Raw genomic sequence first — 72089 nt, 5'->3', positions numbered from 1 at the left:
CAATCTACCCCCCTTAAAGAAAAATTTTATCCTTGAAATTAGTACCTTTTCGTACTCCTCGAGAATCTTAGGGTATTTCTTACGAACCACAGCTTCTATTTCCCAAGTAGCCTCTTCTTCAGTATAATGTGTCCATAGTACTTTCACAAGTGGAATCACTTTACTGCATAACATCTGCTCCTTCCTATCTAGAATACGGGTCGATTACAGTACATAAGTAGCATCCTCACTCAACTGCACCTGCTCCCACTTGATAATGTGGGAAGGATCAGGAACATATTTCTTCAACATCGACACATGACATAAGTTGTGCACGCCTATGAGCGGTGTGGGTAAAGCAAGGTGGTAGGCTACCACACCCACTCGGTCTAGTATATGAAATGGGCTAATGAATCTCAACGTGAGCTTCCCTTTCTTTCCAAACTGGAGGACTCCCTTCATTGGGGAAACCTTCAAGAATACATAGTCCCTGACCTCGAACTCTAACAGTCTCCGCCTCATATCAGCGTAACTCTTCTGTCTGCTCTGTGCTACAAGGAGTCGACGCCTGATAATGTCGATCTTCTCTAAGGTCGCCTGTAATAACTCTGAGCCAATCAAACTCTTCTTGTCAACCTCTGCCCAGTAATGCAGTGCTCAACAAGGGCGCTCATACAAGGCCTCATAGGGAGCTATGCCAATACTCGACTGAAAGTTGTTGTTGTAAGTGAACTCTGCATAAGGAAAGCAGTCATCCCGACTATCCTTGAAATCAAGCATGCAAGCTCGTAGCATATCTTCCAACACCTGATTTACCCGTTCCGTCTGCCCGTCAGCCTATGGGTGGAACGCAGTACTTAACTTTAGTTTTACACTCATTGCTTCCTGGATACAAGTCCAGAAGATAGATGTGAATTTTGTGTCTCGATCTGACACGATCTCCATATGAACTCTATGTAGACGCACAATCTCCCTGATGTACAACTTAGCTAACTTTTCTGCGGAGTTCGAAGATCTGATAGGGAGAAAATGAGCCAATTTCATCAATCAGTCCACAATCACCCAATGGAGTAATGCCCCTTCCTCGTCTTCGGTAGCCCTGAGATAAAATCTGTGGAAATAAAATCTTATTTCCATTTAGCTATGGGCATGGGCTGAAGTAGTCGAGGAGGTCAGTGATGCTCTGCTTTGACCTGCTGGCACGTGAGACAACGGGACACATAATCTACTATGTGGGCCTTCATGTTGTCCCACCAGTATGAGAGCTTCATGTCTTGGTACATCTTCGTACTACTAGGATGCATCGCCATCTTTGAATTGTGAGCAGCATCGAGAACTTCCTTTCTCAAGTCGTGAAAATTTAGAACGCATAGGCGGCCACGATAATGTAAACCCCCATCCATTCTAACTCTCCATTCTGAGTCTTCATCATCACTAACTCACTTTCTCAACTCTACTAACCATTCATCCTCGCCCTGAGCCACTATGATTTGGTCATCGATAAGTGGTTGTACACGAATATGTGTGACGCTCTCGAACGGTTCCTCCACCGTAAGCTTCTACTCGAAGTCTCACAAAAATTTGACCATGTTCCATTAATCGATTATCAGCGGAGACGCAAATGCTAGTCTTCTTGCGGCTCAATGCATCTGTCACAAGGTTGGCCTTGTCAGGATGGTAGGAGACCTCGAACTTGAAGTCCTTCAAGGTTTCCATCCATCGTTGTTGTCTCATATTCAAGTCTCTCTATGTGAATATGTATTTAAGGCTCATGTGGTTACAAAAGAGCTCGAACTCCTCTCCGTAGAGGTAATGTCTCCAGAGCTTTAATACAAAGATGATGGCTGCCAACTCCAAGTCGTGTGTAGGGTAGTTCTCCTCGTGTTTCCTCAACTGTCCCTATGCATAGGCAATAACCCTATCCTTCTGCATCAGAACACAACCCAAACCCACACAAGAGGCATCGGTGTATATCGTATACTTGACCCCTTGCTCTGGCAATACTAGCACAGGGGTGGACATCAACTTGTCCTTTAGTTCCTGAAAAGTTGCTTCTGTCTTCTCATTCCAGGCAAACTTGAGATCCTTCCGAGTCAGCTAAGACAACGATCTGGTTATCTTGAAAAAATCCCTAATGAATCAACAGTAGTAGCCTGTCAGGCCAAGAAAACTCCTCACTTTAGTAACCAAACTAGGCTGGTCCCAGTCCTGAACTACGGCTACCTTAGCAAGGTCCACAGCTATGCCTTCCTTGGACACCACATGTCTCAGGAACTTCACTTCTTCCTTCCAGAAGTTGCACTTCTTGTAATGCGCAAACAACTGGTTCTTTCTAAGCATATCAAAGACTGCTCGCAGGTGCTCCTCGTGATCTTCCTGACTCTTAGAGTATATCAAGATGTCATTTATAAATACAATGACAAATTGAAACAGATATGGCCAAAACACCTGGTTCATCAGGTCCATAAACATGGCCGGTGCATTTGTGAGTCCAAATGACATCACAAGGAACTCGCAGTGGCCAAAACTAGTTCTAAACGCTGTCTTCTGCATGTCCTCATTCCTGACGTGCAACTGGTGATACCCTAACTGTAAATCGATCTTGGTGAAGTACAGTGCCCCTTTCAACTGATCAAACAGATCATCTATCCTGTGCAAAGGATACTTGTTCTTCACTGTCACTTGGTTCAGCCTGCAATAATCAATATACAATTGCAGTGACCCATCCTTCTTCTTCACAAACAACATAGGTGCTCCCCAAGGAGACAGACTCGGTCATATGAAGCCTTCGTCTAATAGATCGTTGATCTGTCTCCTCAGTTCCTCCATCTCACATGGAGGCATGCGATACGTCGGAAGAGATATAGGTGTCACCCCTGGCACTAGGTCGATGGTAAAATCGATCTCGCGCTGAGGAGGTAATCTACTTATCTTTCTGAACACGTCCGTGAAATCCTGGACCACTAGCGTGTTCCCAAGCGTCGAACCATCATGATTTTTCAATAGGGCAGAATAATAAAAGACCCAGAAGGGGCAACTGACTTGTACGGGAAATGTAAATGTCGTGCCCTCAGGTCCGTGAGCTGTCACTAGTCGGGTATCATAGTCAATCTCAACTTTCATTTCAGTAAGCTAGTCCATGCTGAGGATGATATCATAATGGTATAAGGAAGTGACAATCAGGTCAATGCATATGATTCTGCTCCCTAAGTTTATCAAACAACCCTTACATAACTTAGTAGCATCTGTAAACGTTCCTGCTGCTGTGATCACTCTCACCCCTACCATAGGGGTCGTACTCAACCCTAAACGTTTAACTGCCAAGCACGAAATCATCAAGATAATAGATCTGGTGTCTACTAATAGAAATATCGGTGTACCTTGTATGTGGGTAGTGAGCTCGAAAGCCAAAGGGACTATAGCTGTTGCCTCAGGCGCTTCAGTGGTAAGCTCATGTACTCGTGCCTGCTAAGAAAGGTTGGGTTGAGGTGCCATATGCCACTGAGGTGACCTAAATCGAGGTGCAGGTAGCCGAAAAGATGGATGTGTTGGTGCTGACCATAGAGGTGGGGCTGAGATGGCTGGTGGCATCTGACGGTTGATCCTCTGAGGCGGCGAGAAGTCGTTGTCCCTCATCCTGGTGAAGCAGTACGTGTCAGAATGACCCGACCTCTTGCAGTAAGTGCACCACAAGTCTGATCACCTCGTCAGGGCTGGTGGAGCTGTAAGTCTGGGAGGCGAGTCTGCATGAGGCCAATTACCGAGGAATGGCCTGCTCGGCAAATCTAGTCGTGGCCTAGGAACCATAGGCACACATGTATGGGATAGCCTGTCTCCATCCTGCTCTACTCGTAGAGACATGCTCACTAGCTCAGCATAGTGGGGTCTACTAGCGCAACACATCTTTGAGCGTATCTCAGGTCGCAAACCCTCTGAAAATCGCCGCATCTACATCGGCTCCTCAGCTAATATCAACGAAACATATCTGGCCAGCTCCGTGAACCTGTTCTTGTACTCTGCCACTGTCATCCCTCCCTGTCGGAGGCGAAGGAACTCTCCCTCCTCATGGTGGTACGTGAGGGGGAAATACTTCTCATGGAAGCACATCTCAAAGGCCTACCACGTCCACACATAACCAACAGCAATGGTCCGCAAGATGCTATCCCACCAAAGGCTGGCCTCCTTCTCAAACATTTAGGTGACCAACTCCACCTGCTCTGCCTCAGTGCAGTGCAACGGCTTCAGCATCTTAGAGATGCGGTCAAGCCAATACTCGACCTCCTCAGGTCTATAAGTATCCGAAAACGTAGGAGGTCGAAAGCACTGGAATCGCTTAAATAGGCCACTAGCACCCACGTTTCCAGTAGGGTGCACAAGTGGTACAGGTGGAACCACACCCATGCTCTAGGCAAGGGCCCCTGCGATGGTGGCCAAAAATTGTTGTTGCTGCATCAGGAGCATCATTCGCTCTAACCTATAAAGAGGAGGAGCGGCCTGAGGCATATGAGGCGTTGTGGTAGACGCACGGTTCTGCTTAGGAACCGATGGTGTAACAAGTGGTACCACAGGTGACATCCCAGTGGTGGGGCCAGTGGCCGGCTGAGAATCCGACATGGTCTCTTGAGTCGGGCCTAAACTAGGATCCGTATGGCTATCACTTAGGAGAGGTACCCCGTCAAATGATTCGCCAAGTGAAAGACGTGCCGTGCTCCAAGTGGCCTTAGATGGCATTCCTTATATACAACATAGGGTGCAACCCAAGTGAGATTTAGCATACAACACTCAACTCTTCAAGCATTCTACTCATTCCATAATAAAAGGAGCTGTATGCATTTCATTTAACAAAATTTGTCACAATACATGAGATGCAGTATTACATGGATCATGACAGAAGATGCATGTGAGGTAATTTAAGCAAGGTTCCACACACTAAAACCTACAAACCACTCTACCACATAACTAAGCCTATCAAGGCTATATATAGAGACAAGAAAACAAGCCACAAAGCAACCCAAAAGACAACTACATGTACGACTAGTTGTCTGAATCTGGCTATGGTGGAGGGGCACCCTTATCCCGTAGGCAACACAGGATAGCCCTCAAGGTGCGAGATACTTTCTTGAATTTTTGTTTCATGAAGGCCCGGGTCTCACTGACCTCTTGTCGCAGGGCGACCTGGCCCTCCTCAAGCTGCGCCAAGCGGGCTTTGATAGCAGTCTGATTATGGTGGGGCTCATGTGTAGCAGGTGGAGAGCCCTCATTAGTGTCTTGGGCCTCCTCTTCTTCCTTTTCCTGCCCTTCCTCTTCTTCACCTTCTTACTCTATCTCATCTCTACGTTCTTCATCAGTCTTCCTCTTCTTCACTTTCCGTCTCAACCTCACTCTCATCAAGTCGGGCTTGATGTTGTCGTGGCCCCATATTCATGTTGTTGAGAGTAGTGTCGTTGATGAAATGGATCAGCGCAGGAATTTTTGCACCAAGTCTGTAGCCGAATTCGTGAGCAAGCTTGCATATAAGTCAGCTAAATGGGAGAGAAATTCTTGTCCTCTGAAAGCGCGTAGTCTGAACTATCTATAGTAGTACACACATAGATAGGCACAGCTTGTCTCCCTGCCCAGCTGAGTACAAAAAGTCTACCATCAGACGCGTGCACTCGCTGCGATTACTCCATTTGGGATACACATTATGGGTGAAGATATGGTGGAGCAGGAAAAAGTTAGGAGTCATTCTAGACGTCAGGAGACAATTGCCTGGATTTCACTGGACCAGTCAGCCACAAAGAAATCACGTGCGGTGATCTTTTTCATGCTCACTCCTGAGGCTCTTCTCACTAGCATGAACCTCACCAAGTGACATCCTCATGACTCGAGCTATCAAACCAATGTCAACTGTGGCTTCTCACCATCCCACAGGAATTTTGAACTGTAAAGACTCCAGTGACGGCTCTCGTATATGGGCGTAAAAGGCTTGGACAGTGCTTTCATTCGCATGGGACTTGCCTTCAAATATGGGACCCCATCCAGCGTCTAATAAGTGATCCATCGCCGGATAAAGCCCAAAGACCTTCTCGTCCATGTGTGCTTCAAAAAGAACCCTACAGCCTCGAAATCTCTCATGCGACAGATCCACCAACAGAGCTCTTTCGAGGGGAGCCTGGGGATCGAGATCCCGCTTTGTCCTTATCTCCCGGTCGACACTTGTACTTGTTATGATGCCTTTCTGCCTCTTTGAATGGGTAGGGCGGCTAGGCTCGGCTTCATCCGTGGAAGCCCTCTTCTTCCCCAGGAGAGGAAGAAGTGTGGAAATAGAGAAAATCACCACCACAAGCTCGAAGAGAGCCATGGAAGTGAAAGAAAATGGAGGGATAGGATGGGTTGGTGGACTTTGAGATTCTTAAAACACAAATGAGAGCTTGTGCACTCAAATGGAAGGAAATGAGGGAAATAGAAGATAGGTTTGAAAGGAATGGTAGGAAGTGCGTATGGAATGAAGGAAATGAAGAAGATATGAGAATGGAGGAAGGATTTGAGAGAGGGAAAATGAAATTTTTGAAGTTGGAAAGCTTGGGGGTGTGTAAGAGAGGAGAAGGGAGTAAATAGGTGTGAAAAAGGGGTTCCCACACCTTTTCGTGAGCCCCACACATGTTGGGGGTCGGCCCGACGCCAGCCCGCTGCGGCCTTACAGGCCCGGACCAAGCGGGTGACGAGGACTCGCCGATCCGACGATGCCATCGCCGGTCCCTGGACATCGATTAGAGGCCTCACCCCAGTGGCGATGCCATCCCCCCCCCCCCCCCCGGGGTGCCATATGTGTGCGGGGTCCACTTCGGGTCCCCCCGATTTGTACCGTTTGGGCCCTCAAGTCTGTTTGAGTCATTTCAAGTCCCATTTCGCGTATATTTGCGCTTTTCGAGTTGTTTGAATGTGGGATAGACTGAATTACGCTTTGATCCCATTGATTGACGGCCTGAAAAAGGATCGGGGCCATCTCGCATGGTTACAGAGGTCTACGAGCCTGATTTTGACGGTCAATTTCATCAATTGGCGAAACTGGGAATCTTATGACTGTTTCTACATTTTATCGCACCCTCCTAAGTCAAAGTACATCGGAGTGTGTCATGTTACCATAACCCAGGTCCAGTTTAATCCAAATAATACTCTGATACCAACTTTTAACGCCCCGAAATCTGAGGGTCGATCAGATGCCCAACTCCCGAGTTCCAACGCATCACTTATGCAACATAGATAATGATGATTAAATGTTATTTGTATAAGCACATTAAATATGAATAAGATTACGCTAGAACAGCATATCATACTCCAGAAATAGTTAAATTACGTAAGCAAAAGATTGTGATAAGTATATAGAACATATAAGTGGTAAGTCCCCAAAGTATCAACATGTCGCTAGGTTAAGTAAATTACATGTAAATTTCTCAAAATTACAAAATGATTAAGTATAATGTCTGCTAATCCATGACCTTGTAGCCCCAGTGACGTAACTCCAGGTCTACATAGACCCGTCAGAGAGTTGCAAGTAAGAGAACTCCTCCTCGTCGAAGAAGGCCAGCTCCAGATCGTAAGTTGCATCATCATCTGCAACTACAACAGGGTCTGGTTGGTGTTTCAAAACATCGTCCCAGAGTGGGAGTGAGTGATCAACTTAATGGAGCTATAAGGCAAAGGTTAGCATGTTATCAATTCAGTCAAGCAATAATGATAAAGTAGTACGACAATCATGTCCTAAGTACTCTTGTTAATGCAAGGATGATATGAGTTAATGATGCATGCCCTTGCCTACACTCCCTCTGCAACATCATCTCATGATCGCGGCATGCAACCCTTCCTCTGTACTCAACTCTAATGCCAAAGGCACATGCAAATGCGGTGCATGTGCATGATTAGCTAAGTTCTTAATTAGGCTTATTCATACAACAGATTCGGAAAGTTAAGGTACCTCCCTTATATCATTACTGTTCACTCCCCAAGTATAGGGTTGTGATGTAGTAATAAACTCGGTGAGACCAAGGTCGAATCCCAAGGGACTGAAACCTGTGCGTAATCTGAAACTAACTAGAACTAGAACGAGAAAAAGATGAAATCTAAATCAGGTGGATTTGAGGAATAATGATGAAATAGTAAACTAAAATATGTAGAATTCAAAGGTAGGAAACTAGGGATTCAGAGGATCCACTTGTAGATATCAGGGAAGTCTACGCTTGATTCACGAACTCAACTGGACTTCGAGTCCCATCTTCATCCAGTTGGAAGATATATCACAAAAATTGAATCTAAACTATTGTTGATCTAGTTTGCAAGAGACAAGACAGATGTAAATTAGAATGGATTCCATCACAAAACCAAGCCCATGAGACAAAGCAAACAACAGAATCAACCCAATCCACAGCCAATCTGAGTGATGTATGAATGTTAGGAAGGGTTCCGTCATCCAACCATGTCCAAGGGGCGATGGTGAACAACAAGGTTTCCTAACTGCATAATCATAATAATGAAAAGGAAATACTCAAAGCCATCGCAGATCTATTATAATTTCAATCACAACAAACCATTAAAAACTAAAGGTATTCCTTAAAATCAAACCAAGTTCAACATCAGTTTAGTAATGAATCAAAGCCATAGAGTCTTCCCATCATGCTACAAGCTTCACCTCTTAGCCCTAGCTTAGAGGTTTAGCCAGCCATGAATGGGCTAGAACTTGAACAAAAACAAAACAGTAAAATAAGAAAAATCCTCTAACTCCTCTACTATCTCTCCTCCTTTTAATGCACGTCCGACAGAACCCAATCGTGAATTTTTTTCCCATCACTTCTTTCTCTCTCCTTCTTATAAGCAGCCGACGTCAGTTGGGAGGTGCTAAAACTTCATGCTGAAGTTTTCCTTACGCAGTAGCAGGTAGTTCAGGAAATTCAAAATTTTTGCAGTTTGTGCAGAACCTGTTTTGGCAGCCAAGAAAATAGCACCTATACTCCCACTTTCTAATCTTTCTTTTCAAAGAAACAACGTCCCTTGGGGAATTTTTTGATGATCTATACAATGGACGGTTTGGATCATCCATCTGATTAAAGATAGTGGCCCACAGGATTCTAGAATGTCCGGAACTCACGGACGTGCGAAATCAGCAGCCTGCATGACATCTCTTACGCTGATCTGATGGTGGGGCCCACTTTTATTTTTCTTTGATAAATCCACTCCGTTCACCGGATTCCTCTCGAAATTTAGGTCAGAAAAGGATGCTTTTGGATTGCTTTTGATGCGGTCCACCTGATTTTCTGCTCTGTCGTCCGTCCTGTGTTTGAACGGCTGGGAATCCATCCTCGTTATTTCATGGAATTTCGTCACCTAGGCCTTGGTAATATATGTTGTGGGACTCTCATGGACGGTATAGATTAGTCATCTTGACCGAGATGGTGGGCCATCTACACCATCCACGGATCTCTGTTTCACGCCGAAACGGAGTTTTCATTTTATTTTTTTTAAAGATGAGATGGGTCAAACGTCGTTTTGACCCGTCTTGCAGTGTGGTGCATGTCATGTACTCTTGTGCATGGTACACACAGCATCTCATTTGGGGTCCACCGTGATGGTTTTGAGAAATCAGTTCTGCCCATCCATCTTTTCTCCTCATATAATGCGTTGAGTCCAAAGTTGAGGCATATCCAGAGACCAGGTGGGCCCCACTTAAGGAATTAAGGGGCTGATCTGTCATTTGGAACACATTTTTCGGATCTGATGGCTGATTTTCAGCATGTACAGTTAATTTATGGTCCTCAGGCCATGTATGAATTTTTTAGCCGAATGGATGGTTGAAACCATGTGATCTTGCATTCTGCACCAATTTCGGGGCTTTTTTACATGAACGGCTTGATTTTCTTGGATCCCTGGCATATAAATCCATCAATCTTGGTCCTCCGAAATCCGTCCCCTGCTCTAATGACTTCAAAGTGTCAAATCCACTCTTTTAGTACTCTTTTTTAGTCAACGTTCCTGATTACACCCTGCAACAAAAACATGATTAAAATATTCCATTAAGCATTATCATGTACGTAAAATCAGGTAATAATTGGGGCCTAATATGCAATATTTGACCCTCATCACAACCCCCAACCAGCATTTTGCTAGTCCCAAGCAAAGTATGCGAAAAATAAATTGAGAATTACAGGGCAATTTCTATGAAACCAAGTGCTATTTGAAAACAAATTCAGTCAATAGAATTTTAAGATTCATGCATGTTGGGCATTACTATCTCCTAGACTCGAGTGCATGGTAAATTCCATAGTCAAGTTCATAGTATTAATCCATCAATCAGAAAAATTCTAAACATCAAGTTCCATCGGTGTAGATAGTGTAAACCCTACTTACCATCATTAAGAGATTCAATCGTCACTTTCCATACATTGACGATCAAAATAGCATTCAGGACAACCTAAACCAGAACTTGCCTTACAGTTCTTCTTTCTTTTTTTCTATCGACGGTTTTCACGTCGTGTTAACTTGGTGATCGAACCCTCACCTATAGGGAGCAGACCTATGGTGAAGACTGTTCGCCCACAACCACATGTATCGGGTAGAGCCAAGGAGGGAAAATGACCCCTCACCTATGGGGAGCAAACCTATGGTGAAGACCATTCGCCCAACCCTGGATATTTTCTTTTTTTTTCAATTCTTCTTTTTCTCTTTCTGTTGATCATGACGGGTAGATTGTCCAGGCTGGTTCCTTACATGCTTAGTGATTACCAAGTTAATCCTTCAATATCGAACTGAAACCTTAATGTGCAAGCAAGATGTGTCTTGTGAAATCATGACTCAATCAATGTTTAAAACCTCTAATCATGGATTAATAATTCAAACTTAACTATGAAATCTAATGGATAACTGAATCCAAGAGTCATAAATTTCCAACATCACTTATCTTGTAATTCTAAATCCAAGATGGCCGTCAAAATCACTTCGAATTCATACGAAATTCCAGAAAAATTTAAAAATTTTCACAATTTTCGTGCTTAAGACCAAGAAAACACCGATTAGGAGACCTAATCTCCTACCCCCAACCTAAAATCTACATTGTCCTCAATGTAAAAGATATGCTCGCAATGTACATGAGACAATGAAAGTAAATGAGAAGTGAAGGGAAGATTGTACCTGGACGAGGGATTCAAGAAGTGTTTACACAAGGATCTCAGCATGAAAGCAAGTCAGCACAAGAGAGAAACCAACAAAAGAAAACTATCCTAAAACAATGTGGAAAGCAAATTAACCTAGAACAGCATAAAGCAAACTACCCTAGTCCTATGAAAAGAGGAAACCTACCTATACCTCCATCAGACTAGGAGATCAATCCTGGTAAACAGGATCAGTCAGAGGTATGGACATGTCCTCTGAATCAAATTTCTCAACAAATGGCTTTAAGCAATGTCCATTTACTTTAAACTCCTGCCATTGTCAGGATCTCTTATCTCAACGGCCCCATGAGGATACGCAGTGACCACAATGTAAGGGCCAGTCCAACGAGATCAAAGCTTACCTAGAAAGAGATGTAATCGAGAATTATACAAAAGGACTTTCTGACCAGGTGTGAATAATTTCCGTAGAATACGTTGGTCATGAAACGCCTTCATTCTGTCCTTGTAAATTCTTGAATTCTCGTATGCGTCGTTCCGGATTTCTTTGAGTTCATTTAACTGAAGTTTGCGTAGCGAGCCAGCGTTATCCAGATTGAAATTCAATTTTTTGATTGCCTAGTAGGCTCTATGTTCCAACTCCACAGGCAAGTGGCAAGCCTTCCCATAGACAAGTCGAAAGGGAGACATTCCAATAGGGGTTTTAAATGCAGTACGGTAAGCCCATAAGGCATCAGTCAATCGGATTGACCAATCCTTACGGTCAGGGTTAACCGTTTTCTCTAAAATGTGTTAGATCTCCCTATTCGAAATCTCAACTTGCCCACTTGTCTATGGGTGATATGGGGTGCTCACCTTATGAGAGATACTGTATTTCTTCATTAAACTCTCGAATGGCCTATTACAAAAGTGTGAGCTCCCATCACTAATGATAGCTTGAGGCGTTCCGAATCGGGAAAGGATGTTCTCTTTTAGGAATTTAATGACCGTACGATGGTCATTATTCCGACACGGGATCGCTTCAACCCATTTAGTGATATAGTCTACAGTGAGCAAAATATATAGATTTCCAAAAGATTGGGGGAATGGTCCCATGGAATTAATGCCCCAACAATCAAATGACTCGATGATAAGAATGAGATTCAAGGGCATCATATTTTAATGGGACAACACTCCCAATTTCTAACAACGCTCACAAGCTTTGCAAAACTCATGAGTGTCCTTGAACATAGTGGGCCAGTAAAAGCCACACTGCAAAATCTTGGTTGTAGTCTTTTTGGCAGAAAAGTGACCACCACAGGCCTGTGAATGACAGAAAGAGATGACACTCTGATGCTCAACGTCTGGCACACATCTTCTAAAGATTTGGTCTGGGCAATATTTAAATAAATATGGATCGTCCCAGAAAAAGTTGCGTACCTTGGTAAAGAATTTCTTCTTATCTTACGTAGTCCAATGTGTCGGTATGGAACCTGAGGAAAGATAATTAGCAATATCAGCGAACTAAGGTGAATGGGAGACTCTGAACAGTTGTTCATCAGAGAACATATCATTGATATGGGTCACCTCAAGGGAATCAGAGGTATTAAGGCGAGAAAGGTGATCGACCACTACGTTCTCTACTCCCTTTTTATCTTTAATTTCCAAATCAAATTCTTAGAGTAGAAGGATCCATCTTATCAGGCGGGGCTTAGAATCATTCTTAAAAAGAAGATACTTGAGTGCCGCATAATCTGTGAAGATAATGATCTTGGATCCGATCAGGTGGGACCTAAATTTGTCTAAGGCGAACACTACAGCTAAGTGTTCCTTTTCCGTAGTCGAGTAGTTCACTTGGGCAGGATTTAGAGTCCTACTCGCATAATGAATGATGTAAGGCCTCTTATCTTTTCTCTGACCTAGAACTGCTCCAAGAGCATAATCAGAAGCATCGCACATAAGCTCAAAAGGAAGGCTCCAGTCGGGTGGTTGTATGATGGGTGCACTAGTCAACATGCCCTTAAGCTTAGTGAAAGCTTCCTGACATGGCTCAGCCCACTCGTATGATGCATCCTTTTGAAGTAGATTACATAAAGGACGAGAGATGAGACTAAAGTGTTTTATGAATCTTCTGTAAAACCCAGCGTGTCCTAAGAAGGATCGCACGTCCTGTATATTCTTGGGTGGAAGTATGTTAGAGATAAGATCAATTTTTGCCTTATCCACCTTGATTCCTTTGGACGAGATAATAGGTTCAAGGACAATTCCCTTATGAACCATGAAATGGCACTTCTCCCAATTAAGTACCAAGTTCTTCTCTTCACATCTTTTCAGCACACATTTAAGACTTTCTAGAGGGTCAGAGGATAAGGTTAGAGGTGTCGTATCTTCCACTAAAGAGTCAATCATGTTAATGTCATGGAAATCGTCATCATCCTCTAAGTTTCTGCCATTATTGAAAAAGATGTTTGACTCCAATATCATATTCCCAAAAGACATAGTCATGACACCATTCTTACAATTAATAACTACGTTTGAAGTGACAAGGAATGGGCGACCAAGAATGACAGGAATCTGAGTGTTCATGTTATTGATGGGTTCGGTGTCCAGGATGATAAAATCTACAGGGTATTAAAATCTATCAACTTGGACCAACACATCCTCAATTATCCCTCTTGGTACATGAACAGAGTGATCAGCAAGTTGTAGTGTGGTTAGGGTGGGTTTTAATTCACTTAAACCTAACTGTTTGTATACTGAGTAGGGAATCAGATTGACGCTCGCTCCTAAGTCAAGAGTGCATGATCAATTCAGCGGTCCCCGATTACACATGATATGGTTAGGCTACCGGGATCTTTGAATTTCTGTGGCACGTCTTGCTTTAGGATGGCACTCACTTTCTCGGTCAAGAAGATCTTCTTTTGAATACTCTGTCGTCGTTTGGTCGTGCATAAGTCTTTCAGGAATTTGGCATATGAAGGTATCTATTTTACGACATCAAGTAGAGGAATGTTAACTTTCACTTGTTTCAACACCTCTAGGATATCCTGAGAGTTAGAGAGAGGTTTTGTTGAGACCAACCGTTGGGGAAATGGAGCCACTGGCTTTTCTAGAAGTTCCGGTTCTAATTTTTGTGGGGCCTCACTAGATCCATCATTGTTGTCCTCTTCTGGTTCTTGAGGCTTTTCGGGCCTAACCGGAAGGGTTTTATCAATGCTCTTCCCACTCCTAAGAGTGGTGATGGATTTAGTATGCTCCATTTGATTTGAAGAGCCGAGATTACTTATCTCGTTTTGTGGTTTAAGATTGGGGAGTGGTTGTGCAAGAAGCATCCCCTTTTCTATAATCGTCATACGTGAATCCATATTTTGCATAAAATCTCTCATTGCCTGGGTCAGCTCTTGCATGGAATTTTGAACCGGTTCTTCTTGAGGTTTCCCCTAATTTGGATTTTGATTGAAGAAACTTTGAGGGGTAGCAGTTTGTCCATTTCTCCAACTAAAGTTTGGATGATTTTTCCAACTAGGATTGTACGTATTAGAGGTTGGTCCATTGAAAGTTCTTTGATAATTATTTACGGCATTGGATTGTTCATTCAACACTTCTCGAAAGGCAGGTATCGTAGGACAATTTTCAGTTGTATGAATGTTACAATCACAGATGCCGCAAACACTTTCATTAATCTTATCCTTCTTTCCTTCCATGGCCTCAACTTTTCTTATGAGCGTAGTCACTTTATACTTGAGATCATCCTCTTCTTTCAAGAGATACAATCCACCTTTCTCCTTAGATTGAGTTGGCCTAGACGTTGTGTTTGATTTTGGGTAATAGTCCTATGATTGTGTTTTTTCAGCAAGACTATTGAGGTAATCCTATACCTCATCAACATTTTTATTAATGAATTCTCCATTACACATCGTCTCGACCATTTGGTGCATGGAAGATGTCAGTCCATCATAGAAAAAATTTGTGATGCGCCACATTTCAAAGCCGTGTTGTGGGCATGAACTGACCAAATCCTTGAACCTTTCCCAACATTGGTAAAATGTTTCATCCTCCTTTTGGGTGAAGTTCATGATTGCTTTTCTAAGGGTAATCGTTTTATGATGTGAAAAAAATTTCTTTATAAATTCCCTTTGCATATCATTCCATGTGCCAATGGATCTAGGATGCAGTGAATGTAACCACGTCTTAGCCTTCTCCTTCAAGGAAAAAGGAAAGAGTTTTAGCCTGACAGTGTTCGCAAACACATTTTGAAAATATAAAGTGACTGTGATCTCATCAAACTCTTTCAAATGTAGATATGGTTCTTCAAATTCAAGCCCATGGAACTTAGGAAGGAGTTGGATAACCCCTAGCTTGATGTCCATATGTCCTATATTTTCAAAAAAAATCATGCATGAGGGCGTACTCACCCCCGTAGGTTGTAAATAATCTCGTAAAGTATGAGGCGGGGGTGCTTGATGCACCTCATTCTCATCCTGAATGCCCTCCACCCTGGGTTGAGGTAGAAAAGGTTGGTTCTCAGCCATCACTTCAATTAACTTAGGGGATTTTGAGTGGTGTTTAGTCGTGCGATGGATAGTTAACCCCTCAACCAATCCTCCTTCAGTCAAGAGACATCGAGTGTTGTCACGGGTCCACTTGGGCATGAAACACTCATAGCCCTCAATCAAATTCGAAACCTAATCCTAAGAAAGGAAAAGAAAATCTAGAAAGAAAGAGAGGGTTGGAAAGAAGTTACCAAATTGGAGTCCCTAAGTTAAAAACCTGCAAAAGAAAACAAAACAAGTCAGTTTTAAAAGAGAAGGTCTAAAATTAGAAAATCCTTAAAAAGAAAGATAGAAGTAAACTAGTTTCTAAAAGAAGAAATTCCTAAAAGAAAGTGAAAATTTAAAATAAATTAGGAAAGTCCTAAATTAGTAAGTTACTAAAAGAGATCTGAAAAATAGAAAGTAGAGAAAGAGCTTACCGAATTAGAAATTTCTATCTTAAAAGCCTACAAAATAGGAAAGTTAGTTTCTAAACAAAAAAAATCTACAAGTAGAAAATTTCTAAAAATAAATTAGGAACCCAAAGTTAGATTCTAAAAGAGTTAGAATTAGAAAGTTACTAAAAAGAAGAATCTAAATCTAAAATTAGAAAAGTATAGAAAGTAAGAGGAGAAGTTAGAAAGATGATACCAAGTGAGAAGTTCCTACGTTAAGATCCGGTAAAAGAAAACAAAAGAGATTAGTTTCTAAAAAGGAAAGTTCCCTAAACCTAGAAGCTAAGTTAGTTTCTAAAAAGAAGGCCTAGAATTAGAAAGTTTCTAAAATTAGAAAGAATTTCTAAAAGGGAAATAACTAACCTAGTTTCTAAAAACAAAAGAGGAAGGTTTCTAAAAATAAACTATTTCCTAAAAATAGAAAAATACTAGAATTAGAAAATTTCTAAAACTCAAACCCTAATTGTAAAATTAGAAAAAATAGAGGAATTAGAAAGGGATTACCAATTTAGAAGTTTATGTCAGGATCCTACAAAACAGGAAAACAGGTTAGTTTCTAGAAATCAGAAAAATCTAAACCTAATTTTAAACTAATCCTAAAACTAGTTAATTTCAGAAAAATGTAACCGTCAATCCCTTGCAATTGCACCAAAAACTTGTTCACTCCCCAAGTATAGGGTTGTGATGTAGTAATAAACTCGATGAGACCGAGGTCGAATCCTAAGGGACTGAAACCTATGCGTAATCTGAAACTAACTAGAACTAGAACAAGAAAAAGATGAAATCTAAATCAGGTGGATTTGAGGAATAATGATGAAATAGTAAAGTAAAATATGTAGAATTCAAAGGTAGGAAACTAGGGATTCAGAGGATCCACTTGTAGATATCAGGGAAGTCTACGCTTGATTCACGAACTCAACTGGACTTCGAGTCCCATCTTCATCCAGTTGGAAGATATATCACAAAAATTGAATCTGAACTATTGTTGATCTAGTTTGCAAGAGACAAGACAGATGTAAATTAGAATGGATTCCATCACAAAACCATGCCCATGAGACAAAGCAAACAACAGAATCAACCCAATCCACAGCCAATCTGAGTGATGTATGAATGTTAGGAAGGGTTCCGTCATCCAACCATGTCCAAGGGGTGATGGTGAACAACAAGGTTTCCTAACTGCATAATCACAATAATGAAAAGGAAATACTCAAAGCCATCGCAGATCTATCGTAATTTCAGTCACAACAAACCATTAAAAACTAAAGGTATTCCTTAAAATCAAAATAAGATCAACATCAGTTTAGTAATGAATCAAAGCCATAGAGTCTTCCCATCATGCCACAAGCTTCACCTCTTAGCCCTAGCTAAGAGGTTTAGCTAGCCATGAATGGGCTAGAACTTGAACAAAAACAAAACAGTAAAATAAGAAAAATCCTCTAACTCCTCTAGCCTCTCTCCTCCTTTTGATGCACGTCCGACCGAACCCAGTCGTGAATTTTTTTCCCATCACTTGTTTCTCTCTCCTTCTTATAAGCAGCCGAGGTCGACTGGGAGTTGTTGAAACTTCATGCTGAAGTTTTCCTTACGCAACAGCAGGTAGTTCAGGAAATTCAGAATTTTTACAGTTTGCGTAGAACCTGTTTCGGCAGCCAAGAAAATAGCACCTATACTCCCACTTTCTAATCTTTCTTTTCAAAGAAACAACATCCCTTAGGGAATTTTTGGATGATCTATACGATGGACGGTTTGGATCATCCATCTGATTAAAGATAGTGGCCCAGAGGATTCCGAAATGTCTGGAACTCACGGACGTACGAAATCAGCGGCCTGCGTAATGTCTCTTACGCTGATCTGATGGTGGGGCCCACTTTTATTTTTCTTTGACAAATCCACTCCGTTCACCAGATTCCTCTCGGAATTTAGGTCAGAAAAGGATGCTTTTGGATTGCTTTTGATGCGGTCCACCTGATTTTCTGCTCTGCCGTCCATCCTGTGTTTGAACGGCTGGGAATCCATCCTCGTTATTTCATGGAATTTCGTCACCTAGGCCTTGGTAATATGGGTCGTGGGACTCTTATGGACGGTATAGATTAGTCATCTTGACCGAGATGGTGGGCCATTTACACCATCTGCGGATCTCTGTTTCACGCCGAAATAGAGTTTCCATTTTTATTTTTTTTAAAGATGAGATGGGTCAAACGTCGGCTTGACCTGTCTTGCAGTGTGGTGCACGTCGTGTACTCTTGTGCATGGTACACACAGCATCTCATTTGGGGTTCACCGTGATGGTTTTGAGAAATCAGGTCCGTCCATCCATCTTTTCTCCTCATGTAATGTGTTGAGTCCAAAGTTGAGGCATATCCAGAGACCAGGTGGACCCCACTTAAGGAATTAAGAGGCTGATCTGTCGTTTGGAACACTTTCACAAGGATCCGATGGCTGATTTTCAGCATGCACGGTTAATTTATGGTCCTCAGGCCATGTATGAAGTTTTGAGCCGAATGGATGGTTGAAACCATGTGATCTTGCATTCTGCACCAATTTCGAGCCTCTTTAACATGAACGGCTTGATTTTCTTGGATCCCTGGCGTATAAATCCATCAATCTTGGTCCTCTAGAATCCATCCCCTGCTCTGATGACTTCAAAGTGTTAAATCCACGCTTTTAGTACTCTTTTTCAATCAACGCTCCTGATTACACCCTGCAACAAAAACATGATTAAAATATTCCATTAAGCATTATCATGTACATAAAATCAAGTAATAATCGGGGTCTAATATGCAATATTTGACCCTCATCAATTACCCAAACAATGATCCATCTAGGGTCATCAATCCTAGTCAATCACATACGATGGGCACGTTCCAGGTCATCACAGAGAGGCTCGTCACCTCAGCTAGACCTGGTTTATACTCAAGGTCACTACGAAAAGGCTCATCACCTTAACGTAGTCCTAATTTATACTCGTGGTCACTACGGGAAAGGCACATCACCTTAGCGTAGGCTGACAGCTCGAATACAGTGTCCCATATCACCGTATTTGGCTCACAAGTTTAGGTTGCTCACTGGTCACTACGGGGAGGCTCGTCACTCTAGCGTAGGCCCATAGCTCGACCACGGTGTCCCATACCACTATGCCCGACTCATGAGTCTTAGCGGATCGAGGTATCAAGATTAAACGAGCTTTTCACTGGTAAGTTGGTACCTTAGATTCAAGCAGTAGCGCCCATACATGGTGAACATACATTAGGCCAATTAGGTTGCTTGACGAGCACGACTGGTACGAGCGTACGTTGAATTGATCGACATGGAGTGCATAAGCATTCCCCTTGGCCTAACCACTGTCGACAAATGGCATACAACTCGAATTCATCAAACGTGTCTTATGTGGCATAACAACCTCAGCCACTAATTCAGGAATTCATTACCGATTGCCTGGACTACATCATTGCCCCAATCACACTCCAAACAATAGCATTTGCATATGATAGTTAAACAACATGTGATAAACAATCCAAACATAAATCTCATTTGAGCATTTTTACAAACACATAGCATATGTTATAATACATAGGCATTTCATCCATAAATAACATAGTAGTAAGATACGTTACACGAAGAAAACCGTAGCTATAGATGAGGTGATTAAGAGTCCTATCTCAACACCCTCATTAAATACATTTCAAACACTTAGACTACACATTAACATACATATAATAATTCAGTTAAAACGTATAGTATAGCGATTCCTTTCACAAGGAAGTTGTCATACGCACAACAATCATGTATTCTCAATTAATAAGCATGGTAAGCACAAATCATAATTCCATATTCATTCAGACATTTCTACAACCACATAGAATGCATTATATTCAACATATGTTATACATATGTGTAACATAAGAAGCATCGTAACTAAGCACATGTGATAGCAATCAAGTCAGTCAAAAATCATTAACTGACATTGAAAGTTTTAAAAACCATAACCTAAACATTTATAGACAACACCTTTCGCCAGTAGACTAGTATCGAACTCAGTTTGAACAATACGTCTTTGTTTATGGCACAACGACTTCCTCTAGCATGAAATAGGTTAGCTATTTCACCATATACTCTATTTGGATCCCTAAAATAGATTGGGGTTAGGATTTCTTACCCAAGAACGAAGTTGAAATCGCCAAAATAGCGATACGGGTAAGATGATTCGGCACGTGGAGCGGCAGGGATGAATCCCTACTACAATCCCTCACTCTCTCTCTCACTTTCTCTCTCTTTCCTTCTCTTTCTCCTTTCTTCTCTCCTAGGGTTTAAAATTCGTATGGAATGAGAGAGGGGTTTTAAGGCCCTTATATAGGCCCAAAACTGACCTCAATGGCCCCAGGGCCATGGTATACTTAGGTTATAGCCAAAAGTCGATTGTTTCGGTCTAACGGAGCACATTTGGAGACCCATTTCTTGCATACGATTGGGGAAAAGTTCATTGACATTGGATTTAGGTCGGGTTAAGTTTTTGGTCCGATCGAATTTATGGATCGACCGTGGAGGACCTGTTTTAATTTAACGGTCATCGTCACTCGATCAGGGCCACAGGTACACTGACCTGTGTTAGAAATTCCCTAATCTGAGGGTGTATTTGGGTCAGATTCTGACGGTCTGAATCCTTAAATTTAGCCCACAAGTGAACGGCCCAATTCACTTAAATCTGTGTTCATTTTCTATAGATATTCGGGTTTCTCACACACTTTGCTTCGGGTCCAAGTTGTGTGTTTCTGGATACTATCTGGACTTGGTTTCCGAGATGATTGTCAAGTCCAGTAAGGCAGTCATAACCGTATAGTTTCACGGTTATTGGACTTTCGACGCATGGACCAGGTCTGAAATGGAGTTTCAAGCTGCTCCCAAGAGCAACTGGGTTTTGAGATTGATCTTACATTTTTAGGTATCCTAGCATTAACAGTTCTACTCATTTTGGATCTTGCAGCTTATATTTAGAGTGGTTTAAGCTAATCTACCGATCAATTCAGTTTAATTCTTAATTAATTTTCGTTTAATTTCTAAAGGATTCGGTCCTTAGCGATTTCTGCCTGAGGTGGTACTCGGGTCTTTGTACGGATTTTTTCCAAGGCGTTACATAAGGTCACAAAAACTTAGATGAAGGTTGTTGATGTAGTTTTCCGACTAGTCCTTTACAGTGTTCTCCCTTGAACCTGCACGGACGAAGGTGAGAAACAAAGGAGGCCCTGGTTCGTCCAGGGGACTCTCCAATGCCTAAGTCAGGCTCGAAGTCTTGAAGAGATTTATGAGGTATTTTCTCTTGGTATTGAGAATGTACCTTTGAGATGGGAATACTTCACCTATTTATAGGGTAGAGGGGATCTAGTTATAAGGGGGATCTTCCACATGTCTTGGAAATCTATTGCAATCCGAGATCTTCCTGAGATTACAGGCTCCCTTGACCATCGGGATTTGGTTTTATCCACTGAAAATCTTAGGAGATCTTCAAAGATCCTTCAGAACTTATAGCTCGGCTTTAAGTCGTACCCCGAAGCAGATGTCAAGTTGGGAACGACTGATTCTGTCTCATTCGATATATCAGCATTCACCATGTTCGACCGTTAGCCGAGTCAGAGGGATTACATTTCCCTTGTTCTGATGATGAGCCTTCTTAACACTATTAGGAGTGCTTGTTTGGTTGGTGGAGATCTATGAATGGGCTATGGCTAATCTGTGACCATCCTTCAACTGATCTGTGATCTTCCCATGACTAATCTATAGTCGACCTATAGCTGATCTATAACTGAGCTATGGTCAGTCTATAACTGATCTGTGGCCGAGCTATGGTTGATTCGTGATCAACATGTGGCTAGTCTGTGGGCCGTCCATAACCATCCTTTAGCTTACCTATGAATCTAGTCAGCCTTTCAACCATTTGCATGGGCTTAATAGCCTTTCAAGCATCTTTGCATTTCCATTTCCCTTCTTGACGGTCAACTTGCTTTTGGGCGTGGAGGTCGTATCAAGCTCAGGTTTCACTAGGCATGTGTTGTTTCGGTAGAGTTGGTCCATTCCATAAGCCGACTTTTATACTTGCAAATTTTCCCCCAATAGTAAGCCCCCCTTGCTTTTAGAATATAGTTCAGAAAGTAAACTCAATCTTTATTAGGTCGGGTTACAAATGGGCCAGGTCGGTACGCATTATCATCAATGCCTGGTATGGTGTTCAGCGCGGTAATCGAAGAGTCGCCCATCTTCAATCATGACTCATCGGTGCATGGCTCAAAGTCACGTGGGGCACCAAGTTATCATTTCGGTAATCGCCCAATGAAATTGTGACGCATGGCGCAGTGTTTAGTGATGGGGGCGAGTGGCACGTCAGGTCATGACACGTGGCGGGATGGGGTAGCTAGAGAGACACATGTATAGCATTGGGTAGCGTGTGTGCCAATCCACTCCCACATGGCGTGTCTATATAAGGGGAGCCTTAACACCTTAGGACTCCTCACTTTCGCACTTCACCTTCTTCCCCTTTTTTTCATTCCTTTCACTCATGCTGTAGCGTCCGTCTCTGCCACAATGTGTCTGAAATCCCACCATTTCTAACTCCGGTAAGCTCCATTTTCTTCCTCCATTTCATTTTTCTTTTCAATGTCTAGGTCTAGGAGCTCGTGGGAGGGAATATCTGGTGGTAAAAGTGGGGCGAGCAGTCGCCTTAAGGTAATGTCGAACCCACCTTTGCCACTGGTAGTAATGGCAGATGCCACCTTTCGGCACTCGTCGTCAAGAAGGGTGGAAGAGAGATCTCCTACGGAGACGCCGGTGCTGGTGCCCACTGCCAGGGTGTGGAATTTTTCTTCAGCGACCGACCAAGTCGCTGGGGCATGTGACCTGCCGGACGATGATGGAGCGGGCGAGGAAGATCCGAGGGGACCAAAGCCCTCTACTCTGACTGCAAGGAACTGGTCTGGATCAAACTCGGGTATGACATTCCTGAGTCTGTGATTTTTGGTCTCCCCTCATCAAATGACCTTTCGGACCAACCTCCCGAAAGGGCGGTTGTGATTTTTTAGGTCACCTCCAATATGGCCTACGATTTCTTCTCCAAGGGATTGTTCGTCGCCTTTTGTGTTGCCTCATCCTAGATCCGGGACAGTTGACCCTGAATGGGTGGAGGGACATGTTCGGTTGTGTAGTTCTATGGGCTGAGCTTGAGTAGCCCGACCTATCAGTGGACGAGTTCCTCTACTTGTACCAATTGAAGCCAAAAACCCTTCAACCTAACTGGTATTACTTCTCCGCATGGCGGACCACTGGCAAGGCCTTGATCACCGACTCTCCTTCCTCTAATAAGCAATGAAGGGATAAGTGATTCCGGTTCTATGGATGATCAGAGACAACCGACCTAGAATCGATGCAATCCTTCGTTCCTTGAGCTTTTTCTGAGCCAGGTTCATATATTAATGTTGGGTCATTCTTCACTGATCAATTTGTATTACTAACCCACCTTTTCTTCTTGGTTTGTTTTAGTCATTCCCAATAATCTGCCCCTGCTTGACAATGGGGCCCTAGCTTGGATTCGGGATTTGCGGGCCCTTGACGAAGGTCGGCAATCTTGGAGGGTCCTTCTTCAACCCGAGCGACTTCTTCAAGTGAGCTTAAACTCAGTCCTCACAGGTACGACCTTTAGTAAGACCTTCAACCGAGCTTCAGTACTTTGAATATTTTTCTTAATGGATAACTCTTAACGTGCTTGTTTTATGCAGAGATGCCTAAAGCCCGACCTTACATTCGCCCTCCTTCTAAGGTTCGTGCACCTCCTTGGGATGAGGCAGCCGCCCCGAAGAAGAAGAAGCAGAAAACTTCTTCGAAGTCCAAGGGGAAGGTCGGCCCTCCTCGTTCGGTTATCACTGTGGATGAGGAGGAGGACAGGGAGGTGGGCACTCCTTCTGAAGCAATAGGTACGGTTGCTCCCAACCAAGCCATCTCTGATGATGTTCGGGGAGGAGTCGAGCCTATGGTCAAGGCACGTCCATCTGAGGGGGTAGAAGTCGAGGAGAGGCGAGTGAGCCGAGTTTGCCAGACTGTTGAGGGGATCCTCCCTTGGATCGATCACCATACATCTAAGAGGAGTATGGCGCTCTGTTTGACTCTCCGACCGAGATGACCTCGTGCATATGACGACTACCTTGCTCGGGGTAAGCATCTCGCTCGAATTAATGCCTGTTGTCTCAACTTGCTTGTACTCATCTTTCTCCTTCTCTTGTAGTTCGCCCCCTGCATGCTAAAATCGCTTGTAGAGTTCCCTCGGATGCGTGAGTGGGCAGAGGGAGCCGAGCAAAGGGCAACTCAGCTAGATGCCAAGCTTGAGGTCGTGAAAGCAGCTTCTAAGGTGTCTTTTACAGCGATGACGGCGCAGCTGGAGGAGGCCATTCACGTATGCAATGAAGGTCATGCCATGCTACTTGAGGTCAAGGGGAAGCTCGATAAGCTGAAGGCGGAGACCAAGGGCATTATCACTATAGCTCGGGAGGAGGCCATCCATCAATTCTTGTCTTCTCAGGCTTTCATAGATGAGAGAGACGCTCTTTTCTGCCAATGCTACACCGAGTGTGCGAAGGATATGAATGCTTCCTTCCTCGACCTTAATCTTTCTGCCTTTGACGAGGCAAATCGAGCAGCGATGGGTCAGGTGATGATGCAGCTCTTAGTGCGGTACCCGAGTCTTGAAGTTAATTTTGTAGAGAAATGATTTCTCTTTTTTAACTTCAAGCACTTCAAGCACAACGGGCACACTGGCTTCAAGAACCTCAAGCACATCCAGCGTCATTTTCCCAAGCTTCGAGTCACTATTCGATGTAAAGAACTTGGAATTGTAGTCGATGTAAAGCTGATATAATTAGACCATTTTTGGTCCTATTAATGAAAAGTGTTTCATTTTGGTCGACTTTTGTGTGTTTGAGCCGAAACATTAGAGTCATTTTTCTAACTCTGTTATCATTGATCGGACTAGTGCTGAGCTACCACTCGAGCATTAATCCATTGCCAGTTAAGGTCACTTATGACTTAGAAGGATCTTGATCAGATCTTCTGCGACTCTTGATCGGATGTGTATCGGTCGTAGATCAGACATAGATCGGTAAGAGAATAGACACATTTATTGACGTTTTCTTTATTATAAGATAATGGTTGTCTCTCGGGTCTATTTATGGGTAGTAGGTCTTTAGATGCTCGGCGTTCCAAGGGTGTGGGAGCAGCTGACCACTGAGGTCCTCCAGTCAATACATGCCGGGTCAGCTTGTATGTGACACCACATCAGGAACTTCCCAATTTGGACCCAAGGCCCCTGTTCCTCCTTGGTGTTATGGAACACCCTTTGGAGAATGAAATCCCCAACTCGGAATCGTCTAACCTTGACCCGAGTGTTATAGAATCTTGATACCTGCTGTTGATGGACAATGGTCTGAAGCCGGGTTTGTTCTCTTCGCTCTTCCAAGAGGTCGAGACTTATGGATATAAGATCGTTGTTGGTCAGCTCGTCGAACGAGCTTGTCCAAGTAAAGGATAATTCGATCTCTACAAGAGTAACCGCTTCTACTCCATACGCTAGAGAGAACAAAGTTTCTCTGATGGTAGTCCAAGACGTGGTTTGGTAAGCCCATAGAACCTTAGGAAGTTCTTCAGCCCACGCCCCTTTAGCATTCTCAAGGTTGGTCCGAAGATGATGTTTGATGATCTTATTGACTACTTTTACCTGTCCGTTCGACTATGGGTGTCGTAACGATGAGTAAACGTTATGAATCCCGAGGTTTTTGCACATTCCTCAGTATTGCTTGTTGTTGAACTGCTTTCCATTATCAGAGACGACAGTCTGAGGAATTCGGAGTCTGCATATAATGTTTCTCCAAACGAAGTCTATAATCTTCTGTTCGAAAATCCTTACTAATGGCTCAGCTTCCGCCCATTTGGTGAAGTAGTTGATCACTGCTACGGCAAACTTGGTCTGACCTTTTCCTGTAGGGAGCGGGCCGATTATGTCGATCCCCCATTGGTCAAACAGCCAAAGCCCTGCCATTGGCATGAGTTCTTCTGGTGGCTACTGAGGGATGTTCACAAATCGATGGCATTTATCACACCTTTGGATAAGCTTATAAGCGTCATACTGGATAGTCGGCCAATAATACCCTTGTCATATGACTTTTTGTGCTAGCGAGCGGCTTCCTGAGTGATTCCCACAAATTCCTTCGTGGATTTCCTTTAAGACGTATTCTGCTTCTTTTGGTCGGACACACCTTAAGTAAGGGAGGTAGAACCCTTTCTTATAAAGCACACCACTGAGTATGGCATATCGGGCAACTTTGACTTTCATTCATCGCACTTCTACTCAATCCTCAGGGAGTTCGCCACTCTCAAGTTAACGGACGATCGGATCCATCCATGTTGGTTCTGAGCTAAGTGGAAGGACGAGCGTTGGGTCGGCTTCGTCGATACTCAGTTTAGCTATGAACTCGATTGGGATGGATCTAGGGATTTGTCCTCATCTGCTGTGGTGAGCTTTGCTAACATGTCAGCTTTGATGTTTTCCACCAATGGAATTAGGACGATGGTACACTTTTGAAAACTTTCGATTAATTTCCTGGCTTCATATTTTGTTGTGTTGTTAGAAGCTTGGAATCCAAATCTTAAGGCATACTGCACATACGTATGGTTAGGAGTTTCTAGGACTACCTTGACCCTACTTGCCTTAGAGTTGGATGAGCCATCAACGTAGAGCATCCATAAAGGTGGGTCAGGTACTGGGTTGTTATTGGTAGGCTCGGCAGTATTTTCTTCAGGGAGAAGCTCAGCTCTTGGGTCAACTCTTACTTTGGTGGTTGCGTGAGTTCGATAATAAAACCTTTTATCACGGCTCGCGGTTGGTACTTAATGTCGAATTCACTCAGCTCGATGGTCCATTTGGTCAGCTGAGCCGAGGCTTCGAGTTTCTGCAATACCTGCCCAAGTCGTAGACATCAGGAGGATGTGACCAAGGCTAAGGACAATTTTTCCAAAGTCAGATATCTCATCTCTGTCGGGATTAATGCTTTGCTAATGTAGTAAACCAGCAGTTTCCTTCCTTCGTATTCCTTCATCAATGCCGAGCTGATCACCACATCTGATATAGCTAGATACAACAACAGTGTTTCGCCTAACTTAGGTTTGGATAGTAATGGCGACGGTCTGAGGTATTTCATAAGCTGCTGGAAAGCCTTCTCGCATTCATCGGTCTATTCGATAATTTGATTCCCCTTCAGCTGCTTGAAGAAAGGGAGGCATTTATCTATAGCCCTGGATACAAAGCGATTAAGAGCGGTTATCCTCCCAGTCAGCCTCTATATATCCTTAATCATCTTTGGAGATTTCATATCGAGAAAAGTCTTTATCTTCTTGGGATTAGCTTCGATCCCGCGCTGGCTGACTAAAAACCCAAGGAACTTTCCCAAGTCTACTCCGTAGGTGCACTTGTTCGGGTTCAGTTTCATTTGATATTTTCGATGGATTACAAACATTTCCTCTAGGTCGGCTACATGGTCGGTGGCTTTTATACTCTTGACGAGTATGTCGTCGATATACACCTCCATGGTCCGACTTATCTGGCTGGTGAACATTTTATTGACCAACCTTTGGTAGGTCGCTACTGGATTCTTTAAACTAAAAGGCATCACACAGTAATAGTAAAGACCTTTGTCGGTGACAAAGGTGGTCTTAAATTTATCAGTTGGGTGCATTACAATTTGATTGTATCCCAAATATGCATCTATAAAACTAAACAACTCGTGTCCTATAGTACTGTCGACTAACTGATCGATCCTAGGAAGAGGAAAGTTGTCTTTTAGGCAAACTTTATTCAGGTCAGTGTAGTCTACACAGACACGCCACTTCCCATAAGTTTTCTTAACTAGTTCGACGTTAGCCACCCATTCTGGGTAGTAGATTACTTCAATGAAGCCGGTCTTGAGGAGCTTGCTGACCTCTTCTATAATTACCGCATATCTTTCTGGTCCAAGACCTCATCGCTTTTATTGGATCGGGTGGTAGGATGAGTTGATGTTCAACTGATGCATCATAATGGTGGGACTAATGCCCGGCATATCCTCGTGGGACCAGGCAAAAACATTGGCAAAGCATCAGAGGAGAGATACTAACTTGTCTTGCAATGATGGCGTTAGTGACGACCCAATCTGCACTACTTTAGAGGAATCAGATTTGTCTAGAAGGATCAGGACAAGGTCCTCCATAGGTTAGCCACGTGTCTAAGATTCTCCTCACGGGTCCAGTGACTCGATCGTCATTGTTTCGTGGGGAACCCTCAAAGTTATGGTGTAACATTGTCGAGCATCCTGTTGGTCGCCCTTGACAATTCCTACACCGTGTTCAATAGGGAATTTCATAGCAAGGTGGTAGGTTGAACCACTGCTTGGAGTAGATATAATGATGGTCGACTAAGGATAGCATTGTAGACGGATGATTGGTCAACTACCAGGAAGTCGACCATCACTGTGGTCTGATTCTTGTCATCTTCAACTATTAGGGGAAGCTGAATGGCCCCTTCAGGCATAACCTAACCTCCAGAGAATCCAATTAGGGGCGTTTTCATAGTTCAAAGAGAAGCTCGTCCGATGCCCATCTTGTTGAAGGCCTAGAGAAAAGTACATCTGCCAATGACCCTGTGTCAATGAGGATTCGAAAGACCTTCCAATTAGCTATAATTACGGTGATCACCAACGCATTGTCATGAGGGTGGTGAACACCTCTGGCAACATCATCGGTGAAAGTCACATTGTATCTTTCCAGCTTACTTTCTTTTAACGGTCGGGCAAGGACCATAACTTCTGCTTCTAGGCGACCGATGTTCCTTGCATGGTTTTTTCGGGCGTTGTTCGAATCGTCTCCGCCCTTGTGGCCTCCATGTATCATTCAAATCTCCCCAGTTGACAAGTTATCGATCGATTGTTCTTCAGTGGAGGTTCGGCTTACCCGTTGTTCTACATGTTCGCCGAGGTGCCCCTCCCGGATTACCCTTTCGATTTCCTATTTGAGGTGGTAACAGTCGCTCGTATTATGCCCGTGGTCTCGATTAAAATGACAATACTTATTCTTGCTCCTTCGGTCGGGATTGCCTAGTAGCTTGTTCGGCCACTGAATGAAACGTTCATCTTTAATCTCCACAAGGACTTGCTCCTGAGGTTTGTTCAACAGGGCATAATTGGTGAACTTGCTATCAGGCCACTTGCTCGACCTACGATCATCTTTCGCTTTTTCCTTGTGTGGTCGAGTACGGTTCTTTCTTCGCTTGTTCTTTGCCCATGAAGCCTTTATTCTGGACGGCGTCTTGTAAGATCCGGGACTCTTCAATATTAGCATACTTTTGTGATCAATTTAGAAACTCCGCTAATGTCGTGGGAGGATTCTTATCTAGAGAGAAGAGGAATGGTTTTTCCCTTAGCCCAGTCATGATGGTGTTCAACGTGGTTTCATCTGAATGTTTTCGTACTTGCAGTGCTTCCAGATTGAAGCTCTTGATGTAGTCTTTCAGCAGTTCGCCATCTTTCTAAACTATGTTCATCAGATGAGCCGGAGCTTTCAGTCTCTTCTTCCCTCTAATGAAATTAGTGATGAAGGCCTCACTAAGCTCAGAAAACGTCTTAATGGACCTTGGCTTCAGCTGTTTAAACTAAAGTCGTGCAGTGTCAGCAAGAGTTAGTGAGAAAGCTCAACACATGACCGCATCAAATGCATTATGGAGTTCCATGTAGGTCCTGAAAGACTCCATATGCTCTATTGGGTTGGTATTCCCCATATAGGGAGTGATTTGAGGTAGTCAAAACCTCTCCGACAGACATACTTGCATGATGCCAACTGTGAAGGGGGATTCCGACTCCTCTAGAGCGTTTGTGTTACCTCGATGTGTCTGCTTCATGTCAGTGATTTGTCATTGCAGACTTTGCAGTTCAGTCTTCCAATGCTCTTTGTTGTCGACAGTAGCCTCAAATGGGGCCCTGATATGCCTTCACCAATCTATCTCATGCCGCAGGTCTGAAGCAAGTAGGGTTACCGTTCCTTTCACACCCCAAACTCGAAAAATGGGCTCATAAAATTCCCGATCAACGAATCTGGTGCCGACAGCCTCCGTAGTGCCCCATTCTCGGATCTCAGCACTCACGTGCTCGATTCCGATCCTGGGATCCTACAAGGAGGATTTTCCAATGTACATTTGTCTCGTAATAAGCATAACCACAAGTTTATCCAAATCACAAAGGCAACATCATCATCACATATCCACTAATATAATCATTTGAATACAATGCTGAAAGACAAATACATATGTCAAATCCAAGCTCCAGAAGTCAGCTACATGCTCCAACCTCCACGCTGCTGCAACCTAACATCACCTGCACGCATCTATCGTGCACAAGCTTATAGAAAGCTTAGAGGGTGGTGTAAGTGTGTGCGTAAGGCAAGTGTCAAGTGTACAATATCAGAGTAATGTGAAAATATGTGGTAAGTCTATGAATGTTATCAACTATACCAAAGCTATGTCATGCAAGGCATGAATGCTATCGGCCATACCAAGCCATGCGATGCGAGGCCTATGTAGCTAAATGTTATATGCGAGATGTAAATCAAGCATGCCAGTACTCATTAAGTACCCATATCAGTACAGTTCCTCTTTGGATATCACCGGGGTCTAATACACTTCACACTGACTGCCTCCTCCCTAGATGCACAGCCAAACAAGTGGAAGAAACCACATTATCCGCCTGACCAGTAGTCTACCAATACCTACCCGGATCATCGATAGCAGACTCATTTACGAGCTGGTCAAACTCAGCCTAGCTTATAGCCCCCTCACTTAGGCGGATAAGGTTATACCCCCTTTCAACCAACCACGACATAGTGGGAGACGCGGCCTACTGGTATTCGGCACTCAGGCGCTCATGTATCCACTCGGTCTAGACGTTGGAGCATCTCCTGGTACCAAAAAGGTTTTAGGATTTTCACCTAAGGACATTCTAAGTGCCCACAATGCTAGAGCCAATATTTTCAGTATCCGATACGACCATCCATGATGTGCCTGTGGAGGCCACGACCCTGATGTCACTAGGGCATGCAATGATCACGACACACAATGTGAAATGCATGAGTCACACCATCAGTCATGCAGCAATCCTACGAGTACCACACGATCATGTGGGGCACTCCGTCTTATAAGGAGTCCCGTAAATGTCTTAGCCCAATTGCTTATGCTATGATCAAACATTCCTCATATCAAGCATACATATGATGCGTATGGGCATGAATCATGGAGTTATACTAAGCATGTTATAAAGTGATGAATTATCAACAAGTATGGGCCTATCAATGGGCCCTAAGGAGAGTTACAATGCAGATATTTAACTAACATTGTACTTACAATGTGGACATCAAACCATCATTGCTCCTAAGGCATAGCCTGCCATAAAGGTCAACACATAAACCATGGTGGAATCACATTCAATGGGCCTTATGCACATCCCATTGGGCCTTGACCCGTAGGCCTCCAATACATCAAACGGGCCTCATAACTTGGGCCTCATATATATCAAGGTGGGCCTCAGCAGATGGGCCATAACTATATTAAGATGGGCCTAATCATATGGGCCTTATATATACCAAGTGGACCTCAACAACGACCATTAATAAATCAAGATGGGCCTAATTATACATCCCAAAAATCATATTGGAGGATCATTTGGACCATACCACAAATGGTAACGGAGATAATAATTTTCACGGTCAAAAAAACCACAGGGCCCACTATAAAGTTTATTTGCCAATCAATCCAATCATAAGGTCATAAAGACTTGGATCAAGAGGGAAAACAAATTCCCCATTGATCCAGAACTTCCGTGACCCAAATGGGTTTCAATGATAAACGTTCAAATCCCACTATTTCTTTACGGTATAGCCTACCTGATCAAAGGGTTGGTCACATCATGGTGTGGCCCACCGTGGTGTATTTAAGATCTAACCTATTCATAAGTTAACATAGAGATAGATGAAGTGAAAATGAAAAAAATAAGCTTGATCAACAACTTTTATGGCCCCTAAGAAATTTGAACGAGTGGATGTCACTGTCCATATGGTGGGGTCCACGTCCAGTGATGGATGGTTAGGATATAACACATACTTCATGGGGTGGCCCACCGTCTAGCCCTTTAAACGGTGTGGACCACCACATACATCATGGTGGGCCTGACCGATGCAACACCTATGTCAGGGGGGTCAGGCATTGATAAAACACATACCGCATGGTGGGTTTCACCGTCCACTGTCGTGGACGATGTGAATAAAACGCATACATCATTGTGAGTCCCACGAGGGGCCCACCATAACGTTTGTTTTCCATCCAAATTGTTGATAAGGTCGCACAGACCCGGATGAATAGGAAAGACAAATTTCATAATGATCCAGAGCCTCTGTGACAACCCAAAAGGGTTTCAAGGGAAGACGTTCATCATCACTGTTTCCTGTAGTGTGGACCACCTGAGTCCCACACATGGCTGATTTTGGGAGTGTTCACTGTCCCAAAGGGGACCCGATAAATGCACGGTGTGGATGTTCTCACACATCAAGGTGGGGCCCAAAGTAGGGACCCATGTCCCTGCGCATTCACGTACGCAGCAGCTGGCGTCAGCGGCAGTAGCAGGCACTGCAGCCTAATATGTAATTTTTTTTAATAAAGAAAAGGGTTTTTCTGAGGTTTTCACATGTGGGGCCCGCATCAACAAAATCCACCCCACCCATTGGTTTTTACTGCTCAAGACAGACCAAACGAGTCCAATATTCGACATATCTCGGTGTATAGAACCATCAGGGTGGGTTTCAACGGTAGAAAATACTATTTTCTATGCTATGACCCGCCAGAAAGTCGGATTGGCTCCATTTTTCGGCTCAACGCCTAAAATGAGCTGAGGAATGGAATGGATGGCATAGATTGGGTTGATACATCAAGGTGGGGCCTGTAGGAGTGGTCCACCCAAAAGCTTGTTGAACTAGGCTAATATTTTTTTTACATTTCACGTCTAGCGTCCCTAGACGCTGGACGGTTTGGGCCATAACACATGTACAAGGTGGGCCTTGCTCAGGTGGGCCACCAAATGCTTGGATGGCGTGAATAAGACATACACCAAGGTGGGGTCCATCCAAGTGGGACACACGGCCACATCATCACACACACAAAAAGGGAAAATATGAAAAAGAAAGGGGAAGAGAGAGAAAGAGAGAGGGACACGTGTGATGGAGGGCTCCGCCACTATGAGCTCTCCCTTGCATTCAATCATACATCAAGTGGGTCCCAATATATGTGGGCCTACCAAATCAAAGATCAACGATGGAGATTCCTTCTCCACCCAAAATGGACAGTCTAGATGACCTCTTTTCATGCAAGAAAAATAAAGATCATGATGGGGTCCATGGAGAATGGCCCCATCATGGAATGATCATGAGGATCAAGGTGGACCATCAGCCACACTTAGGGTCCAAAGTGAGATCCATACCATCAATCGATAGGTATCACTTAGCCCATCATCAAAATATGAAAAATCTAGCCTATAGAAGCACCCACCGTTTGATCTTCTTGGTCCGTTATAAAGCCGATCTCCTTGTGTCTCACTTTGATGGTGGAAGATGAGAAATGAATGGCTAGGATGAAGGTTTTTTGAGAGAGGAAGTGGGCCACACAACACTCTTTCTCTTTTTCCCTCCTTAGAAAAACTTAGACATGTGCACCTCTTGGTTGCTTGGAATTTGTGTTGAGAAAGAGAGAGAGAGGTGTGGTGGTTGTAAGAGAGATGTGAGTGATGGATGTGAGGTGAGTGATGGGTGAGGTGAGAGATTGGTTGACATTTGGGTTTGCTTGACTTGCAGAGAAAGAAAGCATGGGTTGTGTACTTGACATGAGGTGATTGATTGATTGATTAATGGGACATGTTGTAGAGATTCTCTTGAGATTGCGAATGCATGGTGTTTTCTTCAAAATAAATGTCGGCCCACATCTCCTTGCCAGGGTATCAGATCGGTATGCAAGACACGGTGACGGTGTGGTCGCATGGTACAAGTCTCGGATTAAGCCGACTCAAATATACAGGATATGACTTGGGGTCACGCGCAAATATTGATTATAGGTCACGGATTGTTGGACTTCGACGGGAAGGATCACGAGAGTCGACGGAACAGTACAGACTAGGATACGGGTCTTACAGTTCCCAACACGTGAGACGGAATAAGCTCGGTAGGAGCTGGTTAACAGTTCTATTAAGAAGCAACATGCACGACTGAAAGCTAAGGAGGGTTGGCATAAGGTCGGACGTAGCTCGACTGTCCCTCCCCCTGACGATCAGGCACATGGACATGACATGGCTACATATTTTCCATCATCTACTTCAAGTAGCCTAGATTGGCTTTGATCTCTCCAACTTCTCTTTTAAGAGCGTCTCATCATCTGCCCCTGTCATACATTGCTGGCCGCGTCAGCTTGATCCCGAAGTGGCTTAAGGTTGCGAGGAGCCATGGCGGCTCTCTCATTGCACAGTGCATTCGACGGGCTGCATGGCTTGGGAAAGCAAAGGTATGGCGGTGATCGGGTCTGCTATGGGTGGAGATTGGGCTTTCTTCTTTCCTTTCGCCATTGTAGATTGTTTGGAGTATTTATGGTAGAGCAGGAATGCTTAAGATGTCGTTCTCACAGACACCGCCAAACTTTTGATGCAATTTTTCAACTGGTCCTTTACGATGTTCTCCCATGAACTTGCACGGATAAAGGTGAGAGACAAATGAGGCCCTAGTTCGTCTAGGGGACTTTCAAATGCCTAAGTTAGGCTTGAGGTCTTGAAGAGATTTATGAGGTCTTTTCTTTTGGTATTGAGAATGTACCTTTGAGATGGGAATACTTCACCTATTTATAGGGTAGAGGGGATCCTGTTATGAGGGGGATCTCCCACATATCTTAGAAATTTGTTACAATCCGAGATCTTCCCAACATTACAGGCTCCTGTGATCATCGAGATTTAGATTTATCCACTGACAATCTTAGGAGATCTTTAAAGATCCTTCAGAACTTTTAGCTTGGCTTTAGGTCGTATATGAGACCCGTATCCTAGCCCGTACCATTCCTTAGGCTTCTGCGATCGTCCCAGTCAAATTCCAATGACCTGTGATGCGTAGACTGCATTTGCGCGTAACCCTGAGTCATGTCCCATATTCCAAAGTTAGGTCGACTCAAGACTTGTACCATTACGATGTACCATCGCCACGGTTCCGACGCTGCGTATTACGTGCCGAGGTGATACTTAGGCCAGGAGGTGTGGGCCCGCATTCAGTTTGAGGAAACGCCGTGCGTTTGCGATCCCAAGAGAATCTCTACAACATGTTAAATCAATCCAATCAATCACCTCACATGTCAAGTACATGTTTCATCCCCAAAAGCAACCCCAAAGTCAAAGCTACTCATCCCTTACATGTTAAGTACACATCACTCACTCACTCATCCCTCTCTATCTTTACATCCCATCCTCTCTCTCTCTCTCTCTCTCATTTCTTCATTTTTTCCAAGCAAACCCCATGAGAGCATCCAACGTCCAAGCTCCATGAGAGAGCTTTGTGTGGCCCACTTTCTATCTCCCATCTCTACCATCCAAGTTTCATCTCAATCGTTGAAATTATTCCTATGGACCTATAGCATGCATTAGCGGAAGAAGGAAGAAGAGATCAAAGGTGGGTGTTTTATAGGCCTAGATTTAATACTTTGATGACGGACAAAGTGAGGCCTACCGATTGATGGTATGGATCTCACTTTGGACCCTAGGTGTGGCCGATGGCCCACCTTGATCCTCATGATCATTCCATGATGGAGCCATTTTCCATGGACCCCATCATGATGTTTATTTTCCTTGTATGAATAGGGTCATCTAGACCTTGCATTTTGGTGGAGAAAGGATCTCCACCATTGATTTTGATCGGTGGGCCCATATGTAATGGGACCCACTTGATTTATGTTGTGATGTATAGAAGGGAGGGCCCATAGTGTAGGGTCCCTCCATCACACGTCTCTCTCTCTCTCTCTCTCTCTCTCTCTCTCTCTCTCTCTCTCTCTCTCTCCCCCTCTCTCTTTCATTATTTTTGGTGTGATGATATGGTCGTGTGGCCCACCCGGATGAACCCCATCTTGATGTATGTCTTATCCACACCACCCAACCTTTTGGTGGCCCACCTAGACAACACATCTATAGGTGGGGCCCACCTTAAATATATGTGTTGTGCCCAAACCGTCCAGCGTCCAGGGATGCTGGACGTGAACTGAAAACAAAATTATTAGCTTGATTCAAAAAGCTTTAGGGAGGGCCACTCTTATATGCCCCACCTTGATGTATGGCTTTAATCCACGCCGTCCATCTTATTTCCCAAGTCATTTTTGGCGTTGAGCCAAAAAATGAAGCTAATCTGATAATCAAGCGGGCCATACCATAGAAAACAGTGATATTGACCGTTAAAGGCTGTTAGGACCCACTCTGATGTTTTCATGCACCGAAACACATTGAATATTGGGCTCATTTAGACTGTCTTGAGCCATAGAATCCAATGGCTGGGTTGGATTCTCCTTATGCGGGCCCCACCTACAAAAAACCACATAAATAAAAATTTTCAAAATATATATATATAACATGCAGCAGGTGCTACTGCTGACGTTTAGAGGACGTACAACAGCGTCCTGCTGCACTGTGGACAGATGGGCAAGGACCACGCCGTGCATTTGGTGCCCCCCCTAGCTGTGGGCCCCCTAAAAATCAGGCGTACTAGGAGCTTAGGTGGCCCACATGACAGGATATAGTGAGGATTGAGTGTCTGCCATTGAAACCCTTTTGTGGTTACAGAAGTTTTGGATCATTATGAAATTTATTTTTCCTCTTTATTCAAGTCCTTATGACCTTATTAACGGATTGGATGGTATATAAACGTTATGGTGGGCCCCACGTGGGACTTCACCTTTATGTATATGGTTGGCCCACACCATCCAGATGGCTAGACGGTGGGTTGTACCATGATGTAAGTGTTTATTCCACCGTCCAAATAGCTGGACGGTGGGCCTTGCTGGGATGTATATGGTGTATCCAACCGTCTGTACATCTGGTGGGCCACACATGTGGACCCCACCATGAGGTATGTACTTTACATATGCTGTCCATCCCTATGGGACCCGCCATGATGCATGTGTTGCATCCAAACTGTCCAACCATTTTAATAGATAATTTTAAGGCTTGAGACTAAAAGAAAAATGAGACAGATCTAGGTCAAGTGGACCACATTACAGAAAACAGTGGGTTTAAACATCCACCATTAAATCCCTTAGGCTACCAAGTTTGGACCTATATAATATTTGTTTTTTCCCCTAAATCCATGTCCTTATGACCTTATGAATAAGCAAGATGGGAAATAAACCCTATGATAGGGCCCACCGGAATTTAACCATGGAAATCATCATCACTACAGTTAAATATGGTATGGTCCAGTTGATCTTTTGATATGATTCATATTTATATATATATGGATTTTTAAAAATAGATGAGATGGGTTCGGCCTATTTGAATTAGCCCATTCAACTTGGCCCATTCAACTCGGCCCATTCGACTTAGCCCATTTGATTTGGCCCATTGATTTGGCCCATTTGATATGTCCCGATGTGATATATGAGGCCCGTTGTTGATGCCCACCTTGATATATATGAGGCCCACGTGATGTGGCCCATTTGATGTATTTGAGGCCCATTGATCGAGGCCCAATGGGATGTACATAAGGTCCATTACAATATGTGATTTCACCATGGTTTATGTGATGATGTTATGGCGGGCTATACCTTGGGAGCAATGATGATTTGATGTCCACATTGTAAGAATAATGTTGGTTAAATGTCTGCATTATGGCTCTCCCTAGGGCCCATTGGTAGGCCCATACTTGTTGTGAGTAGGCCGTCTATGCCCATCTTTGTTGTGAGGATAGTTCATCACCATATAACATGCTTAGTATAACTCCATGACTCATGCCCATACGCATCATATGTTTGCTTGATATGAGTAGTGACTGATCATAACATATGCCATTAGCAGACTATTTATGGGACTCACTGATACGAATTACCTACATGAGTGCGCGGTACGCGCAAGATTGTTACATGACTAAAGGGTGTGACTCATGCATCTCGCATATGTGTGACGTGATTACTGAACGCCCTAGCGACATCAAAGATGTGACCTCCACACGCATATCGTGGATGGTCAAAGGGAATACCGAAAATGTTTAGTTCGAGCATCTGGGCACTTTGGATGTCCGTGGGTGGAAGTCCCTAAACCTCTGAGGCCAAAAGACACCCCAACGTCTAGACCGAGTGGATACATGAGCGTCCGAGTGCCGAATACCAGTAAGTCACGTCTCCCACTGTGTCATGGTCGGTTGGGAGGGGGTGTGGCCTTATCCTTCCGAGTGAGGGGGCTGTAAGCTAGGATGAGTTTGACCAGCTCGCAAATGAGTCTGCTATCGACGAGCCGGGTAGGTATTGGTAGACTACTGGTCAGGTGGATAGTGTAGTCTCTTCCACTCACTGAGCTGTGTGGCTAGGGAGGCGGCAGTCAGTGTGTAGTGTATTAGACCCCGGTGATAATCCCAGAGAGGAACCATACTGATACGTAGACTTATTGAGCATGAATTGTATACTCATTCATTCATTCATTCACTATCCATTCGGGCTGGTGGTGCGCAACTATTTGTTACATGTACCTTCACATGGCTAGGATTTCGGTTGGGCACGCGACTAACCTGAGATCAGGAGTTTACCACATTAAGTCTAACTATCCAAATTTAGGTATGGGACTAGTTTGGATAGAAGTCCCTTGTGGTGGACCCCATAGCCTACAATACTATGTACTATCATCCCGACTTCACAATCCAATTTGGTCATTTCATTTGCATCGTATATTAAATCTGCAGGCATATAGCATTTTGGGTTGCTATGTTTTTGCACTTATAAGGCCTAGATAGACTTAGCAGGATTTGTATATTGCATTGCATCCTCGGCATCTGATATTTGACTCTCTATAATTCCGCATTTGCATAGCTGATTTACATTACATATTCTGATATTGTATGACTCGTGAACTTACCAGTATATTTTCGCTTACACTGATATCATATGATTCATGATCTTGTCAGTATTTCTTCTTATTCTGATATTGTATGATTTATGGCATTGTATTTGTGTGCTTGGCACTTATCTTGCGCACACACGTTCACCACCCTCTAAGCTTTCTATAAGCTTATCCACAATAGATGCATGCAGGTGATGTTAGGATATAGCCGATCTGAGACAGGAGTGTGCAGTGGAGCTTTTGCAGTTTTCCTTGATATCTTTATATTGTATTTTCCTTTTAGCATTGTATTCAAAGTTTATATTAGTGGATATGTGATGATGATGTTGCCTTTGTGATTTAGGAAAACTTGTAGTTATGCTCCATTACAAATATATATATATATATATATATATATTAAAAATCCTCCTTGTAAGATCCCAGGATCAGAACCTAGCATATGGGCGTTGAGAGCCGAGAATGGGGCACTACGAAGGCTGTCAGCACCAGTTCGGCGATCGGGATTCCTGTAAATCAGATTTCTGGGTTTGGGGCGTGACAGAAGATGGTATTAGAGCATAACTTGGGAATACTTGAAGATAACATCACATATCTACTGATAGCTACCCTCCACTATATGATTGTTGAGAACTTAGAATGATTAAATCCCCAAGTTCGAATAACTTAGAGATTTTCTAATATAGCTTCCTACCGTTAAGATTGAGGCTACATAGTATCCCTGTTTCGATCATTTATGATCCAAGATCCGATGTTCAGTAAGGTCATCGTAGTGTTGATGAGGCGTCTTGGGAGCAGGAGGCTAAGATTCGTGGGCATTGTCCCCATCTCTTTGGTGTTTGATTATGTTGGGATGTTGATTCTAATAGGATTTCCCTCCCTTGGTGAGCTCTATATTGGTTGTGTTCTGGTTTAAATTTTGAAGACAAAATTTTTATTAGGAGGGGAGAGCTGTGAGACCCGTATCCTAGCCCGTACCATTCTATAGGCTTTCACGATCCTCCCAGTCGAGTTTCGGCGACCCGCGATGCGTAGACTGCATTTGCATGCAACCCTGAGTCGTGTCCCGTATTCCAGAGTCGGTTCGAATCGAGACTTATACCATTGTGACCGCACCATCGTCCCGATTTCGACGCCGCATATTACACACCGAGGCGATACCCAGGCTAGGAGGTGTAGGCCCGCGTTCAGTTCGAGAAAATGCCGCGCGTTTGTGATCCCAAGAGAATCTTTACAACATGTCAAATTAATCCAATCAATCACCTCACATGTCAAGTACATATCCCATCCCCAAAAGCAACCCCAGAGTCAAAGCTACCCATCTCTTACATGTCAAGTACACATCACTCGCTCACTCATCCCTCTCTCTCTCTCTTTACATCCCATCATCTCTCTCATTTCTTCATTTTTTTCAAGCAAACACCATGAGAGCATTCAACGTCCAAACTCCATGAGAGAGCTTTGTGTGGCCTACTTTCTATCTCCTATCTCCACCATCCAAGTTTCATCTCAACCGTTGAAATTGTTCCTTTGGAGCTGTAGCATGCATTGGCGAAAGAAGGAAAAAGAGATCAAAGGTGGGTGTTTTATAAGCCTAAATTTAATGCTTTGATGATGGGCAAAGTGAGGCCTATCGATTGATGGTATGGATCTCACTTTGGACCCTAGGTGTGGCCGATGGCCCACCTTGATCCTCATAATCATTCCATGATGGGGCCATTTTCCATTGACCCCATCATGATGTTTATTTTCCTTACTTGAATAGGGTCATCTAGACCTTGCATTTTGGTGGAGAAAGGATCTCCACCGTTGATTTTGATTGGTGAGCCCACTTATAATGGGACCCACTTGATTTATGTTGTGATATATGAAAGGGAGGGCCCATAGTATCGGGGTACCTCCATCACACGTCTCTCTCTCTCTCTCTCTCTCTCTCTCTCTCTCTCTCTCTCTCTCTCTTTCATTATTTTTGGTGTGATGATGTGGTCGTGTGGCCCACCCGGATGAACCCCATCTTGATGTATGTCTTATCCACACCACCCAGCCTTTTGGTCACCCACCTAGACAGCACGTCTATATGTGGGGCCCACCTTAAATATATGTGTTGTGCCTAAACCGTCCAGCATCCAGGGACGCTAGACATGGAACTGAAAACAAAATTATTAGCTTGATTCAACAAGCTTTGGGGAGGGCCACTCATGTAGGCCTCACCTTGATGTATGGCTTTAATCCACGCCGTCCATCTTATTTCCCAAGTCATTTTTGGCGTTGAACCAAAAAATGAAGCTAATCTGATAATCAAGTGGGCCATACTACATAAAACAACGATATTGACCGTTAAAGGCTATTAGGACCCACTCTGATGTTTCTATGCACCGAAACACATCGAATATTAGGCTCATTTAGACTGTCTTGAGCCATAAAATCCAAAGGCTGGGTTGGATTCTCCTGATGTAGGCCCCACCTATGAAAAACCACAGAAATACAGTTTTTCAAAAAAAAATATGGAACATAACATGCAGCAGGTGCTATTGCTGACGTCCAGAGGACGCGCAGTAGCGTCTTGCTGCGCTGTGGATGGACGGGCAGGGACCACCCCATCGTGATGGGTGTAGAATATTAACACCGTGCATTTGGTGTCCCCCCTCCCTTCTAGCTGTAGACCCCCTTAAAATCAACTGTACTAGGAGCTCAGGTGGCCCACACGATAGGAAACAATGAGGATTAAGCGTCTACCATTGAAACCCTTTTATGGTTACAGAAGTTTTAGATCATTATGAAATTTGTTTTTCCTCTTTATTTAGGTCCCTGTGACCTTATTAACGGATTGGATGGTATATAAACGTTATGGTGGGACCCACGTGGGACCGCACCTTTATGTATATGGTTGGCCCACACCATCTAGATGGCTGGACGGTGGGCTATACCATGATGTATATGTTGTATCCAACCATCCATACATATGGTGGGCCACACGTGTGGACCCCACCATGAGGTATGTACTTTACCTATGTCGTCCATCCCTATGGGACCCACCATGATGCATGTGTTGCATCCAAACCGTCCAACCATTTTAATAGATAATTTTAAGGCTTGAGACTAAAAGAAAAATGAGACAGATCTAGGATCAGGTGGACCACATTACAGAAAATAGTGGGTTTAAACGTCCACCATTAAATCCCTTGGGCTACCAAGTTTGGACCTATATGATATTTGTTTTTCCCTCTAAATTCAGGTCCTTGTGACCTTATGAATAGGCTAGATGGGAAATAGGAACCATGTAAGGTAGATTTTAAGTTTTAACTTTATATATATATATATTTTTATATATATATATATATATGTATATATATATATATATATATACATATATATATGTATATATATATATATATATATATGTATATATATATATATATATATGTATATATATATATATATATATATATATATATATATATATATATATATGTATATATATATATATATATATATGTATATATATATATATATATATAGATGATTTGGGTTTAGCCTATTTGAATTGGCCCATTCGACTTGGCCCATTTGATTCGGCCCACTGATTCTGTGTTGAGGGTCAAATATTGCATATCAGACCCCAGTTATTGCCTGGATTTACGAACATGGTGTTGTTTAACGGTCCGATTTAATTGTGTTTGTGATGCAAGGTATATTTGCGAGCTTGGACCAAAACAGGGTGCTAAAAGCTGAGATTTAATACTCAGAATTCACCAAAGCATGGGACGGGCCCCAGGAGACCAAGATCGATGGATTTGCATGCCAGAGATCTAAGAAAATCGAGAGATTGAAGCTCAAGTAGCCCAAAAGACGTCCAAAATGCAAGATCACTGGGTTCCCACCATCCATTCGGCTTGATACCTCATATATGGTGTGAGGACCATAAATTAACTGTACATATAGATTTTCATCCATTGGATCCCTCTTGAAGTGGCCCAATGGACAGATCAGCCCATAAATCAGTGAATTGGGGCCCACCTAAGATCTGGATATGCTTCAAAGTTGGTTGTAACTCCTTTTATGAAGTTACTCAACATATGGATGGAGCAGATTTCTCTGAAACATCAAGGCGGGCCCCACTTTACCGGGCTCGTGTACACAGTGGGTGTACACCCGCCGTGCACCGGACCAGCCCGTTTGGTCCAAGTCAGTTTGACCGACCATATCCACAAACAGAAACTCCCGTTTTCGTTGGCGTGAAATAAGGGTACCGTCGGATCGTTAGTGGGCCTCCATCATGGCCATGAAAACGATCTGAACCGTCCATCATGTAGACGCGCTCGTTTAGGTCAAAACCATGCTGACCGTTTTCAGCCATACATGCGCACGTGTCGGTCACATCAATCACAAAAAACTCATTCGCATCCGTTGGAGCAAGATCACTTCAGTGGGCCACATATACGGACATTAAAAACTGACCATTCCCGACCAAAATTTTGAGAGGAATCCAGTGGACGATGTGGATCTCTAAAAAAACAGCTACAATGGACCCCACCAGTACACAGCGGAAGAAAAGCAGATCTCTTCCTCTGTTTACGCACGACCGAAGACCCGACCAATCCGAGCCATTCTGAAAGCATCGTGAGGATAGTCTCAGTCATATGGACCATCCAAATTGCGCCCATGGGACGGCCGACCACTCCGAAGACTCTTGTCTGGATCAAATTCTGAAAAGGACGCCCAGATTCCTTTTTTAATGTTTGCTGCGTAAGGAGTTTCTGAAAACTTTGTTTGCTGCATAAAAGTTACGCATGTACACCTTTAAACCGACCTCCTATGCAGCCGACCTTCATCATCTTTTAGATTCAAGAATTGGGACGTGAAGCAAGAAGAGAGATAGGGCAAAGACGGGTTCTAATTTTCCTTCTTCTTTAGTCTTTTATTTTATGAATTTTTTCAGAGATTATAGCCTCATCATGTCTGGCTAAACCTCTTAGCTAGGGCTAAGAGGTGAAGCTTGTAGCGTGATGGGAGACTTGTTGCTTGTGCCTTTTGTTTAGACTGAAGTGATGTTGATTTTGGTTTAATTAAGGGAATGTTTTTAGTTTTTAATGGGCTGTTGTGACTAAAATTACAATGGGTCTGCGATAGCTTTGAGCATGTTCCTTTCCTTTTTATGATTATGATGTCAGGAAGCCCTGTTGTTTACCATCGTCTCCTGGGCATGGTTGGATGTCGGAACCCTTCCTAACCTTCATATATCTGTTGATTGGTTGGTAATTAGTTTAATTCTGTTGTTTACTTTGTCTCCTGGGCATGGTTTGGTGATGGAATCCATTCTAATTCATACACCTTTCATCTCTTGAAAACTATATCAAAGGAAGTTCAGTCTTGATTTCCATGGTTACACTCTTCAACTGGATGAAGATGGGACTCTAAGTCCAGTTGAGTTCTTGAAGCAGGCATAAGATCTCCCTGATCTCTACAAGTGGATCCTCTGAATCCCTAGTTTCCTTCCTCTGAATTTTTTAAGTTTTAGATAAATATTTCATCATTATTCCCTCAATTATATACGATTTAGATTTCATCTTAATCTAGTTCTAGTTCTATTTAGTTTCAGACGACGTACAGGTTTTAGTCCCTTGGGATTCGACCTCGGTCTCACCAAGTTTATTACTACATCACAACCCTATACTTGGGGAGTGAACATTCGTCCCATTTGATTAGGCCCGATGTGATATATGAGGCTCGTTGTTGAGGCCTAGCTTGATGTGATGTATGAGCCCCATTGTTGAGGCTCACCTTGATATATATGAGGCCCACGTGATGTGGCCCATTTGATGTATTTGAGGCCCATGAGTCGAGGCCCAATGAGATGTACATAAGGTCCATTGCAATGTGTGATTCCACCACCATGGTTTATGTGATGATGTTATGGCGGGCTATGCCTTGGGAGCAATGATGGTTTGACGTCCACATTGTAAGAATAATGTTGGTTAAATGTCCGCATTATGACTCTCCTTAGGGCCCATTGATAGGCCCATACTTGTTTTGTATAGGCTATTTAGGCCCATCTTCGTTGTGAGGATAGTTCATCACCATATAACATGCTTAGGATAACTCCATGACTCATGCCCATACGCATCATATGTATGCTTGATATGAGTAGTGACTTACCATAGCATATGTCATTGGGCAGACTATTTATGGGACTCACTGATAGGAGTTACCCACATGAGCGCGCTGTACGCGCAAGATTGCTGCATGACTGGAGGGTGTGACTCATGCATCTCACATATGTATGACGTGATTACTGAACGCCTTAGCAACATCAAGCATGTGACCTCCACACGCATGTTGTGGATGGTCAAAAGGGACACCGAGAATGTTTGATTCAAGCATCTGGGCACTTTGGATGTCCGTGGGTGAAAGTCCCTAAACCTCCAAAGCCAAGAGATGCCCCAATGTCTAGACCAAGTGGATACATGAGCGCCCGAGTGCCGAATACTAGTAAGCCGCGTCTCCCACTGTGTCATGGTCGGTTAGGAGGGGGTGTGGCCTTATCCGCCCAAGGGAGTTGTAAGCTAGGCTGAGTTTGACCAGCTAGCAAATGAGTCCGTTATCGATGAGCCGGGTAGGTATTGATAGACTACTGGTCAGGCGAATAGTATGGTCTCTTCCACTCACTAGGCTATGCGGCTAGGGAGGTGGCAGTCAGTGTGAAGTGTACTAGACCCTGGTGATGATCCAATAGAGGAACCGTACTGATACGTGGACTTATTGAGCAGGAATTACATACTCATTCATTCACTCTCCACTTAGGCCGATGGTGCGCAACTATTTTTTACAAGTACCTTCGCATGGCTAAGATTTTGGTTGGGCGCGCGACTAACCTGAGATCAGGAGTTTACCACATTGAATCTGACTATCCAAATTTAGGTATGGGACTTGTTTGGATAGAAGTCCCTTGTGGTGGACCCCGTAGCCTACAATACTATGTACTATCATCCCAACTTCACACTCCAACTTGGTCATTTCATTCACATCGCATAGTGCATCCGCAGGCATATGGCATTTTAGATTGCTTTGTTTCTGCACTTATATGGCTTAGATAGACTTAACAAGATTTGTATATTACATTGCATCCTCGGCATCTGATATTTGACTCTCTATGATTCCGCGTTTGCATAGCCGATATACATTACATATTCTGATATTATATGACTCACAGACTTACTAGTATATTTCCGCTTACTCTGATATCGTATGATTCATGATCTTGTTAGTATTTCTTCTTATTCCAATATTATATGATTTATGACGTTGTATTTGTGTGCTTGACACTTATCTTACACACACACGTTCACCACCCTCTAAGCTTTCTATAAGCTTATGTACGATAGATGCGTGCAGGTGATGTTAGGATGCAGCCAATCTGAAGTAGGAGCGTGTGGTGGAGCTTTTGGAGTTTTCCTTGATATCTTTATATTGTATTTCCCTTTTAACATTACATTCAAAGTTTATATTAGTGGATATGTGATGATGATGTTGCCTTTGTGATTTGGGTAAACTTGTCATTATGCTCCATTATATATATATATATATATATATATATATATATATATATATATATATATATATATATATATATATATATATATATATATATATATATATGCTGAATAACTACTTAGAGTGGAGTGCTCCATCTGGATGACCTCCGAAGATCTTAGGAGATCTTTATAGATCCTACAGAGTTTATAACTCGGCTTTAGGTCGTACCTCGAGGCAGATGTCGAGTTAGGAGCGACCGATACCGTTTTGTTCAATAGGTCAACATTCACCATGTTCGACCGTCAGCCAAGCCAAAGGGATCACATTCCCTTGTTCTGATGATGAACCTTCTTGACTCTATTAGGAGCGCTTGTTTGGTTGGTGGAGATCTGTGAACAGGCTATGGCCGATCTGTGACCATTCTTCAACTGATCTTCGATTAATCTATGGCCGATCTATAATCGAACTGCGATCGATCTGTGATCGTCCTATGACTGATCTATAGTCAACCTATGACTGATCTGTGGCTGAGCTATAGTCGATTCATAATCGACATGTGGCTGGTCTGTGGGCTGTCCATAACCGTTCTTTAGCTGACCTATGAATCTGGTCGGCCTTTCAACCACTTGTGTGGGCTTAATAGCCTTTCGAGCGTCTTTGCATTTGCATTTTTCTTCTTGAAGGTCAGCCTGCTTTTGGACGTGGAGGTCGTATCAAGCTCGGGTTTCACTGGGCCTGTATTGTTTTAGTAGAGTTGGTCCATTCCATAAACTGACTTTCGAACTTGCAAATTTTCCCCCAACAAAGGTAAAACACAAATATTAGCTTGATCCAGAACTCTTGTGGCTCACAAGAAGTTTTAATAATCAATAACCAGTCTCATACGGTGTGGTCCACCTGAGATTTTTCATCTTCTTTATTTTTGGTTTCACGATCTAGAATGATCTGATAAAACGGATAGACAGCATGGATATCCAAACACATACATCAAGTGGGCACACGACCACGGCCTGAGCGAACTTGATCTTACCCTGACCTGACCGTATCCGCTGAACCTGAAGATTTTTCTCCGGGCACTTTTGTTGTTATACCTGAATTTCAAATATTTTTTTGGAAAATGTCCTTTTTAAGGCTGCAAACTTTCTCTGGTAACCGTAGTTGGAGCTGAAATTTCAAGATATTGAGAAACAAATTGGCCTAACTTCTTTCCCACGACTATCATCGGGATATTTTCTAGCGTGACAGGAGGAAGCGGAATGGGGTTACCCGGCTAACACGTTAGTGGGTGTTGGTCTACCTGTATATAGACACTGCTCATTAGTTTTCCCACCTCATTTTAGGACATGGTCCTAAAAAAAATAAAGAAAGATCAAAATCTCAATGGACCACACCATTGGAAAGAGAGGGAACAATGACACGCTCTATTAAAACCTTCCTAAGGCTTATCCCCTATGTTTATTTGCCATATAACATGTTCACAAGGCTACACAGATCTGGAAGAACGGAAACACAGATATTAACTTGATCCAAAACCTTGTGCCCCACTCTACAGTGGGCCACACCACAGGGAACAATGGAATTGGGACGCCAACAATAGGGACGTGGTTTGGCTGATGAACCCAACACCAGCCGGATAGTTGTGAGCCCCACCATGATCTATGTTTTTTATCCATGCCATAAATCCATTTTTTTCAGCTGATTTTAGGGCATGAGCCCAAAAATGAAGTAGATCCAAAGCTTAAGTAGACCACACCACAGGAAACAGTGGAGATTGAATGCTTTCCATCCGAAACTTCTTGGAGGCCCACTGCTATTTATTTGCCATCCAACTTATTCATAAAGTCACATAACCTTGGATGAATGGAAAACACAAAAAGTAGCTTGATCCAAACTTTAGTGGCCCAAGAAAGTTTTCAACTGTAAGCATTCGATCCCCATGGTGTCCAACGGTGTGGTCCACTTAAGCTTTAGATCTGCATCATTTTTTGGCTCATGCCTGAGTTGGAAAATGTATGGAAAGGGTGAGCCCTAAATTGAGCTAGAAATGTATGGGGGGCGTGTATAAAACACATACACCATGGTGGGCCCACAGAGCTTTGACACCAACTATTGGCTAGGGTTGGGTTCATCCTAACTGCATCCCAACCATAGATGTGTGTGGGGCTACCATGGTGTGTATATTTCATCAAACCCTTTCTGCAAATCACCAGGTTGAAAGGAATATACACGAATCAACCTGATCAAAATTTAAGGAAGGCACTATCCATGACCTTACAGGTTTTAAGCGCAGTTTTACTCATGTGGTTTGGCTGGCTAGCCACCTAGCTGATGTCAAACTTCTGTGGTGTCGCCATGATGTATGTGTTTTATCTATGTTGGGTCCTTGCTCTTGCTCTCGTGATATACTCTCAGGAGTTTCAACACCTGGTCAAGGGTTCGAGTACCCATAGGTGGTGAAATTCCACCAGTGTGAGTACTGGGGGTGTGTGTGCATGTGTAAATAATAATAATAATGTGTTTTATCTATGTTATTCATTCATTTTGTCAGCTCATTTTAGAGCATGGCCCAAAATTTGTGTCACCTCCAAAGCTCATGTAAACTACACCGAAGGAAACGGTGGGCATAGAAGTAAGCTGATATTTGTATTGAAGGTTGGATGGCAAATAAACTTCATGGTGGGACTCGAGAAGGTTTTAATGGTGGGCGTCATTATACCCACCATAACCTTTGGTGTGGTCCACTTCAGGTTAGGATCAGTCTTATCTTTGGGTTCATATCCTAAAATGAGCTGGCAAAATGAATGGACGGCATGGATAAAACATATACATCATATTGGGCCCATCGAGCCTCGACACCAGTCAGTTGGCTGGTGTTGGGTCACTAGCCAAACCACGTCCCAATTTTACATTGTTAGCGTCAGTGGCCTATTGGGCTTTTTCCCGGGATGATGCTTTGACAACGAGGAACTTGGCCTGTTGCGATGGTTGTCTAAAACAGCTGTTGTATACAGTAACGGGTCTAAATTCTCTTAGAAGCAATTAAGATTTGAAAATAGTGACACCCAATGAAAAGATGGTCCGAGTGGCGACATGGCCCTCCATGTTGCCGCCATTGACGCCGCGGTTAGGTTAATCAGGAGACGTGTTGCATGTAACCTGCTAGATAGCCCTCTAGGAGGCGGAATAGGTACTACCCCAGCCTGTCCTGAGCTAGAAAGAGGCTGTGTCTTTGTGGGGCATGTTGATTTATGAGTTTATCAACGCCCTTCATCCATATTTCCATATTAGTTTAGAATATAAGTCAAAAAATGACAGAGATCCAACCCTCAAGTGGAATGCACCACATGAAGTGGCAATAATAATGATACTGTTGAAACTTTCCTAAGATCCACATGATATTTATTTGTCATCTAACCTGTTCATAATGTCACGTAAACTCCGATGCACGCAAAACAAAAATATCAGCTTGATCTAAAACTTACACGGCTCTCAAGAAGTTTTTAATGATGTGTGTTTAATACCAGCTATATGGTCTGCTTGAGCAGTGTATCTGCTTCATTTTTAAGCTTATATCCTAAAATGACGTTGAAAAATAGATGAACAGTGTTGATAAGCCCATACATCACAGTGGCCCCTCAAAGCCCCACCCTATTCCAAGATGGGACAGGAAGGGTAGTATCTAATCCGCATCCGCCCGTGTAGTGGATGGGGATGGCGTATCCCTCTAAGACGGACTCGGTCGTGGCACGAGCTGATCAGGTGTTACCGGGTAACACCTCAGTGGGTGTTACCTTTACCATGGGGCCTACCTTGATGATTTGTTGTATATCTATACCGTTCATCCATTTTTTCTAGCCTATTTTAAGGAGGTAGTGTAAAATTTTATGCAGATCCAAATCTCGGGTGGACTACACCACAGGAAATAGTGTGATTGGATACCACCGTTAAAAACTTTCCAAGGCCCACTTTATTTCCTGTCTAACCTATTGATAAGGTCAATCAGACCTGGATGAAGGGAGTACACAAAGATCCAACTTGATCCAAAGCTTTCGTAGCCTAAAAAAAAGTTTTTAATAGTCGTTTACCACGTTTTCCAGTGGTGTGGTATACCAGAGACTTATATCATTTTAAGGTTTTGGGATAACATCTTAAAATGAGCTGAAAAACGGATGGGCGGTGTGGATATACAAGACATTCATCAAGGTGGGTCCCAGGGTAAGGGTAACAACCAAAGGTGTTAGTATTCATCTCCCTTGTTTTGGCTCTCCTGGTCGTAGGTAAGTGGTTATGCCTTAGCATTTTCGTGCTACATTTGGTGAATGTAAGTTGATCTAGTGGGGCCACCTTTTGGATGGGTCATGACAAATGTAGCCATGTGACTTTCTTAGATGTCCAATCGGTATCTGGCAAATGGATGCCTCATATAGAAAATAGATCATTGTCCACGTTCAAGGACACAAATAACATCTTTTGGATGGTTTGGATCATACCATGGACGTGAAGTTTCACTGGATCAACGATTCGATCACTATAAAGCATCATTACTGTATTTCTGCAAGGATAAGAAGAATATGCATTCCTTTTATTTAATGCTTATTTGATAAATATGTGTTAGATCCATGCTGTTCATTGGGCAGGTAGTGCCTGTTTACATTCATTGGTCCAAAACTCAGCCCGGTTGACTCATCCGGTAGACCACAGGGTACAAAATAAATGAACGGCTAAAAAAGTTTTTAGCCATCCATTTGTTTCATAAAGCATCCCACGTCTGCACCCGTTTCATATTTTGATTTTTGACAGAGAGCACGATGGCTTCCTTACGGTGGATTGCGTCCTTTCCCGCGTGGACCATAATCCGTCCAGGAAGGCCTCTGTTGGACCTACAGTGATGTACGGGTTCTACCGACACTGTCCATTCATTTTTTCAGAATATTTTAGTGTAGGAGCCCAAAAATGAGGCAGATCCAAGACTCAAGTGGACCATGCAGTGGGGATTGAACGAACACCCACCATAAAACAAAAACTTCTTGAGAGCCACCGGAGGTTTGGATCAAGCTGATATTTGTGTTTTCCCTTGATCAAGGTCTATATGACCTTAAGAACAAGTTGGATGGCAAATAACCATCATCACGGTGGCTCCTTGGAAGGTTTCAAAGGTGGATGTCAGTATCACAGCTGCTTCCTGGGTGTGGTCCACTTGAGCTATAGATCTACCTCATTTTTTTGGCTCGTAACCTAAAATATTGATATGGAAAAATGGATGGACTGCGTGGATAAAACCCATAAATCATGGTGGCCCCCACAGACCCATGTCCGTCAATGGTCCGGGTGGGGCAGGACACAATCGGCTTCCTTCTTTGTGAGCCATCATAAAACTTAACTGCAAGGGTCTTAATTGTGTTAGATAATGTCAAGATTGATTAATGACTATGCGGTCCTCACAAAAGAAAAAGAAAGAAAGAAGAGATTAATGACTATCGATAACTGTCTTATGATTTCAGGAGTGCAATCAACAAAGTTGACCTTTACAAATAGGTGCTCATTCACAGTGTGGCCTGGCACGTTGAACAACTTCGGCAAGCCCCCGTTGTCCAAAACAGGGTTTGAACTCGCCCAAGGTGCATCGGAATCACTGGATGCACCCGTAGGATGGCAAGGCCGGGTCTGGGGCTGAACCGGTTGCTCCACAGACTCTAATGGAAGGTTCACATATGTGACACAGCGGATTGTGGAAGTGGTGTAGTCGCATGCAACGGCATGGGCGCCGTACCACCGGCCACCCTAATCGAGTTCACACTCCAGGGTGACGGTGGCAAGGATTTCTATGACACGAGCCTAGTTGACGGCTTCAACGTGCCTTTTTCCATTGCCCCGCAAGGCCGAACAGGTGATTGTACTGTTAGTGGTTGCCCGGCAGACGTGAACGCCGACACCATTTGCCCACGAGCTTCGGGTCAGCCGGTGCAGTAAAAGAAATCTCACTTTTAGCGACGAAACTTTTCGTAGCTAAAAGTAAAATTTTAAACGAAAGTTTTCGTCGCTAAAAGACTGATGTCAAAGCGTTTTATCAGCAAAGAAATCAAATCATCGCTAAATGCAAGCTTTTTAGTGACGAAAATTTTCGTCGCTAAAAAAACTGTACAAGACTTTTAGCAGCGAAATTTTCGCTGCTAAAAATAAATTACAAAACTTTTAGCGACGAAAATTGTCGTCGCTAAAAAAACTGTACAAGACTTTTAGCAGTGAAAATTTTCACTACTAAAAAAATCGTTCCATTTTTAGCGACGAAAATTTTCGTCACGAAAAAACTGTACAAGACTTTTAGCAACGAAAATTTTTGCTCCTAAAAAATCGTTCCACTTTTATCGACGAAAGTTTTCGTCGCTAAAAAAACTGTACAAGACTTTTAGCAGCGAAAATTTTCGCTACTAAAAATATTGTTCAACTTAAGAAAAATTTTACAAGACTTTTAGCAGCGAAAATTTTCGCAGCTAAAAAATAAATTACAAAACTTTTAGCTACGAAAATTTTTGTCGCTAAAAGTCTCTTTTTAAAAAATTATTCTAACTCAAAATTTCGCACAAAATTCCTGATATACACCTGTTAACAATATATTTCATCATATTCATCCTGATATACACCTGTTATATAATATATTTCATCATATTCACATTCACATCCATCTAAACCCAAACAAGAAAATTCATCCAAACATAAAAGTACATTCATCCAAACACAAACAATCTTATCCGCATCACACTCATTCACGCATAAATACATATAAGTTTAACATAATAAACAAATGTACAAAAAATCATCGTCTTCTTCCTATTTCGACAACTTCCTTACCACCTACTTTCTAGTCAAGTTCCATAGCCATGTACACTTGTTTCCTTGTCCTTGCATCTTAACATCATCGCCATCTTTCTCTTTTATCTACACCACCCAACATTTGGAAGGATCATACATGTATTCACTGAAGAAGATATGCTCAAATATTGCAGAGTCATCCAGAGATGGAAGATCATGCTTCTTTCTAGCTTCACACTTCCCTTCTATCATCTCCACTGGCACACTGAGTGTTTCTACACTGTAATACACCTGCCAATTGAACTGAAAATCATGTGACATCATTTCTACTAGTCACTGGAAACAGGCATATGATTTGTGACTCCATAACATGTCTGTGGGTTCTCTATGAACTCTAATCACAGAGTGATACCCAAAAACCTGACACACTTGGTGGTCAAACTACAACTCAATGCCAACATGGACTGGCACATCAGCCACTTTTGTTGTAACAGGAATTGTTTGATAACCATGATGAAGAAGAATACTTTCCAACAAAGAGCTACTAGTTAACAGCCAAGAAACTCACCTCCATCGTGACGTGGCAAGCCAAAAGTTGATAAGGCATGTACTTATAGCCACTGCAAAAAGAAAAAAATGAAAAACTGAGTTGTGGCTTTTGGGTTTTCTCAATGACATCATATCTTTTATTCAAGTCACAATACAAAATAAAATTCAAATCTTTCAAGGCCTGATTGAGTTTCATCGACTTAATGCAAAGATAATCTACAAGCTCAAAACAGAGCTAATCACAGGTTCACCAGGCTAGAAATAATCCATTGATCTAAATGCATCTTTTACGCTGCATTTTGAAATACACCTGAGTTGGATTGCAATTGTTCAGTTCAATTAGGTGGCAATGATTGAACTGTATCGACGGTTAGTGTTATTCATAATGGAGTACAAATTGCAATTACATTCCTTTCTAGTTGAACTTGGAGTAATGATCACACAATACAAATACTATGATAGTTTCAAATTGGTCATTTCAGCTTCACTGAAATGATTATTGCATTTCTAGATGATAGCATGTCCACACACAACCATAGCCTTGCATATACTCTCACCTTGAGCTGTCCTCAAACTATCCATACATATTAACTTTGGAATTCACTTTTAGTCGAAGAAATTGAATGTTAATCTATATGCAAATAGAGATCATCATAGTTCCAACACTTATGTTCCTTGAATGAAAAGAAAAAACCATTGAATATCATTCAAAATATAGAACATGAAAGCAATGAAACACAAGTTCTTCTACAATATTTGGTGGTAATGTCAGTTGTATTAACAACATGCCTGCACTGCAAAAGTTCAATACAAACATTCTACAACAGAAATAACTTTTGTTTTTAAGTTGAGACTATGAGAAACTCTGATATGACTGTGGTACTATCAACATGATCAAGAGATATGGGAGCTAATGGAATTTAAAAGATATACCGTAGTTACTAGAAACCATATCATTAATGAAGTATATAACATAAGTGCTTTTTTTCACAACAGCAAAACTTCATAAGGTTGTTAACATTACTGAGAACATAAGTTCTTAAAAGTTTAGGAGAGCTCCAATAAAGAAAACCTTGAAGACATGATAAACTCAATCTTCCTTCAGTGAGCAGATAAGCAACAATTGCGATTCCTCTATCTTAGCGATAGATTGCACCACCGAACTACGAAGAATTATGATAAGATCTACATGTAAGAATTTTTCTTTCTTCCTCTTTCTATAAGAGTGTTTCATAGTGACCATAAGTTTTGGATTAAAACTATATCATTAATGAAGTATATAAGCCACTAAGTTTCAACAGGCTTTAAGCCAGGATTGACTTTACTTCATTGGATATTGCATCTTTACTTTCAAATAAATGAATTCATTGTAATGTAAATCAATTGGGCACAAATCAAACCCTGTAGTGATCAAGAATTCCATTGGGTGGCTAGTAGAATTCCACTGGGCACAAATCAAACCCTATAGTCCTTTCCTATCAATTGGGCACAAATCAAACCCTATAAATCAATTGCTCTCCTAGATTACCACCATTACAATTTGTGAGGCAGCAAACTGTCCAAACTTCATCATTGATTATCCTTCAATTTTTGCGATTGTTCCTTTTAATAGAACAATTTATGGAAAACATTAAGGCCCTTCCAATCTAAACCTCACATCATTTGCATAGAATAAAGGCAATAGATTTCAACCTAAGGAATCTTGCGGGAGTTGCATAAGTTTGCTGTTTCTGTAAGGTATGTAGGTATTTTTCTGAGCCAAGGCTACAATCACATCTCCCAAATAGGAAAGGGACCGATTGATATGCTGTGCTTATTTTAGCCTATCTCCTATTACTTTTTGATTTATCCACCCTCTCACTTCCTGCATTTTCTAACCATTTAGTGTCACCATAATATAAAGTTCTTCACTAAATAGTAAATTTCACAACAATCATCATCAGGACAGGAACAAAACAAATTCATAGAGAAGTTACTTATTGAAATTACCAACCTTCATAGAGAAGTATGGGAACAATCGTTGCAATAATAAATTCATAGAGAAGTTACTTCCGAAGCTCACAATCGCTGCATCAACAAATGCAGATTTCAATATATATAATACAAACCTGTACCAAGAATATAAAAAATGAAAAATGTTTCTTACTTTTCAAGAATTTGGTTGCATTAGGAAATGCTTTCAACACCTGGAAAAGAGACCAAATAAAAAAAAAGAAATAAAGGTCAAAAATAAAAAATAAAAAATCAGCATATAGTGCAATATAATCTGCAAAGTTTACAAAATTAAAAATGATAATGGATGACACTTCAAGCAAATAAACATATGTCAAAATATTTATGGAGAGAAATTTAAAATAATAATTAAAAAAAAAAACATAAACACGTCAAGCATTTATGATGCAAAATCCTACACCAATTGAACTTCATTTATGATTACTGAAAATCAGTCCATGCACAAGTGAATCCAGTGAGAAGTTGTGATATGCATACCAAGGGTATCATATAATGGAGCACAATAAATCCCATGAGCATTGCAGGCCTGCAGAAGTTATGCAACATCAATAAGAAACACAAAAATCTAAAAAAGAGGCTCACATATAGAGTTTAGAGGTGTGTTAAGCATACACATGTATAACCTAGCCCATCTAAATGCCACCACATGTGCCAGCCAGGCACAAAGGTGTGAAATCCTATATATGTGAACATAGGTTCATTCCCAGTTGATCTCATTTTAGCAAAGATAATGACAAGAGCTCCTAAATTCATACATAAAAACAAAAGAAGAGGAAAGGAGTTCCTACCGAGTGAATTTAGAGGTTTTTCCCTTTTATCAATTGGTATTCCTTAATACGTAAATACATACATATATACATGCATAGATAGACACGTACACACGCTCTCTTTCCCCCACCCCATGCATGTGTGAGCGCGCACACACAAGAAATGTCCACGAGTGAGTTTCAGCTCACAGGGGGAAATGCTTGCTTGTCTCAAAATACACATTTGTTGCTGGACTCAACAAAAGCACAAAGACTTTCGCAAGAGAAAGAAACACCCGAGGGAAATGCTAGATGGTTCTTTGCAAAAACTTGGAATCTGTGGTAATATAGACAGAAGAAGATGGAAACTATCTTGACTATGCGACAGGGTACAACTGACCTTAGAAATTCGAATATAAAACTTGCATCTAGAAACCTTAAATAAAAAATAAGTATAGGTTTAGGTTATAAGTATAGGTTTAGGTTGGGTTATAAGTTAAGGTTTAGGGATTTGAGTTTAGGTTAAGGTTTAGGTTTAGGTTATAAGTATAGGTTTTGGGATTTGAGAATAGGTTTAGGTTATAAATATAGGTTTAGGTTAGGTTATAGGTTAAGGTTTAGGTTTAAGTTATAAGTATAGGTTTTGGGATTTGAGAATAGGTTTAGGTTATAAGTATAGGTTTAGCTTGGGTTATAGGTTAAGGTTTAGGGATTTGAGTCTAGGTTAAGGTTTAGGTTTAGGTTATAAGTATAGGTTTTGGGATTTGAGAATAGGTTTAGGTTATAAGTATAGGTTTAGGTTGGGTTATAGGTTAAGGTTTAGGGATTTGAGTTTAGGTTAAGGTTTAGGTTTAGGTTATAAGTATAGGTTTTGGGATTTGAGAATAGGTTTAGGTTATAAGTATAGGTTTAGGTTGGGTTATAGGTTAGGGTTTAGGGATTTGAGTTTAGATTTAGGTTATAAGTATAGGTTTTGGGATTTGAGAATAGGTTTAGGTTGGGTTATAGGTTAAGGTTTAGGGATTTGAGTTTAGGTTTAAGTTATAGGTTTAGGTTTAAGTTAAGGTTTAGGGATTCGAGTTCGGGTTCGGGTTTAGGTTATAGGTTTAGGTTAAGGTTTAGGTTTAGGTTATGGGTTTTGGGATTTGAGAACAGGTTTAGGTTATAAGTATAGGTTTAGGTTGGGTTATAGGTTAAGGTTTAGGGATTTGAGTTTAGGTTTAGGTTTGGGTTTACGTTATAAGTATAGGTTTACGTTGGGTTATAAGTTATGGTTTAGGGATTTGAGTTTAGGTTAAGGTTTATGTTTAGGTTATAAGTATAGATTTTGGGATTTGAGAATAGGTTTAAGTTATAAGTATAGGTTTAGGTTGAGTTATAGGTTGGAATGGAAAACAAGTTATTTTAGACTACTAAAGCTAAGATGGACAATCCTGCAAGTGAACCTGTTAGAATTCCTACTCCATCTTCGTGTCCTATATAACAAAATACATAAATGCGGAGAGGCTCTCAATCAGCTCTTCAACTCTCCAGGAAAAATGGTCTTTGTGAAAGCTCAGGAGCATTGGACTATTAGATCTCCTTCAGCCTGCTGTGTCCAATGCACCTAACAACTTTCTATAACCAGATGTGGTCCTTCATTATGGTGTAGAGAACACACAAAATAGTCACTTAAATACATCCAGACAAATCACAGTAGCACTTCTCTAACATTCAAAATTTTCAAAACCGAATTGGAAAAAAGAGAATCAAAGTAAACTAAATCAGATTTGAAAGTTGGTCAAATCATAAATAGGCGGATTATGGACGGAGACATTGTTTTCATTAATAGGCCACCTAGTACTCATAAACATTCATTACAAGCATTTTCTGTCTATGTGCATGACGACCATACTGTTAAGATCAATCCCCTTATTTGTGCTCCCCTAGGTGCAGATTTTGATGGGGATTGTGTTCATATATTTTATCCAGTCTCTAGCAGCAAAGGCAGAAGTTTTGGAGCTATTTAGTGTTGAAAAGCAAATCCGTAGTTCTCATAGTGGTAGTCTGAATTTACAACTGGTGCATGATTCTTTATTGTCACTTAAACTCATGTTTAGGACTTTTTTCTTGAACAAAGCGACTGCGCAACAGTTGGCTATGTGTGTTTCACCAGTTTACTGGAACCTGCTTTGCTTAAGGCTCACCATACAGGTCCTCTGTGGACTGTTTTGCAAATGGTACAGAGTGCTTTACCTGCATTTTTTGACTGCTTTGGGGAGAGGCATTTGATCAGTAAAAGTGAAATGGTGAGGATTGATTTCAATAGAGATTTACTGCAGTCATCATTCACAGAGATTGTTACTTCTGTTCTTGACAAGAAGGGAACAGAAGAGGCTGTTAAGTTCTTTAATATGTTGCAGCCATTGCTGAAGGAGATTCTCTTTTTAGAATGATATAGTGTTGGCCTGAATGATTTTGACATTCCCAAGGCTGTTATGAAGATATAAAGAAGAAGATTCAGGACATATCACCTTTGCTGCTTCACTTGAGATCAAATTACAATGAACTTGTAGAGTTGTTAGTGGAAAGCTACCTGAAAACTATAAAACTGCCAATCGTGACTCGTATTCTAAAGTTATCTGCTTTGGGTAATTTGATAGATTCTAAAAATGATTCAGCTATCAGTAAGGTTGTTCAACAACTTGGCTTTTTGGGGCTTCAACTTTATGACCGAGGGAAGTTTTATTCAAGGCGTTTGGTTGAGGATATGAGTTTCCACTTCCAAAATAAGTATTCTGTTAATGGTGATATGAGTTTCCACTTCCAAAATAAGTATTCTGTTAATGGAGTTGACTATCCTTCTAAGGCATTTGGGTTAGTTAAGAGCTCCTTTTTTCAAGGTCTGACCCCCTATGAAGAGTTGGTCCATTCCATATCATCCAGGGAAGTGTTGATCCGTTCTTCCAGAGGACTTACTGAACCAGGAACTTTGTTTAAAAATCTAATGGCCACACTTAGAGATGTCGTTATCTGTTATGATGGGACAGTGAGAAACCTCTGCAACAATTCTATAATTCAATTTGAGTATGGACAGGTGGACAAAAATAGTCCTGGCAGGTCTCTTACTGGTGAACCAGTTGGTGTATTAGCTGCTACTGCAGTATCAAATCCTGCATATAAAGCAGTTCTTGATTCTTCTCAGAGCAACAACTCTTCATGGGAATCGATGAAGGAAATACTTTTGTGCAAAGTTAACTTCAAGAATGATATTATAGATCGGAGAGTTATTCTATATTTGAATGAGTGCTTCTATGGGAAAATGCATTGCAAGGAGAATGCAGCATATCTAGTTCAGAATCGTTTGAAAAAAGTCGCTTTAAAGGCATCGACAAATACCTGAAAGTTCAGAAGCGGATACAGGCCTTGTTGGCCACATTCACCTTGATAAGATGCGCTTGAAAGTACTCGAGCGGAGCATGGATGAGATCCTGCACTCTTGTCAAGAGGTTATAAATTGCTTTGGGAGAAAGAAGCACGCTCTTTCACCTTTTTTTAAGAAGATTTATTTGTCTTCCTGTGAATGTTGCACACTTCAGCAATAATGTGATAAGAAGTGGTGTTCTTCTACAAACAGCAGGAACATTCATATCAAACAGCACTGAGTAGATTGTCTCTTTCAGTTGTCTTCTAGATGCCTTAGCAGATTCAGTATCTGAAGAAAATGAAAAAATAATAATAATAATAAATTGATGGGCTGTCTTCTAGATGGCTTAGCAGATTCAGTTGTCTTCAGTCCATTACTATTGCCCCTATCAAGGAGAGATGATACCATTACCAGTTAAACTTCTGATTCCCACTAGGACACTATGCTAACTACACTTTGGGCATAACTTCCTCAATTGGGTCGGGACCACATTCTCCTTTTTTTTTTCTTTTTTTTTCTTTTTTTGCACATAATAACTAACTTTGCATATGCATTCCATGTTAGCACTAATGCCATTAAGATCTTTTTCAATCAAGTGCAGATTTGAGAACTTGATTATGCTCTCGTACCAATAGAAGACTTTATTTATGTCAGATCTCTCCAAATTAGTAGCACTCCACACTTGCTTTGAAACAGCATTTATAATTATAGAGATGATATCTTGTCAGCTGAACGAAGCAAATGGAGCACAACAACAGTAGCAGCAAAAAAAAAAAAAAAAAGAAAAGTCCATGTACCCTGAGAGTATCCAATTCAGGCCCTCCTAAGGCATCATAGTAGTGATCTATTGGTAAAACATCAATTTCAGCAGTCTGTGTACTGTTAACCTCTGGTTCTCATTTTTTTGGAATTGTATAATCATAAAGCAATGGAAATAATGTGAAATTAGATGATATTTTTTTTTTGGAATTGTACCTTCTGATCACGCATAGGCTGCAGATGAAACACATTCCAGAACTTCTTACCTGCATCAGTTCAAACAACTTAGAAGCACTTTACAGAAGAAATGGTAAAGAAAAAAAAATCAAAGAAGACCAATGATTTCAATGTCCATCTTATGCATTTGAACCAAAATCCCATTCTTTCAAGCATAGAGAGGGAGAGAAGAAATCTAAAATTGACATCTTATTATATTAGAGCAAACACAAAACTTAAGTTCATAATATAATGGATATAGACTAGAAATAGTGCACTAAAATGTTTTTGGGATCAATATCCATAAAGGTCATTGAACAAGAATTTGTTCAACCTAGCAATCATTGGTAAACGCAAAAAATTGTCCTACTGTTCAGCCTACCCTCAATAGAACATTTCACGGATATGGGCACTATCTCATTTTTCACAACAGAGGAATCCTGATCATCAGATATGGGCACTATCTCATTTTTCATTTCAGCATAAGCTACCATGCGATACTTGGAATTTCTCCATCATTACAATTTTCACTGCCCATAAATTTAAAAAGAAAAAAAAAAAGTCATCTGTCAGGTCTTGAGCAAGGGGAGTCAAGTGTTAGTTTTGCACCATTTATAAAATGGTGGTGAGACTTTAGACATACACATGGCATGCTTGTATGGCAATCCAGACCATCCAAATCTATGGATGGAGCACAAGTGCATAATAAAAAATCTTCACTGAGAAGATAACATTAACCATCAGATTTGTCCTTCCAAATTTGGACCATTTACTTTTATTTTTAACCATCTATCCATATGATATCCTTTAATTGGATGGTTAGGATTGCTTGATCAGTGTGATTTAGAAATGTCTGATTTTAGAAATGCTCCATCAACAATGAGATCCACAATCTGGATGGTGTGAATAGCTGTAAATCAATCTGATATGTAACGTGGATGAGTCACTGCCAATTTTTAAATGGTGCCAAAAAAAAAAAAAAAAACAAATCGATGCAATAGCTCTATTGAATTTACCATTTTATCCTAGAAAGTGAATTGTCTATCAGTGGAAGGAGAGTAATAAATATGAATTCCCTTTCTATTTTCAAATCAGGTGGAGAAGGAAAATGAAAAAAAAAAGTTGGGAGAGAAAAGTACAGAAAGAGAAGAGGGGAGTCTAACAACATAGAAAATCTGCTACACAAGAAAGAAATGCATCCACAACAGTCCTTGAAAATTCTGATTCAAGCTAAATTGTTGGATGTAGCTCGATGAGGCTGTTACCTGGCTCTGGTTTCTGAACTCCTCTGTTTCTCATTGCCTCTCTCACTCTTGTCACTTTGTTCCATTGGCTAGCACTTGCAAACATGTTCGCTAGAAGAACATAATCCCCACTTTGAAAGAAGCGAATCCAACCATCTGCAGATCAAACTATGTATGAAAAAGTTGGACAAAGCAAAAACTTTTGAGGAAAGAAATCAGAAAAGAAAACAAATAGAAGAGAACTGATGTAGTGTACAAACCTCAACTGTTTGAGAGCTAATGTTGACTTTTCACATCTATATAAAGGGTGGGAAATTTTTTAAGGAAATTGTCGATGATGGTGCTTAGAAATTTCTCATGTAGGTCTTCTATTTGGCGTTAATTGTTTGACTTCTTTGGTTAGTCAGAAAGAACCCAGGCAGGTTCATTGCAACTCTCCACCATATAGTCGATTGCAACCTGTAAGATGATATAAGTTCATATCCACCTCAATACAACAAAAATGGCCTTGTGGCTAGAAATGAACAATCAACCAAACCATATACAAGAATTCCAGGACATAATAGTGCATTTATATATATTTACAGATTTTAATGCATGGATTGTGACATCTTTGGAAGAATAATAGATAATGAAGCTGTTAAAGCTGAGGTCTTTGCATGGAGAAAGCACAATGATAGATAATGAACCTGTAACAGAAATGTTTTATGTGGCACATTTTGCAGATGAGAATTAGCACATCCAACTATTAATATTTTTCTAGATGCACCAAACAGCTCAAATCCAGTGAATGTGCACCAGCTGATGCATACTCAATTTCATTCTCATTCTGGAATACATCTAAACATGCGTTAAAATACAATACATAAATGCAGGGGAGAGTAATGGGATATTAACATACAATACACAAATGCAAGTGAGTAATGGTCCATTTTACTAGATTACAAGCAAAATGTCAAAATCTGCTTATAGTACTTATAGCTAGTTCAGATCCAAAATCTTCTTTTGTGGAAACAAATTCTATCCATGATACAAGACCACAACAATTTGCAGATGATTTCAGCAAAGATTGAAATTCCTCTAGAATAAACAGATATCATGGAACCATGATAAAATCTCAACAGCAAAAAAAAGAGGGGCAGTTTCAGTACTAACAATGACCTTTGTTCTGTCAACATTGGATCCCATGCCCCTTTGACCATAGACAGGGACACGTAAGCTCATGTATATTATTTCTTTTGATCAATAGTAAGCTCACATAAATCAATTCAACCAAATTGGCTAAGAAGGAAACAACAGTAAGCCTTCCAATGCGCAAAATTACCCAACGCCAAATGGCATGAAAATACTCCTAGAGAGTAGAAAAATATTTTTTTCCATTTTCAGCAACATTAAGCCTTCCAAAAAACCACTCAATACTAAATGGCAAGTAACCATCAAACATCCAAATCCAAATCAGACAAAGGCATCCAATACAAGGCATCACCAAAAAAACCACAGAGAGAGAGAAAGAGAGATTTAAGAACACAAAAGATCCTTGACAGAAAAAATACAACACACTTGGTGGAATGTATTTCTACTCTATGATATTTACAACCAGAAAATAAGTGAGGAAGCAAATATAGTATAAGAATATTGTATTGGTATAAGAAATAATAGGTGGTTTTCCAAAGGCACACCTTTGCATTTTCCATTTGTTTTATAATTCCAACAGCATCAGTTTTCAGGACCATGCCATGAACAATTGAACAGTTATGCAGACCTCCTCCAAGAAGCTTTACGACACGAACATTATCTACATTAAAGTTCACTGGGTTCTTGGGGCAGACCTAGATGCATGCCTGTAATATAAAAGAAGTCCAGCTTTCTAAGTTTTCTCATAACCAAGGGACCAAAAATAATATTAATAAATAAACACCAACATCCATGTACACACATCCGCAAGAAGAGAGCACAAAATATCTTCTTGTACAAACTGCTTGCTGGCCACAACAGCTTTCATTCGGTAAACAACTTCATCCTTGTTCCGCACATCCATTGTTTCCGAGCCCTTTTCAACCAACTCATCTAAAATATCAACCGTCTAGGCATCAACAGAGCAGAAATCAGCATATGCACAATGCCTAATGAGCAAAAGGTTCGGAATACAGTTTGACAGGTCATTCAGCAAAGAAATGAAGGACCTTATTGATCGCTTTTGTGTAGCCACTAATGATTTCACTTGGATGCAATCCCATCCTAATAAGCTCCTCCGCATTTTGGAGAAGCTCCCTAGCAAAAGATATCGTCAGATTAGCTCCATCACCAATTTCTTCCTGTTGAGCTTTGCCTGCTTACACGAGAATCTTGGCAGCAGGATGTTGTACCTCAAGTTCATTCACAATAGTTGCAGCATCATTTGTAACAAAGAGTTTGTCCAAATGATTAATGACCATCTTATTCATACCTAAACAGAGCATGTACAAAATCCACACACAATAGGGAAGTTCCATGTTAGTCACATTTCAAAATCAAATAAAGAGAGAGCAAGGTATTATTTATCACACACCATGAAATAGAAGGATATAAAAAAGTTGTTCTTTTGTCCTTTCTCCATCAAATGCATGTGGAGATGTATACATGCAGGTTCCTTACAATAAAATATGTTCATCAAAACCACAATGCAGATAGAATAAATGAATGAAAAAGAAGATCTATGGAATGCAGATGAGAACAGAACAAAGCAGGTCAATGTGACAGTAGATTTGAAACTAAAATGAATGTTCCTGATCTCAGATCAATAGTTATATTGCCCTTCCTTCCCTTGAAAATAACATCCATCAGCTTATGCAGAAAGTGACCAAAAGGCCCTCTAAATGCAAAACCATAGAGCTGCAAATTAAGATAGGATAGACAGTAGAGTTAAACAATACTAGACATCTTATAGACATAGGTTCCATTATACATAATATATGTGCATTGGCAACTACAAGACATTCAATGCAGAGTAATTATATGATTAATGACCCAAGTCTTTGCACAGTATACATGGGATCTCAATTCTAACAGGCGGGCCCCATGGTTCGGTAATCCAAGGCCCAGCCATTGATGTGTTGTGTCCCACTGTTAATGGAACATGCCCTAAGAATCTCCCAGATTGAACCAATCTTGCAATTTTTCTTTAAGTTGAATGTAGAGTGCTGTGTATTTCTCTTCTTAACTAACTGTCAGCCTCGAATTGGAAAAGCTAAGATTGTCCTATTGAGTATAGTTGGGAGCATAGACCAATAGTCTAGATTACCAAACCATGAGCCCCACTTGTCGGAATTGAAAACCTATAGAAATTCTACAAATCATACAGTTCCTCATCAACAAAATGCTTAAAGAAAGCTCTTTTTGGAAAAAAAAAATTATGAAAGAAAAATAGCATTCAAATTCATTTCAGCTGTCCTCATCTTCAAGGATCGCAACACAAACAGTAGATTATCTCTAGCAACAAAAGGTTACAATTTGAAATTCACAAGTGAATCCACATCATCATGTTTAAACACGCAGTCGGGGAGCATATTTGATTCGAAAAGAGCACTTAAGCGCATACACTCAACTTATTTGATTGTCCCTTCAGCCAAGATGGAGTAATAAGAAAGATGGCCTCTGTTTTCATCAACACAAACGTAACCCAAACGGATGAAGTGAGATAAAAAGTCCAACAAAAACATGAAGAAAAGAAAATGAAAATGAAAGCCATTTTCAGCACCTCTTCTTTACCAACATAAAACAGAACATAAATAATAATAATAATAATAATAATAATAATAAATAATAATAATAATAAAAGGAAGAAAAGAAACTTTTTTTTCAGCAAAGGAAGATATCCTTCTATCTGTAACCACTTAGTGTATGAATGTATGTGAAATGCAACCCACCTTTACCACTAATATTGTTAGAAATTTGAACTTGAGGAGACACAAACCTTGCATGAATCATGGATCCTGCTATCATTAAAATTCGAATCAGGTCTATTTCAAAACCAGATCTGGAAACCCTAATTACCCAATTTGGGGATGCGAATCCAAAATTTTGTGATTTGGGGATTCCGAATTGAAACCCCAAATCCAGTTACCAGATCTAGAGATGATGCAAGTGAGGAAGAGAGAGAGAGAGAGAGAGAGAGAGGACAGACCGTCATCGGAAGGAGGGCGACACACGGCCTCCGGGCTAGGGGTGTCTGGGACCGGGACGGCGAGAGAGAGAGAGAGAGAGAGAGAGAGAGAGAGAGAGAGGGCAGAGGGAGGGTGGGACCATGAGAAATGGGGGGAGATTGGGCGCGGCTCTGTTTTGAGGGCGCGCCCAATTTTGGGCGGGACCATGGACGGTGCTCTGTGGGCCCTACTATGATGTATGTGTTTCATCCATTCCGTTCATCCATTTTTAAAGATCATTTTAGAGCTTTAGCCAAGACTTAGAGGGATATAAATCTCAGATGGTCCACACCGCATGAGAACAATAGTGATTGGATATCTGCCATTAAAATCCTTCTCAGGCCCACTATACTGTTTATTTGACATTAATCTGTTGATTTGGTCATACAGGATCAGATGAAGGGAAAAAACAAAAATAAGCTTCATCCAGAGCTTTTATGGCTACCAAAATGTTTTTAATGGTCAACACTATTCAACATTATTTCCTGTAATGTGGTCCACTTGAGATTTGGATATATCTCATTTTTGGTCTCATAGTGTAAAATTATCTGTAAAAATATATGGACGGCATGGATGAAACACATACATCATGGTGGGGGCCACAGAGCACCGACCACCGGCCATTGGCTCGGTCAGGAAAGTAACCAATCCGTTCCCAAGCGTACTCAATAAATCCTGTGGGCCACCATAATTTATTCATTTTATTCACTCCATTCATTTATTTTAACATATAATTTTATTATATAAGCTTATAAAAATCTGAAGTGAACCACGTCATAAGAAATAGTATAAACTGAACGTCTACCATTGAAAAATTTTGGGAGGCTACTGAAGTTTTGGATTAAGTTAATATTTTAGTTTTTCCTTCATCCATGTATTTGTTATCTATTGAACAGGTTGGATGACAAATAAAAATCATTGTGGGCCATAAGAAGATTTCAACGGTGGAAATTATTATTCCCACTGTTTCTAGTGGTATGGTCCACTTTAATTTTAGGCCCAACCACTAAAATGATCTGGAAAAATGGATTGACAGTGTGGATAAACCAAATACATTCACTATGTCATTGCTAACTGGATACGGCAGAGTAAGATGCAATGTGCGTTGAAACCCTTATGGGGATCACAAAAGTTTCTGATCAATACGAAATTTGTTTTTCCTATTCATCCAAGTATTTGAACCACACCGCATGAAATGGTGTTGATTGAATATCCAACATTAAAAACTTCTTGTGATTGAGCCAAAGTATGAGGGAGATTTAAAGTTTGAGTGGACCCAATCATCCGTATACGAAACTCAAGTGGGCCATACCATCTAAAACTATGTGAAGATATCATAAAAAATATAAAAGCATTGGGTGAATGGGCTGGATTTGTGAATCACATTTAGGTGGGCCCAATATATGATTATGAATATTACCCCTCTCCACTATATTATGTGGTGTGGCCCACCTAAGTTATGGATTGAGTTTGAGTTTATTTTTAAGCTCTTAGCGCACCTGAGTCATGGATTGACTTTCTTCATATCGCTTAACGCTTTTCTCGGATTGTTTTAAGATATTAATCAAAAAATGGGATGGGTCCAAGGCACACGTGGACTACAAAGTGGAGATTGACAGTGTGGAAACATTATTACCACAGTTTCCTATGGTATGATCAACTTGAGCTTTAGATATACCTCAATTTTGGGCTGAACCACTGAAATGATTTGAAAACATGGATGGACGGAGTGGATAAAACAAATACATTCATGGTGGGCCCAACTAAGTCTATGATATCATTTTAGAGAACTATCTAACAAAATGAATAATATCCCAAAATTAAATGGACCACACCACAAATACCAGTAGGGGATGATTATTTTCACCATTAAAAATTTTGTAGGGCCCACCATAACATTTTTTTCCCATCTAATCTGTTCATAACCCCGATTCAAACAAAAAAATGACTCAACGCGGTTTTGGATTTTGGACCAGTTCTTTTGTTGTAAGCCCAATGAAATCCAACGGGCCAACCCAATTTGTTACCAATCCTGGGAATCCATACGTAGCGAAGGAGACATCGTCTTCATAGACGGCTAAGGATAAAGCACATGAATAACAAGAGGTTCTCTCACAAGCAATTACCTCTTGTAAGCAATGCTAAAAATGGAGTCCAGTGATTTTCTATAACATAAGAAAATTGTAGTTTCAGTGGCCAGGTGTTAATCTAAAGAAGATTACAACTCTCTTCATATTTACCTTTTCAACAGGTCGGATTTCAAATAAACATTACGATGGACCTTAAGATAGTTTCAACGGTGGGAATCACTCTCCCCATTGTTTTCTATGGTGGGGTCCGCTACAGATTTTTATCTACCTCATTCTTTAGCTTATGACTTAAAATGATATCTCAAAATGGATGGACGGTGTGGATATAACAAATACATCATAGTGGGGCCCACAAAACTTGGTGTCATCATCGTATGGCGTCCAAGAGGGAAACAGATTGGCTATGCCCTTGACATCATACCCGTGGCTGGTGGTCGATGCTCTATGGGTCCCACCATGATGTATGTGTTTCATCCATGCCATCCATCCATTTTTAAATATCATATTAGGGCTTGATACCAAAAATGAGAGGGATATAAATCTCAGGTGGACCACACCACATGAAAACAATAGTGAGGATATCCACCATTAAAATCTTCCTAAGACCTAATGTACTTTTTATTTGACATCCAATCTATTGATTAGGTCATACAGGCCCAGATGAAGGGGAAAAAAATATCAGACTGATCCAAAACTTTATATGGCCCCAAAAAGGTTTTTAATGATCGACGCTCATTCAACACTGTTTCCTATAATGTGGTCCAGTTGAGATTGGGATATACCTCATTTTTTATCTCATTCCATAAAATGATATGGAAAAATAGATGGACGGTAGGGATGCAACACATACATCATGGTGGGGCCCACAGAGCACCGACCACCAGCCCTTTGCGCCAGTGTCAGTGCGAGTAGCCAATCCGTTTACCTCTCTCATGCGACTCTCTCTCTCTCCCTCCCTATCTCCGCCGCTCCCTCTCCCTCTCGCCCTCTCTCTATCGCTCCCTCCCTCTGCCTCTCCTTCTCCGTCTCCGGCCCTCTCTCTCTCGCGCGTGCTCTCCCTCTCCCTCTCCCTCCCTCCCTCTCTCTGCCTCTCTCTCTCCCCTTCCCTCTCCGCTCGCTCTCCCTATCTCTCTCTCTCTCTCAAAACCCTAGTCCTCTCTCTCTCTATCTCCTCGGCCCTCTGCTGCAACATCAGGTATCTCTCTCTCCGCTCGATCTACCGCACATCAAGGAGCATTCTGCTGCAACATCAGGTATCTCTCTCTCTCTCTCCCCCCTTATCTATTCATATCAATTTGGGCATTTTTTTAAACATTTTTTAATCCTTCAAGTAACATTGTGCAATGATTTGTGTATTGGGAATTTTTGAGTTTCGAATCCCTAATTAGGGATTTGTAGTGTCGATTCCCTAATTGTGGATTAGTGTAGAGGTGTTGTGTCTGATGGTTGGGTCTTAAGGTTCAGGCTCTTATGAGCAGGCTTGGGTAAGATGTATTGATAGCAGATCGTCTCAGCGAATTTCCATAGCTAGGCTACCGACAAAAGCCTTCATCCAGCTGGAAGGATGTCCATCATCCTAGCAGTGGTAGCCCTATTCTAAGCCTTAGCATCAACGGTTGATGTGCTGGCTTAGACAGGGATGGCTGGCATCGAATAAGGCATCAGGCCTCATCTATGTGATGTGGTTTTCATGGTGCTTTTGGCTGGCAGAAGGGTGGAGAAAATGCTTTTGGATGTGGTGGTTTTTGTAATGTTTTGGCTCGGTTGTAACTTGTAAATGAAGGTATCCAGCAAAAAAAAAACCTGCTGTGAGGTAAGTAACTCTGTTGATTGTTGACAGATTTATAAGAAAGTGGAATATTCTTGGTAGGAGACTATTCATAAATGAAAAGAAAAATTGGTACATATGGAGGTCCACGGATTTTACATCCCATAAGCATAAGATACATGGGTTGTTTTTAAAAGCAATCAACTGTACCAGGTTTGAACATCTATTTGTTAGATTGGAAACTTTTGTTGAAGAGATTAGTTAGATACAAGTCAATATCTGCTTTGCGATTTTGGGTTATTTTGGACATCTGTGATGCATAAACCATTTCCATTTGGTGTGTGTGTTTTTTTTTTTAATTTTTTTTTTATCTTTTTCCCTTCTTAATCTTATGCAATCATGTCATTTGTTTGTTGAATGCCGTGAGTAAGAAAATGCCCTTCTATCACAGGATTACAAAATTCGAGGAGCTCGTGGCATTGGGAAGTAGGTTGCTCGTTGGGTTTCACCAAGAGCTAGGTGAGTTCCATTCGTCTTATGGTTTTTCTCTTGCTACATATTCTAATTTTAAGTGTCATCACTCACTGACTATACATATGACAGTCATATTTGGCAATCTAGAGACTGTCCAAATCTTGGGTGGTTGGCCCTATTGTTGATGGAGCTGTCCCTAAATATCACACTAATTATTTGATCTTAAACATCTGACTTGCCTATTGATGGTTATTAATGATTTTTATCCACCCGTTCGATGGACACCATTTCAGTGGTTAGGATGTTCAATCAGCATAGTTTTGTTGGACTAAACCATGTTAGATTATTTAGGTCACTGTTGAAGAGCTGATGAGTGGTCACACATGCTAAGGTCGCATGATATGAACCAAGTATGCGCTTACAGATAGCCCAAGTATGAACTAAGTAAAAATGACATTTGATCTTAAACTCTGTTGAAGAGCTGCTGAGTGGTCACAAATGATATGAACTAAGTATTCACTTACAGGTAGATTATTTAGGTGGGAAGTTGTACATTTGAGGTTAATCTTTCTCAAGGGCTGGCAGTTGAACTTTTGAATGATCACTGAATACATCTATTGCTTGGAATACCTTTATTGTATTTGATAGTTCCAAGGTTGCCTCACCATATTGGACCCTATAAGGTAAACGAGCTAGAGTTATGTATCATCAAGAGGAGAAATTTGTGAGGTTAGTTTGTTTGAATATGTACACATACTACTTTTACTCAAGTACTCCAATATCCAGAGATTCCAGTTCCGTATTCCTTCCAATTATTCTTTTTTGAGAGGTAATTCCTTCCATATTAGAATGCTTTTCATATATTTTAATGCACTAGATATAAGCTCTTAAAATTAAAGAAATAATTGTGATTCAAGAAGTATAAGCATTTCAAACATCAAAATACTTTGGATTACTTACCTTTTATTCCTACTTGACTTTGAGGAAAAATTGAGGAAATGTTGTTGTTT

General features: G+C 41.5%; 2 long non-coding RNA genes, 1 other non-coding gene and 1 pseudogene across 3 annotated transcripts; 2 read left to right on the top strand and 2 right to left on the bottom strand.

Moving 5' to 3' along the window:
• The first annotated feature begins 15083 nt into the window (after nt 1-15083).
• Nucleotides 15084-15190, top strand: LOC131226397 (small nucleolar RNA R71). Its single transcript, XR_009161785.1, has one exon. It is a non-coding gene; the product is annotated as a small nucleolar RNA R71 (small nucleolar RNA).
• Nucleotides 15191-53555: 38365 nt separating this feature from the next.
• On the bottom strand, nt 53556-54742 carry LOC131225650 (uncharacterized). The gene is made up of 2 exons (XR_009161445.1): nt 54202-54742; nt 53556-53759 (listed from the first exon to the last, which is right to left on the bottom strand). It is a non-coding gene; the product is annotated as an uncharacterized LOC131225650 (long non-coding RNA).
• A 3974-nt stretch (nt 54743-58716) lies between these two features.
• Nucleotides 58717-60658, top strand: LOC131225648 (DNA-directed RNA polymerase V subunit 1-like; annotated as a pseudogene).
• A 398-nt stretch (nt 60659-61056) lies between these two features.
• Nucleotides 61057-62930, bottom strand: LOC131225649 (uncharacterized). Its single transcript, XR_009161444.1, has 3 exons — nt 62827-62930; nt 62588-62722; nt 61057-61372 (listed from the first exon to the last, which is right to left on the bottom strand). It is a non-coding gene; the product is annotated as an uncharacterized LOC131225649 (long non-coding RNA).
• Between the last annotated feature and the right edge of the window lie 9159 nt (nt 62931-72089).

Source organism: Magnolia sinica, chromosome 14 (assembly GCF_029962835.1).
Source record: "Magnolia sinica isolate HGM2019 chromosome 14, MsV1, whole genome shotgun sequence".
NCBI lineage: Eukaryota > Viridiplantae > Streptophyta > Magnoliopsida > Magnoliales > Magnoliaceae > Magnolia > Magnolia sinica.
The sequence above is the reverse complement of the archived record's forward strand: the minus strand, read 5'-3'. Positions and strand labels throughout refer to the sequence as shown.